This window comes from Schistocerca cancellata, chromosome 6 (assembly GCF_023864275.1).
Source record: "Schistocerca cancellata isolate TAMUIC-IGC-003103 chromosome 6, iqSchCanc2.1, whole genome shotgun sequence".
Lineage (NCBI taxonomy): Eukaryota > Metazoa > Arthropoda > Insecta > Orthoptera > Acrididae > Schistocerca > Schistocerca cancellata.
Window position 1 is genome coordinate 482036702 of NC_064631.1, and position 72089 is coordinate 482108790.

The window sequence follows — 72089 nt, forward strand, 5'->3', positions numbered from 1 at the left end:
CTGCTTGCTGTGCTTTTGTTTCTTTTATTAATTCTGTAGTTAGTCCTTCATTTACGTCACTGTTGTCATTTTTTTCTTCTGTAGTGAGAACATATTCAGATTCTGTAATGAGATCTATTTGTTATTGATTTGCTGGTGAGCCGACATTGTGTTTTATTTTTTTAGAGAGTTTTTCGTTTTCATTTAGTGTTATATCTGTGAGATTGACCACACATGAATATAAATGGTGTGTGTGAATATGCTTATTGTTACGGGGTTTTGTTAAGTGCAAGTTGAGTTTTGCAATTTCCTTATTATGCTTTAGTTACATTTTGTTTACTGCTCTGCATTTGCAGCATTCGACTTGTTCTATGATGGAATCGAAAATAGAAACAATTTCTCTGCTATCTGAAGATGAATTTCGTCCAATTCTTAGTTTAGTGTTTGTTTTTCGTATGTGGTGACTTAATTTCGTGTTTCAGTCGGACATTTTGGCCAGCTCGTCTGGCAACTATCGCTGCTTTAGAACGGTTTCTCATCATTACATTTATGTACTTTGGCGTAAGATCGTTACATTTAAAATGGTTGTTAAATCTGATAGTTTCAGAAGTTTCATATAAACTAAAATGAATCTTCTTAAACTGGTAACAGAGGCCAACTGGGAATGCTTGGCAAGACGTCATCAAATTCTTCGTTTTTGTGGCCATATTGTCCGTAGTTGCTTTACAATTCCTGAGTATTTTTGTTCCGTCATTACAATTACAAAAGAATGCGTGTTTTTCTCGCCAGCTGCGTATCGCTTTATTGAAATAAAAATTTATCAATGATCTGTAAATAATGATGTATACAATGTAATTTGTTTTTCTAGATCGAAAAACGGTTCGGTAACAAACTGTTGATTTTTCACTTACGTAATTTCAGGTTGCTTTTCGCCTACATCAGGAAACGCCGTCTGCTAAAAAGTTTTGGTTTCTTTCTTCGTTAGACACTGATACTTTTAGACTAATTTTACGCTGCTTTGTAGAACAATGTACATGTTTATGTTTAAAACAGCACACTTTTTCATACACCACCCTTAACTTTTATTTGTACCCCTCTAAGTGTGTATCGTGTTTTATAGTGTTTCTAAGATTGCCACTAGTTTTTCTTTGATCTACATTTTTTTCCGTTTCTCTATAGAATGTACTTTCGATTATCTACGGTCATTGGGGACTTGAAAACCGCGGATAGTCAAATTCCATGGATAACTCGCAACTTAAATATATGGTAATGTATTACAGTTGATCAAGAACAGAAATCAATTACAGTATCATAATTAAAATCACTTAACTAATGTTTATAATAAATTCTAATTTATTCATCGTATTGTGTGTGAGAATACAGTACTTACAAAGAATAGAGTTCAAGCCAATTTCGTATTACACAATACCATCTTGAAACAAAATGGTATTGAATTGATTTGTGTCAATGAGGTAGCTTGTCTTGTACCTATTGTACTACGAATTTACGCAACACCAATTTGTGAGAAAGGGGAGCACTGTCTTGGTGTTCCAGGTAGTACAGTAACCATTCGGCCCATTGACGCTGTGATGCATGACTGTTTCTGAAATTAGAGGAATGTTGTCATTTCCGTTATTGTCATTCACCTCCTCGGATTTCCCTTGAACTCGCTGAACAATAGCACTATCACTCAACGTCTCATGACTTGGCTCTGTGCGGTCCACGTAAAACCATTCAGGATTATTTTCTTTGTTGCTAATAAGCAGTCTTCTTCGTCATCGGAATCAATGATTCCTAGGATTAATGTTTTACCATGACTTGACTATGGTTGATTATTTTACCTCAGGCAACGCCTTCGACACTTCATAAATTGCGTCTAATGCAGTCAATTACTTTCAAAACGTTTGAAGATCGCTGCCCTAATCAATAAGTTTTTATGGCAGATTTTCTCTATAAATTTTCCTCATGGCAGCAATGACACCCTGATCCATATGCTGAATTAAGACTGTCACATTAGGGATTAAATATTTTACAAATAGTAGCCCATCGCCCGATTTCAGAACACGTTCATTCGGATGCCATTGTGCATTGTTCAGTAACACAGCCTTTGCAGGTAGACCCTTCAACGTTAGATGTTTCGCAACTGTGGAACATAGCAATTATGGAATCATGTTTGAAACACTGTGCAGTCCATCCACGCCGCTTTCTGCTGAAGATAATGGAGAGGTAAATTGTGTATTTTTTCCTTTGAAATTTTTTAATTTTTACCTATTATACCAAACTTAACTTTATCTGATGCAGTACCATTAGCACAACACAATACAGTTATCCTTTCCCTACTTGATTTATAAACAGTCGCTCTGCGTTATGTTTGGAAAGCTAAAGTCTTTGTTGCTAGACATTTCCAGAACAGCCTGGTTTCGTCCGCGTTGCATTTTTGCTCCAACTCTAAAATTTCTCGCGTAATAAACTCTAGGAAATCATTATAAAATGCAGAAGCAGCGTTATTATCTCCTCTTAACTTTTCTTCGTGGATGGATATCTCCTGGATACCATGACGCCATATAAAACTTGTTAGCGAGCCGCAAGATGCATTAAAATCTCATTCTATCGCCAAGTTTTGCAGAAAAACTAGGCCTGTTTGGCCCATATTGGGCTAGATACTTGCGTGCCCCCTGCTCTTTCCTGCTGTGACCGTTCCAACGTTGCTTTATCCACTTCTGCGTTTGTAGACATATACAAAGCCTTCCGCTTTGACAAACCTCTAGATGCGTCAGAACTGCTAGCAAATTGAATTACATTGCCTTTGTTCTTCCGAATATCTCAGATCGTACTTTCACCCACACTGTAAATCAGTGCCAGATTGCGCATATCAGTACAGCCTTCTTCGAGTTTGTGTGTCATTTCCTGTTTCTTCTGTATCATCACCACAACACGTCTTCGCTTTCCTAACATTGTCCGGCACTAGTAGAAACCAAATGACCACAGTATCCACCGCAACAGTACAGTCCACTGCTTGAGCTGTTCGAGAAGCGCATTGTTTATTACAATCGTATTGTAACGTGACAATATCGTTCACGCCGACCACTCCCAGTTAAAAGAAAAATTTTCTGCTGGCAAAGAAAGAAAAAAAACAAAAAAAGAAGACGGGGGGAAATTGGCCACGGATAGTCAGCAAAGCAAATGCACCGCTTGCCTATAATCGAGAGTAGTATGACCTGCTGAGGCGACAGTCACTCTCATCTCCTTGTGAGCTTTGCCAAATTAGCCTAGTTCTGGCTTAAATTTATTTAAATCTTCGTAATTGGTAGTCCCCTTAACTTTGTATTTTATTGATCATATTAATGTGTAATTATTGCTTTATTGTTTGTACACATGCTCGCAAGCAGTAACTGTAATAAATTGGAGTCAAATTGGGCTAAGATTTTAATTTAATAGTTAGATGAACCCCTCCTAATTATTAACCTTTAAATGCCCTTTGTAAAAGCCAGTACCTGGGATTCATCCTCGAGCATCATCTGTTGCACACATCTTGGATCTTTTTCCGACCGTTGCATACATCTTGGATCTTTTGAGAATATATGAAGCTTTGACAGCTGCAGTTGATCAGTGTTCTGTCTTATTAACGCACGATGAAGTGACGCTAGGTATCGCCTTTTTTTAGATGGTCAAGGAGCGAGATTTTGTAAGAGTCAGTAAGCACAAAGCTGCATTTAAGATCACTAACTGGCAAAGTACCGCACTCCAGTTCCACCAAAATCTATACTTTTAGTGTAAGTGAGGGTTGGCAGTTAGCATTGTGTGTTTTACAGAAGTTTCTCTTGGTAGACATTTAATGGGAGAAGAAAATAAACGCTCCTGCAAGCACTTTTTAGATACTCTGACTGGGTAAGCGAATCAGAATCGCTGTTGGATGCTAAAGGAACCAATCCTTGCGAATAAGAATAGATATTATATTCCTGTACACAAATCTTTATTTGTCATTGGATACACATTTGCATATATAGAATATCTAAAAATCAGGATACAAACGTGGAATATAGGATATCTACACTTACTGTATATACTAAGAGAAAGTGGTCACATACGGCTGCACTTACAGAATAAGGTGATTTACTACATCGGGGGATATAAGAAAAATCTGTTTCTAAACCTCCATTTCAAAGGTATTAAAAAAATAAGTCCAGTATACTGTTACTTTTCCCACAAATATTCCACAGGTCTTAAGAAAAAGGAGTAGTTCATCAGACAGAACAAAGTGGATCCCTATTAAAGAAATTAGTCCTTTAAATATAATGAATTTGTATACACCTTTTTCGAAGTTCTGCAATTATTGGAATGATTTCATTCCACTGGGCTGTATTCCCTGCTGTGGTCAATGATGTGAGCAGCTGCAAAAGTTGTTGGGGCAGTCATCACAGCAGGTATATTGTGGAGATGGATTGTTAATTTTCTTCCTCTGAATGCCTATAATGTCACAGGTAGCTCCGCCCTCTAACGTTGCTTTAATAATGTTTTGTGTATTTCACACTGTTTAAGCTTTTTTCTACTACCGCTGTTCCACTGACTTTCATATCTACATCAGACATACATAATATTTCACCACACATTTCTACATCTTTTGATGAGTAGTTGCCGAATTTTGAACTTTTTTGTGAATAATGGGCTTAGTAAGCCTGACGATCTTTCAAATTCTTTATCTCCCCCCTTTTTCATATGCTAGACACACTGTATGGTAATCCGGTAACACTGTCTGATTTGAGAGTTGCACTTTGCAGCTATGAATAATGATAATGGCGCATTTTGAGAATTCCCTAGATAAAGCTATACAATATTTATGTGCGCTGAGATGCTCTTTTTTATAATTTCACTGTAACGTTTGTTACTAAATTTTGCTGAAACATGAGATATTTTGTTGTAGGTTTGGAGATGATATGTTACATTTTGGGTTCAATTTTTTACAATTTTGGGGCAGTTTGTTACAATTTTTGCTGAAATATGGGGCATATTGTTACTATTTTTGCTGTAACGTGACAGCAGTTTGTTACAGTTTGGAGGCAATCTGTACGAGTTTAGGGGTACTCTGTTACAGTTTTTCAGAATTTTTTTGCAGCTTGGGGACTTTTTGTCACAATTTGGGATAATTTGTTACAGTTTCAGGACAATTTGTTACAGTTTAGCGACGTTTTGTTACAATTTCGCTATAACATGGGATATTTTATTCCAATTTTTTCTGTAACATATAGATGGATGAAGTGAAATGCTATGTAGCCTCCACTGATAAATTTCACGCCATATTCATATTCTCACAGCATAAAAAATTGAACGTCCACAGTCAACCAGAAATATTTCAGAGTCTAACCGCAATCTAACGTATTTCAGTGTTCCACAAACTAGCAAAGAGCTTTAGCTGTGGACTGATGTAATAACCAGTCAAAACTACCTTTCACTGTGGACTGATGTGTGACTTGAGCGTAAGGATATATGTGTACCCTGCAGACCAATGTAAGTAACTACAGTGCTCATAAGAAATGATTTAGAAATCCTGAGGAAACGTCTGACATCTGTGTCTGTTGTTTATGTTACTGAAATGTAGAACATTCACAGCTGGGAACTTGTGTTCTGTATTCCATTAGAATAGAAGTCTGTGATACAAGGGCTGAATCATGCTACTTTGGTTTGAGGGTGTATATGGTTAATAGTAATAGCAGTCTAATATATACAACCATGACACTCCTTTTACCTGTTACTACTCGTATGTGCTATAGGTCATAGGGTGCTACAGTTATGTACAAATGATGTGCAGGGAATACTCTTCTGTGAACATCCGTATCAAGCTCCTCAAAGAAATTTCCCCATTACATCTAGTACACCTGCAGGCAGTTTGAATAGAAACGTGAGTTGTTCAGTTTCTTAGCTTTGGTTGTTGTCAGTGACATGAATTGGTGAGATTCTGTCAGCACTATACACACATTTCTCTTGTCACGTGTCTGACATTTACTGTGGGAGAGAGATCAGGGTGAGCCGGTGTTCTGCTCTGTTCACGATTTTAGGACAATATCAGCAACATATTGCTAAGTTCAGACCCAAAACCACTGATGCCCCATGGTTTTTTTTAATAGCAAGTTTTTGAGAGATCTCAATGCAAAGCTATACAATACAACTGTATTCATAGAGAAAAAACAACGAAAATTCCCTGTTTGCGCTATACTTCGAGCAAGATGAGTGTCTTTGATACAAAACGTGAATCGTCTGATGGTGTATATAGCTCACTGTAATAGCAGTCTAACACAGACAGTCATGATACTCCTGCTTCTCAGTACACATACCATTTTATGTTGGATGTAGGATGCTACAGTTACATATAGATGAATTGTGGGGGATACACTAATGCAAAAGGCATACCAAACTTATACAAGAATCTTCTCTCTTCGGATCTCAAATGCTGATGCCTTTCATTTGTCTATTTTCACTAAGGAGCTCACCCTCGTCATGACAGCCAGTAATATGTGTACTGATAATAGTCAGTCTTTGTAAGTATAACCAATAAAGAAATGTGAAGCGCCAACAGTTAACTGTGGGCATGGGTTAAAATAAAACCAGGTTGGTAATATGTAAAACCTCTGTACAGTATCATTCTTGAGACTTCCAGTGATTTGAAATGTATACCGTCAGTGACATACATAAAAACAGTGTAGCTGAGTTGAAGCACTGCTAAACATATGAAATTGTTGTATTATTCCCATCTTCTCTTTTAAATATTTAGTTCTTTCACAGTTCTTCTTACCTCACTCCACCTAGCATAATCGTTGTTGATGTTCTGTGTCATTAGACTTGCATAAAACATATGACGCCATATAGCTCTGGAAACCTGGAAGAATCCATGGTAGCAATGGTTTGCTACCACGCTCAATCTACTGACCATCCTGAGCCATCCTATTGAGTACAGTGTGAGTTGTTACTGCTTCTCTACGTACCATGGCATCTGTAGCATTACATAAACAATTGGCTATCACTGATCAACACCCCAAGTTATCAGTGTAGGAGAACGTATAAATGGGTGTCAGCTTTAGTCATGGAGTGAGATTTTGTAGGAATCAGTGAGTATGAAGTTGTGTCTGAGAGAGCCAAAGTCAGAGCATTAACCTATGATGCGCTAACTAACATGTTCTGTCTGTCTATGGTTTTAATTATTTTCCTGTAAACCAAATGAAACTCCATCAGTAATTACTACTCGGTAACCAGTACATCAGCTGACACTTTACATCACCTGACAGCTACAGATGGTCACAAGAACAAGTCTGTGCCTAACAGGTAACCTGAAATAATTTCATGCTGACTTCAATGAAGCAGTATGATGGTAAAGACAGGTCGCTCGAATTCTCTGTAGGACCCTGTATCACAGTTACATAGTGAATTAATCAGCAGACCATATTAACAGAAAAGGTATGCAAGACCCATTGCATAGTGATATGCATGTAATTCGTTACAGAGATACTAAACAAATTTCAGTGGTAATCACTACAACAGAGGCGCTGCTTATCGTGAGGACTTTTACGGTAGAGCTATAGCGCTAGCTCAAAGTAGCAAGAGTATGAAGAGGTATTAACCTACGCTTAGATCTTGATGGTAAGTTAATCAGTCAAACTTTCGGAGTCATCAAGTGCTTCAAAAGTCATATGACAGCTCCAAACACGCGAAATGCATAGAATACTGTTAGTCCTGATTTTCTTTTTTAAATATAGATTATGTACTTAATGCAAGAAAAATGTGTTCTATAGCATTCTCAAATTTACTACTGAAGAAACAGCTTACATAATCTACTAATTATTGTTTACTTCTTACATGGTGGGGATGTCAAATGTAGTAGATTCAACCGCATGCATTTCGTTTACACAAGTAAGAACTGTATGTTACGTCCTATATGCCTCATTCACATAGGTTCACAAATAAGTATGTTGCAGCATTACGTATAATTATCATTTCAGACACATGTATTTGTCCAGTTGTTGACTGGTTGCTTCTTTCTGTGTGTGTGTGTGTGTGTGTGTGTGTGTGTGTGTGTGTGTGTTTTATTGAAACGTAAGATAAGTATGTTCTTGGATCTGCGCTAATGGGGTTTAAATAGAACAGTTTTTTTTTTTTACACTTGCAGTCATGATCTGCACAACGAGTTTATTAACACACGAAAAGTCACAAGGAGCTGAATGTTATGTATTGAAATATGGTGTAAACCTAACACCATTCTCCTTACGCACGTTTGTAGTATGACAAGGCAAGGCTACTCACAAAATGCTGTCAAGCGAAGATTCTGACATGCTGATGTGGACGCACCTTATATACATTGACACAGACCTGGCTACCGATGTGTTAGCTGTCGGTATCCAAGGAATGTTGCCTTCATATATCCATTGAGAGTTATTTGCTCTACCCAGGGATAAACCTAGCCCAGAAAAAGGATATCAGTGTCAACAAAGACATAATATGACCGTCAGTATTTGACTCCAGATGCACGCAGCAAAACTAAACTGCAAATACACAAATCAAAAAAAGTTTTGCATCACCTCGATTCCGAGAGTTCCGGAACCTATACTGAAAACTGGAATATAGATCAACAGAAACATCATTTCCGCCGTTTTTATTGGTCATGAAAGCCACACGTTGCGTGCTGTACAACCATACAGCGAGATCTCCAGAAATGATGGACCAGATTGCTGTACACACCGGTACCTCTAATACCCCGTAGCACTTCCTCTTGTATTGACGCATGCGTGTATTTGTCGTAGCATACTATCCACAAGTTCGTCAAGGCACTGTTGGCCCAGATTGTCCCACTCCTCAACGGCGATTCGGCGTAGATCCCTCAGAGTGGTTGGTGGGTCATGTCATCCATAAACACCCCTTTTCAATCTATCCCAGGCATGTTCGATGTGGTTCATGTCCTTATCCTGAAGGAAGTCATTCACAAGATGTGCACGATGGGGGCGCGAATTGTCGTCCACGAAGACGAATGTCTCGCCAATATGCTGCCGATATGGTTGCACTGTCGGTCGGAGGATGGCTTCACGTATCGTACAGCCGTTACGGTGCCTTCCATAACCACCAGCGGCGTTCGTCGGCCCCACATGATGCCCCCCACTAACGTGCGACATTCATCGGTGAAGAGAACCTGATGCCAACCCTGAGCGGTCCATTCGGCATTTTGTTGTGCCCATCTGTACCGCAGTGCATGGTGTCGTGGTTGCAAAGATAGACCTTGCTATGTACGTCGGCAGTGAAGTTGCGCATCATTCACCCTACTGAGCACAGTTTGAGTCGTAACACGACGTCCTGTGGCTGCACTAAAAGCATTGTTCAACAGAGTGACGTTGGCGTCAGGGTTCCTCCGAGCCATAATCCGTAAGTAGCAGTCGCCCACTGCAGCCCTTGGGCGGCCTGAGCGAGGCATGTCATTGGCAGTTACTGTCTCTCTGTATCTCCTCCATGTCCGAACAACATCATTTTAGTTTACTCCGAGACGCCTGGACACTTCTCTTGTTGAGAGCCCTTTCTGACACAAAGTAACAATGCGGACGCGATCGAACAGCGGTATTGACCGTCTAGGCATGGTTAAACTACAAACAACACGAGGCGTGTACTTCCTTTCTGGTCGGACACCCTCCGCGTAATAGGCTCTGCTCATGCATGGTTGTTTACATCTCTGGGTGGGTTTAGTGACATCTCTGGACAGTCAAAGGGACTGTGTCTGAGATACAATATCCACAGTCAACGTCTGTCTTCAGGAGTTCTGGGAACAAGGGCAGTGCAAAACTTTTTTTGTGTGTGTGTTATATGCCGACAGAGCAGGGAAAGAGCATTGCACATCATGTCACACCCTGTCTCTCAGCACTGTGCCAGCATGTAGTGGGATGAATTTGAGAGAAGCTCTCTCTGCAAACGTATGGTGGAGACAGCCTACAGAGGACAGAGCTCGACGATAAATCACGACACCCCATGCTATGAATAGGAGGCATAGAATGATGTTCCTGTAACGACCTTGCTCATGGGTGGTGGTCTAGATTCCTTGCCTCACACTGAGGCCACAGCGCTTTGCTTGAGTGGTACTTCTCCCACTCTGTCAGTCCTATCTTATAGGGAATACTTTAAATATCAGTGGCAGGTTGGAAATACAAATGTGGGGTGAGATATATATGTACCAAGCATTATTAAACAGGATGGCGTTGGTGTCAGTGGCATTTGGCGCAGCCTCACATTACTGATGTTCAGTAGTGGCTGTGGCCATTCAGTGTCCATGAGGTGGGGCGACTTGGTACAACGATACTAGTGTGTGTGTGTTAGGGTGGCTAAAAGATTAGAGACACCAGAGTGAAATTTTCACTCTGCAGTGGAGTGTGCGCTGATATGAAACTTCCTTGTAGATTAAAACTGTGTGCCGGACCGAGATTCACAAATGGAAAATGTCCCAACTTCGAGTCTCGGTCCGGCCCACAGTTTTAATCTGCCAGCTTAGAGACTGCTCGCTGACCTGAGGGATGGACAATAAATTATAGCTACAGTCATAGCAACATTTTAAGTTGAAAAATGATAAAACCCTTAATAAATTATGGTGACGATGTACAAACTGCTTCTTGAAAAATCATTAAAGTGAAAACATGAAACCGTAAGCACGGTGTAAATGCAGAAAAGAGCGAGTGACAAGAGCGCGAAGGAAGATGGACTGCTTCCATTTCTTTGTCGCACGGGGACTGTGGCGGCCACGGAACACACAGGTGAAGGCTGCATCTGCTGGACTAGGGAGACTGGCAGGTAGGTAGTAGGAGGAGACGCCACAAGGTCTTGCCATAGCATAGCCCTGTGCAGCATGTGGTCTAGCGACCGGCTATAGCCACGGGTGGTGTCCGTCTGAGTCTTGCTTGTGTATTTCAGAACATTGCTGAATGTAAGCGGCAGTTAGTTTCTTGTTTCACTTAGCTTCGGTCGTGGATCGACTGAAAGAATTACATAGGTGTTTGTATGTACTATTCGTTTAAATTCTTAACACAGACATAGGTCAGCTAAATGAGCTCAAGTGCAATTATTGTTTCATATATTAAAAATTGTTATATCAAACCTAGTTTTTCTCTTGAAGCTCCTTCAGGATCTCCTCGGTTACCAGTCGAGTTCCTATCATCTTAAAATTCTAGCTTTAGCCATGTGTATTAGCTCCTGCTACACGATCCCAACTCTGCTTGTTGACGTCTTGAAACCGCTCGCAGGACGCAAGCAGAAGTAAGTGTCATGTTGTTTGATCGAGGGTGGCTCAGCGATGCGATAGTATGAAGCTGGAAGTAATCTCATGTACACCTCCTTTCCTGAAACCGAAATCGTTTTAACAGGACCTGACGGATTCCTCAGTTTCACTGGGAGACGAAAGTCACCTTTAATGTTGTGTCTGTTGATGACTCTTCAGGTACTGACAAAATACCGCAAAAGTATGGCAAGAAATCTGTGATCGTGTCTGCTTCCTTTCATTTATTTTGTTCCCTCAAACGGGCTTGTTTTGTTTCGAATTCGAAATGAATTTGTCTTTCAGAAGAATTATTCTGCTGGAAAACCGTCGCAAGGTGTTGAAGGTTGTGTGATTTACAAAACGTGATCCGACGGCAGACCCGATAGCTATATATCGAACATATCCGCTGGAAAAAGGTTCAAATGGTTCAAATGGCTCTGAGCACTATGGGACTTAACTGCTGAGGTCATCAGTCCCCTAGAACTTAGAACTACTTAAACCTAACTAACCTAAGGACATCACACACATCCATGCCCGAGGCAGGATTCGATCCTGCGTCCGTAGCGGTCGCGCGGTTCCAGACTGTAGCGCCTAGAACCGCTCGGCCACACCGGCTGGCGCTGGAAAAAGGGTACGTAAGCGTTGACTGAAAGAAACTTTATAGTTAAAAGTAAGAAACTGATTCTCTCCGACAATAACACGGTGAAAAGTAACAAGTTGCAGTCTGATTGAAAGAAATGTAGCTCATTAATGGTGTACGGCATTTTCCATGAGGTAACAGCCATCATCTGTTGTGTCCAGTTGGAAATCACCACGACATCCCCCCACAAGGAGCGTTGCATGACTGTCTAGAGATTAATAACGACCACGGAGTCGAGTTTGGGCCAAACTGACGCGATGCGCCACTGAGTTACCTGAGATATGTCGTTCTGATGTTCTCCCGTCTCTTTAGATGACAATGTCTCCAATATCTCTCCACTTCTTCATTTCGAACAGTTCCCAGTTTTTGTATGTAAGTGTACCGTACCTACCTGCGTGGAGTTCTATGGCAATCTAGCACACAGTCAGGCGCTGTAGTGTTGACAATGCATGGTTTTTCATTCAAGCGCGCATGTCTTTTTAGGTAGAAGTTGAACATTCAGTCAGTTGCAGGCAGTCATAATTTTCAGTTGGTCGTAATTGCAGAAGTGGCATTACATGAAACAGTAACTGATATGATTCAGAATATTAATTTAGACGGTGAGCAAAGCAAGGGAAACTAATTGAGAGGAAAATATTAATTAGTAATGAGAGTGAAGAGACTGTGGTAAAGAGTTGTTAAAACAGTAGTTTCCTGATTAAGAATGGCGCAGATGAAACTTCCTGGCAGATTAAAATAATGTGCCGGACCGAGACTCGAACTCGGGACCTTTGCTTCTCGCGGGCAAGTACTCTACCATCTTTTTTTTTTCTTTTTTCTTTTTTTTCATATTTAATACCAGTTTTCTTGACTATGAACCAGTTTAAATACAATCCAATTAAACACATACAATAACACAAAAAAAAGTTCCGGAAGCAAGGTTAAAGTAAATAATAATAAGGAACCAAGTGACTTTTATTTTTCTTCTGTTCGTTCTCGTTCAAGGTGTTGTGGTGGTTTCACATATTTAACCAACACCCATTCTTTCAAAAATGATCTTCAGCATGTTGCCATAGTGCTTCTTGTGGTTGCGATACGTGCTGATTTTTGCATATTCACATTTCATGTAAACGCGGAATTCTATCTCGTTGTCCGACCCAAGTGTGTGGATGACATAACTAACATATTTTCCCAGTAACCAGCTAATGGCGTTGGTTTTTAATTTCGGAAAGTATGTCATGTCTGGTCTCAGGACGAGCGACGGCGTTATATATTGCGTAGAGGATCTGGTGAGAAAGGCGATTTGTTGCCTGATCCAATTCCAGTTATGCACATTGCCGCCACAGGTGAATCTGTGGCTGAGTGTATCCTCCAGATTGCATTTTCCACAAAGGTGTGTCTGGTTTAAACCGATCCCATATAGTCTCTCGTTGGTGCTGATGACATTATTAACTGTTTTGTACCATGCGGAAATAGCGTCTGTAGATAGCCCGGCATAGTTGATGTTCCGCCATACAGCTTTCCAGTCACAATTTGGGAATTTCGTTTCAATTTTGTTTCTACCCTCATTTAACTTCCTTTCAAGTATGATGTCGCGCGCTGTGATACGTGTGTTGCTTCTGATTTCGTCACTAAGATAACTTGCTTCGAGGAAAAAGTTCCTCACATACTGCAGACGGGCATTAATCCTTCGCACATCAATCGGTGCTTGCAGGCTATGGGGTGTCACAGCCTCAAAGAGCTTCGCGGTTATACATTGTGGAAGTTCTCTGAGTATATGGAAAGTCCGTTTGAGGAACAGAGCAGACGCTTTATTGCGAATATCCACCAAACCGAGGCCCCCGTTTCTGACATCCAGTATAACCGTAGTCGCACCAACCCTGAATATGTCTCCTCGCCATAAATAATTGGTAACAGTGGACATGATCCCTTTCGCTACAAGTTTAGGGATTGGAAATACCTGCGCAGTGAAATACGCTTTAGACAAAACGCAGGAGTTGATGAATCTGACTTTTTGTACCAGGTCCATAGTTCGATGGATGTTCTCCATTACAGCACCATGAACTTTCCTCCTAGTTTCCGTCCAGTTAAAAGCAGCCATCCGCATCGGACATGCCATTAAGGTGATTCCCAAAGTTTTATGTTTGTTGTCTTGTTTTGCCCATGCCAGTCGAAGGTGATATAGGCCCCGTAGATTCAATATTTGACTTTTGTTTTCATTTGCTGTCTCTCCCGACGCTAGACAATATCTTTGGATTTCTCTGTCCAGTGTAACAGTCTCCTCCTTATTCCTTATTACAACGCCCACGTCATCAGAATAAGCTCGTATGACAGTTTTCTCACCACTCAATGTTATGCCTGTTAATCTTGCGTGGACAGTGCGGAGGAAGGGCTCTAAAGATACTGAAAATAAAAACATTGATAAGGGACTGCCCTGTGGAACCCCTCGCCTTATCTGTATGGGTTTAGATGTTTGGCCATTGATTGCAATTTTCGCATTTACACCTGTTGCAATATTCCTTAGCATGTTAACAATCTGGGGGTGGAAAGCCATTCTTGACAGCGTCGCAAAGAGGTATCTATGACTAACGCGGTCAAAAGCTTTGTTGAAATCTATAAAGATTAAAGCACATTTTATACTTGTCTCTGAGGTAATTGCAATGACGTCTCTGTATGCAGATAGACTTTCGAATATCGTTCTGGTCGGAGAGCAAGATTGGTGATGACTCAATATTTTGTTGGAAAAGGCAGAGAGTCTTTTGTTGATAATACGCGAAATTATTTTGTAATCAGAATTTAGTAGCGAAAGAGGCCGAAAATTGTTTAAGTTGGTTTTGCCTTTACTCTTAGGAATCAGTACTATTTTACTTTCCTTAAACTCTGCAGGGACCGGTTTTCCGTTCAGGACCTCATTTGCCATGGAAGTGATCTTGTCCCCAATTATAGACCAGTAGCGGGCATAAAACTCCACAGGGAGGCCATCAAGTCCCGGAGATTTGTTGAGAGGTGAGTTACGCACTGCCTCATGCACTTCATCTTTAGTAATAGGTGACAGGATGTCATCGTTGTCTGTTCCCGACAATTGTGGACCTAAAATAGTGAGAAAGTCCTCGAGAGCTGCATCTTCCACTGTGGTAGGGGCATATAAGGTTTCATAGTACCTGTGGACTTCGTCCAGTATTTGTTTCTGGCATGTGAGCCTCGTACCAGCATGCGTCTGGACTTCATCAATTAAAGTTAGACGTCTGTTTTTAGCATGCCGCACCAAGTGATACAGAGAAGCTGTTTCATCTGCTACGACTGATGTGGCTATCGATTTAATTTTGAGTCCCTCCATCTGTTGCCGTTTAATGCTTAATAACTTGGCTTTTATTTTTTTGATTTCATTTAGACGAATTACGTCATCATGGGCCTGTTGATATAAGTCTCTTAAAACTTTATAATAAAACTCCATTGTATTCCTCAACTCCCTGTGCCTCGCTGCACTATACTGCATGACAACTTTCCGCAGCCTTGGTTTAGCCCTCCTTGTCCACCAGTCAATGACTTTTGGGTGCTTGTCTACTGTGCGGAGGCACATAGTCCACGCAAACCTTATTTCCTGTTCCAGTTCTTCGTCAGTTAAAACAGAGATATTTAAGTTCCATTGGCCTCTGAATCGATGGGTTGGCTGCACACTTAGATTAAAGCAAGTTAAAAGTGTACTGTGATCGCTAAAATACACTGGAATAGTCTCAACGTTTAATAAATAATTTTGCAAATTTGGTGACACGTAAATTCTATCTAGTCTGCTGCGGGAGTGGCTGGTTATATACGTGAACCCGACTGACGTCGGGTGCTGAAGTTCCCACATATCCTTAAGGTGTAGATCACTTACTAACTTTTTTAACTGTGGCGAGTAGTTGAAGTTGGGTTGTTGATCTTTCTGGTTTAAAACACAGTTAAAATCTCCACCTAGTATAAGAGAACACGGATTTTTCCTCAATAAATAAATCAGTTCATCTTGAAAAAACTTCGCACGATCCAATTTGTGGGAAGTTCCTGATGGGGCGTAAAGGTTAATCACTGTCACATCGAAAATTTTTATGCCTATGGCTCTTCCTGATTCTAGTCGTTCGATTTCAGTCACCGGAATGCCTTCCCTTATAAGAATGGCTGTACCGATATTGGCTTCCGTAGAAACATTAACAATTTCAAAAAAGCCTGGGATCCGAAATTCCGCTATCGCAACTTCTTGTAGCAACGCGATATCTGTTCCGGACTGGTACAAGAATTCTTTTAGTGCTGCCAATTTCAAGGGTGACTGTATTTTATTAGTTAATAGTAGTAATGCTATAAGCTTGCAGCACAGACATACCGGAAGAAGCTATTTGGGTTGAGGTTCGGTATGATTATAGCAGCAAACGTGCTTCCCTACAAGGCACGATCTTTACAAGCTGTGTGCCCATTACATGTACTAACTGCCTAGAAAAATTTGCACTCCTTTTAAACAAATAGCTTGAGAAGAAAAGTATCCTGAAATCCTGACAATGCATTGCTATAAGTCACTGTGGCCATTCTCTTTCTCCTCGTCAGTGTTGGCCCTGATGACTTCATATTTAATATTCTTTTTCTTGATGTTTTTCTTCTCTGGTGTGACTTTCGCTTGATGACGCGTGACAGCAAGACTCGGTGTCTGTCGCAGCCGCCGGCGGTGGCTGAATGGGGCAACGGCCGTGGCTTGCGAGTCGTCAATGTTTGGTTCCGGCGTGGTGTCTGTTGTGTTGTTTTGCTGGCGAGGCGGTGATGCTTGTGTATTTCCTCCTTCGGCGCGGCGTTGCGCTTCGGAGTCAGCAGGTTCTTTACCTGGTACTTCCTCGTACGGTTCGCACTGTAGGGGTTGTGCACTTGATGCGGTTATTTCAGCCGTGACCTCAGGCTCAGGGTCACATTTCCGTGAAAAATCACTACCCGCAGCGTCACTATCTGTTCGTGGCGGTTTAAGTCCTTGTGCGGAAGTGGGAGCCACATCGACCTTCATTCCATCTCCTTTTTCCACTTCCAACAGATCTTCAGGACTGGGCTTCGGCCTCCTGGCAACGGGTGTTTCACAGGAAGAGTCCTCATCAACATTTCTTTCAGTGTCCTCTAGAGGACGCTTTTTTGTGGGAATCTCGCTGTCACGGGACGGAATTTCAGCAGTTAATGCAGGTTTTAAAGACAGAAAGTCATTAACATTAAGTGCAACATTTTCAGAGGTAGTAACAGGATCCACGACCGCCGCCGGATCTGAGCTACTCAAGCACGACTCACGGCCCGTCCTCACAGCCTTACTTCTGCCAGTACTTCGTCTCCTATCTTCCAAACTTTGCAGAATCTCTCCTGTGAACCTTGTAGAACCTGGAAAGGTAGGAGACGAGGTACTGGCAGAAGTAAGGCTGCCGGCTGTAGTGGCCGAACGGTTCTAGGCGCTTCAGTCCGGAACTACGCTGCTGCTACGGTCGCAGGTTCGAATCCTGCCTCGGGCATGGATGTCTGTGATGTCTTTAGGTTAGTTAGGTTTAAGTAGTTCTAAGTCTAGGGGACTGATGACCTCAGAAGTTAAGTCCCATAGTGCTCAGAACCATTTGAAGTAAGGCTGTGAGGACGGTGCGTGAGTCGTGCTTGGGTAGCTCAGATAGTAGAGCACTTGCCCGCGAAAGACAAAGGTCCCGAGGTCGAGTCTCGGTCCGACACACAGTTTTAATCTGCCAGGAAGTATCATATCAGCGCACACTCCGCTGCAGAGTGAAAATCTCATTCTAGAAATGACGCAGATACTTACTTTTCGGACTTTGGAATCCCGGAAGATTGTGTGTGGAATTATGTCATTCTAAACCCGTTACTGATCGCATTTCCTACACTTTGAGCTTCCTGCGCTGGATATCAGTACAACAGCATGCCATTTCGAAGTCTGTACATCAGCCTGTAATGTGAACAGTTGTACTGCAAATGGATGCTTACTGTGTGAAACAAAGTTGCAAGATTACTTAAATAAAAGTAAGGTTCACGTGTAAACTGAGGTGAGTAGATCTTCGTAGTTACTTTTATACATACTAATATTAATTTTGATAAAATATAAATACAGTACACTTGTAATATTCATTTACAACTTAGCAGTCCCGTCAGGTCCAGGACAATGACTTCACAAATTGAGGCCACATTGATTTTTGGTTGCTTCGCTTTGAAGTTTACAGCTTTTTCTGCTTTCAAGACCTTTTACAATAAAAAAATATACCGTACTTGATGAGGATAGTAAAGCATTGCATTTTATAAAAAACAATAGAAATAATGCATGACTTGTAATACATTAATGAACTTAGTAACATTTTGTTTTGTTTCAAACCACGGCTGCCTAGTACAGAAGAGGTCTTAAAGACGAGGAAATTCATACTCAAATAGGAAATTCTCAAGATGATATGACACACCATCTAATATAGTGATGTAGTGAAGATGAAATTGTGATAGTACTCTGCGAGATAATAATGCAAAAACTTTTCAGGCGTATGCTAGTACTTCACAAAACAATACAGAACCTGAGCTAAGTACTAATAAGGAAGATGCAGACAATGAAGAAAATTTTCAAGCTGTATCTCATGAGGTATGTGCTAGTATTTCACTGAACGCTGATGGACCACTGTGCAGCTCACTTTCTTTAAAATAATTATGGAAATTAAATATGCAGTGTATCCAAAATCCAGAAATATAGAACAAAGATTGAAGTGGTGGGACAGTTGTGCAAGGTTATAATGTACACATGAGTGGCGTGGATAAAGCTGACATAGTTAGGTCTCCTTAGGAAACTGATAGTCAAAAAAGCATTAAAACAGACTGATTTCTGCAATGGTTGGAATGACCCCTGTGAATTCCTATATTTCATACTGTGACTTAAAAGGGATATTTCGATTGATTGACTTCAAACCTGGGACTACACTTGGTCTACCCACACTTGGAAAGCAAATGTCCAGAAAACTGGGAAGGCCTAAAAACGATCAAAATTCTCCTTTGTCCACTCCAGGGAGAACAAAGACAGCATTTTCGGTAACAAACGACGTACGTTTTCAGAAAACAGGATCTTACTGGTCAACGTCTGTCTATTCAAAAGGTAGGTGTGAACTTTCCTCAACTACAAAGCTGTAATCAAGACCAAATTCGAAGTGTTCGTAGAGTATTATTTTTTATGTTAATGAAAAAAAGAACTGTTTTTAGATGTATCACGAGAAGCAATAATCGTAGCTGTATGGTTCTTTTCGGACTTCACAGTCTCTTAATGCACTTGTATAATCATAACGGGACTTACAAATTCTCTGAACATTTTATGTTTTTAATGACTCTGTATGTCCGCAGCTCTTGGTTTCGCGGTAACGTTCTCGCTTCCCGAGCACGGGGTCCCGGGTTCGATTCCCGGAGGGGTAAGAGATTTTCACCTTCCTCGAAATGACTGGGTGTTGTTGTGTCGTCTGCATCATCATCATTCGTCCCCATTACCGTCGGAGGAAGGTAATGGCAAACCACCTCGGTTACGACTTTGCCTAGTACAGCGGTGCGGGTCTCCCGCATCGTCCCCTACGCTCTGTCTACTAGTACGGGACTTCATCATCAACAATGACTCTATATCATGTTTTCAAAAATTTGCTATTAATTCAACAAGAGGTCTTAAAGCATTAAAGCAAGCATTTTGAACCCTGATTTTTTATTTTTACAATGACAGTAAATAGGGGTTAAGTTTGTCAGTCACGTGTGAATGATGAGGAACAATAATTGTCATATACAGGGTGAGTCACCTAACATTACCGCTGGATATATTTCGTAAACTACATCAAATACTGACGAATCGATTCCACAGACCGAACGTGAGGAGAGGGGCTAGTGTAATTGGTTAATACAAACCATAAAAAAATGCACGGAAGTATGTTTTTTAACACAAACCTACGTTTTTTTAAATGGAACCCCGTTAGTTTTGTTAGTACATCTGAACATATAAACAAATACGTAATCAGTGCTGTTTGTTGCATTGTAAAGTTTTAATTACATCCGCAGATATTGTAACCTAAGGTTGACGCTTGAGTACCACTCCTCCGCTGTTCGATCGTGTGTATCGGAGAGCACCGAATTACGTAGGGATCCAAAGGGAACGGTGATGGACCTTAGGTTCAGAAGAGACTGGAACAGCACATTACGTCCACATGCTAACACCTTTTTATTGGTCTTTTTCACTGACGCACATGTACATTAACATGAGGGGTGAGGTACACGTACACACGTGGTTTCCGTTTTCAATTACGGAGTGGAATAGAGGGGGTCCCGACATGTCAGGCCAATAGATGATCAATGTGGTGGCCATCATTTGCTGCACACAACTGCAATCTCTGGCGTAATGAATGTCGTACACGCCGCAGTACATCTGGTGTAATGTCGCCGCAGGCTGCCACGATACGTTGTTTCATATCCTCTGGGGTTGTAGGCACATCACGGTACATATTCTCCTTTAACGTACCCCACAGAAAGAAGTCCAGAGGTGTAAGATCAGGAGAACGGACTGGCCAATTTATGCGTCCTCCACGTCCTATGAAACGCCCGTCGAACATCCTGTCAAGGGTCAGCCTGGTGTTAATTGCGGAATGTGCAGGTGCACCATCATGCTGATACCACATACGTCGACGCGTTTCCAGTGGGACATTTTCGAGCAACGTTGGCAGATCATTCTGTAGAAACGCGATGTATGTTGCAGCTGTTTGGGCCCCTGCAATGAAGTGAGGACCAATGAGGTGGTCGCCAATGATTCTGCACCATACATTCACAGTCCACGGTCGCTGTCGCTCTACCTGTCTGAGCCAGCGAGGATTGTCCACAGACCAGTAATGCATGTTCCGTAGATTCACTGCCCCGTGGTTTCTGAAACCCGCTTCACCGGCAAACAGGTAGAACTGCAACGCATTCTCTGTCAATGCCCATTGACAGAATTGCACTCGATGATTAAAGTCATCACCATGTAATTGCTGGTGTAGCGACACATGAAACGGGTGAAAGCGGTGACGATGCAGTATGCGCATGACACTACTTTGACTCAGTCCACCGGCTCTCTCAATGTCCCGTGTACTCATGTGTGGGTTCATGGCAACAGCAGCAAACACACCAACTGCACCCGCTTCTCCTATGACGGGCCTGTCACGGACCAGTTTGCGTGCTACGACCATACCTGTTGCATACAGTTGGCGGTAGATGTTTTGCAATGTGCGGCATGTTGGATGCTCTCTGTCCGGGTACCGTTCTGCATACACCCTGCAGGCTTCAGCTGCATTTCGTCGACACTCGCCATAGATGAGTATCATCTCCGCCTTTTCAGAGTTCGAATACACCATGGTCACAATTCCTACAACACTACACTATCACAGACGTCTGGTAACACGGTGTACTACAGTTGGTCTGCGTGCGGAGACGAATGCAGAATAACAATAGCACCAAGCGCTACAGGCGGAGCCGGCCGAAGTGGCCGTGCGGTTCTAGGCGCTGCAGTCTGGAACCGCGAGACCACTACGGTCGCAGGTTCGAATCCTGCCTCGGGCATGGATGTGTGTGATGTCCTTAGGTTAGTTAGGTTTAACTAATTCTAAGTTCTAGGGGACTAATGACCTCAGCAGTTGAGTCCCATAGTGCTCAGAGCCATTTGAACCATTTTGAACAAGCTACATGCGGACACTGCGACAGCTAGACCAAACCACAACAGTGCACTACAGTCACACTCGTAAACACGGTCGTCATCGTAAACATGTCCCTGCAGATGCTGCTCGCCGACCGTGGCCCGTGTTTGTTACAACACGCAACTGAACGTCGGAGGTTTCAAGCGTCAACTTTAGGTTACAATATCTCCGGATGTAATTAACATTTTACAATGCAACAAACGGCACTGATTACGTATTTGTTTGTATGTTCAGATCTGCTAACAAAACTAACGTAGTTCCATTTAAAAAATGGTAGGTTTGTGTTAAAAAACATACTTCCGTGCATTTTTGTATGGTTTGTATTAAACAATTACACTAGCCCCTCTCCTCACGTTCGGTCTGTGGAATCGGTTCGTTAGTATTTGATGTGGTTTACGAAATATATACAACAGTAACGTTAGGTGACTCACCCTGTACAGTGTTTCAGCCAAATTTTGATGTTCGAGGGGAACAATCAAGAATGGCGCTAACCATAGTGAAAATGGTATTGTACCAATATTGGAGAGTGTAGCAGCGAGCAGCGACTGACAAGGGGTGAAATGCTTGTGAATCGAACTGTGAAATTTTTTACGTATTTTGCTCGTTATGACTGACTGAATATAGACCATTCTCCGACTATTGAGTAATTAAATTAAAATTAATAATGATCTAATAATAATCAAACTGTGTTCAAATCGAAATAGGAACAAAGAAAGGGTACTAGTCACACGATCACCTTCATGTGCTTACTTGCATCTTAGTTCTATCCCCAACTAAATAAATTCCACTTGCATGAGTTAAACTTACGACCCATAATATTGTCGAAATATGAACCAGTGTGGCATTGGAAGCTAACACATAATAATGGAATATGAGAAGAGAATCAAAAGCTGAACAAACTAAACGCAGAATTGTAGTGAACAATTTGTTAAAAGTGAAATTTATTTTCGTGAAAACAACGTCCTTTCATCGAGTTTACACTCACGTTTGTACATTCTCTGCACATATGTAAAACAACGAATGAAGATTCTCTTATTTATAAATCTTTTGCTAGTGCTTCAGATACGAAGCAATAAGCTTTAAACGTCTCTCACAGCGAAAAAATTCCGAACAGTTTTGTACTGGCTGCTGCAGGCAGAACGCGCTACCCCCTGAAGTTCACCCGACGCCCTCCAACGGCGACAGTGGGCGCAGGCGCTCCGAAAGAGCCGAATGCTGGACCTCCCGGGATGGAGAGGTCGCCGCCGGTCGGGCCGAACGAAGGAGCCTCCAGGGCGTTCCCGAAGGCCGGGCCCGGAGCGCCTCCTCTGCCCGTGGTATCGAAGCCCCCAGCGCCGAACCCGCCGGCCGAGGCGTCGAACTGCTGGCCGCCGCCGCCGAAGGCGCCACCTGCGGTCTGTCCCGGCAGAGCTCCCACCCTGGGGGCGGCCAGGTTGCCGTCTGGACGGACCGAGCCAGACGCGAAAGCGTTACCGGGAGGCGCCAGAGCGAGTCCGGAGGCGGTGGGGGTGGGTGCGGGGGCGGGCCTCGGTGCCAGCGACCGCAGCTGCTGGCCGCCCACCACGCGCCCTCCGCCTCCGCCGCCGCCACCCCCGGGCGCGGGTGCGGGTGGGAAGACGGGCTCGCCCTCGTAGATGACCTCGGCGTGGAAGCCCGACTCTTCGGTGGCGGAGTACTTGACGATCTGGTTGCGGCCGTCGGGCAGCTGCACCGCGTACTGGCCCTCGATGCCCTTGCCGTCGCTGTTCTCCTGCTGGCGGAAAGCGGCACCGCTCTCCGCGTCGCTCACTGAGTACTGGAACTGGTACGGCTCCGGCTGCAACAGTGACGGCGTCTTCTGACGTTAAAGAAGCACACTGCATCACTGTTCCAACATCATTTGGACGGCTCTTGTTTACTGGAAATGGGTGGATAAACGGGCAGGGGAAGAATACACGAATCGCCACAGGAAGTTACTGTTTAGGATGCTAAAGGGAAAGAGGAACGATACAAATTTTACATATTCACATGCACCTTTACCTTTAACCCAAATAAATACAGATTCATTTTGATTAATTTTTCTTTTGCTACGAGTATACAAGACGAGAGGCGATGTTCAGTCATAAGCTGATTTGCCAAAATCTTTACTACCAATTTCAAACATATGATAAGTACGATAGGCAATTACATCTCTGTCATTAAAACTTTCAAGACCAGGTACACTCGAAACTCCGCTACCACCTCTTACTATGGCAACGGTGAACCATCCATTTCCATGTGAGAAAGTGTCGTTTATATCCAAACTAAAATTAAGAGAACATCCAAGAAATACACAAGGTCCATCGACGAGGGCGTGTGCTGCAACACACTTCACTGTAATGCGATTTTTCATGTCTCCTGATGTTGTTGTAAGTTCAATGTTTTCTATAGTTTTGTAGACTGTTGTGCGGGTACGACGATACCTCCTGTAGGGCATGTTGGCGGCGTTCAATGCAGTTGCCTGTAGTTAGTTGGCAATTGCATCCTTGCCTGTAGGCAAAATGAATCTGTATTTATTTGGGTTAAAAGTAAAGGTGTATGTGAATATGTAAAATTTGTATCTGATTGTACTGTATATTTTCATAAATAAAGATCTGTAGCGTCAGCCACTAACCGGACAAGGGTACATGTAGAACCGGAGGCTCAAGGATGCAACAGTTTTGTTATGTAAACACTCTTATCGCTTGGCGTTGGCGGCGCGGCAGCGGGGACGCGCACACGATGTGAGTAAATGGCAAAGAAATAAATTGCATTAAAAGGGATGGATGAGGAAGAAAAGCCCAATTAAGGGGAGGTTTACAATCTATTTTTTTAAACTGCATTTTTCGATCCATAAAAGTGTTTAGAATCCACCCCTGAAACGGTTTTTCCGAATACGGAACGGAAATGTTTGTTATTCGCGGTTGAACAAAAAAAAATGCACCTGCCTGAAACCGGCCTTTTTCAAACATCAGTTTCTTTCTTTAGGAGAACGAGTTATTGTACCGGTGCTTGAGAGGAAACACACAAATTTTAAATGGAAGTTTGAGCGCGTGTGTTTGGAAGTTATCTCCCAAGCATTCGCATTCTGGTGCGAAGACTGTGGAGATTGCGACTTTCCTGGCAGTGAGCACCTTCAACGAAGGGTATTCAGCAATTCTGAAGACCATGACAATAATGGACGTCATCCTGGGACTCTATTCGACGCAGTTCGCCAAGCATTCGGTCGACCACCGGATTCAAGCGACCGAAAACCATTTGTCACCGGCCGTACGAGCGGCTCTGGAGCGGCGCAGGATGGCCCAGATCGAGCAGAACGCCCTCTATGAGGAAGAGGAAGGAATAGTTTATGGACGCGCAATAGCAGATTGAACGAAAGTTGCATAATGTTGCATTTATATGTAGCCAAAACTTCAAACGCGTTTTTCTCGAAATGACGTTTTCTTATCGCGCGGTATGGTAACTTCAAATTTACAGAACCGATTGGCATGATTCTTTGTTTCCGACGAAGCTAACTAAATTGTCTAGGAGTTGTACCACTTTTATTCCGATCCATCAACTATAAATATTTTTACTTGGCCGACGAAGGCGAAAAATCGATGAAAAAAACCCTATTTTTCTTCAAATGACCGCCATTTTGTTTCCTATGGTTCAAATAACTTAAGCGAAGTACAACTCCTAAAGAATCTTATATACTTCGCTAACGTCAACTCAATTTTGATTTCAGACGAGCCGGCTGAGCTGTGACACACCGTGCGTGGAGGTCTACATCGAAATTTTGTTTCGTTCCGACGGCACTTCCGCCTTTGCTCTTCGACATATCCGGTCAAAAAAATTCCAGTTTGTAAAGGAAGTATCAATACAAATTTTGATCAAATTTGACATTGATATCTGTAACATATCCCGAGAAACAAATTCTCAAAGAACATGCTTTTTTCGGGCCAAAGATAGTAAAACTCAAGTTTTATGAGGTCCTTTCGGGAGCGCAGACTTGTGTAAGGTCTTGCTTTGCCGTGCAGGAGTAGTTCCTTTGCATTTTTGTGACGACGAATACATCGCAGGAGTCACAGCTGTGTGCGGCCGGCAGCACATGAAAGATCTGGCAGGTCTGCACCACGTTGTTACGATGATGACAGACGCCTCACCCAACGACTCGCCATGCTTTTGTTCACTCCAGGTCTCCGTTGACATTCTCCAAGCGCCTATGAATCTCTGCGGTGCTGTGATTTTCCGCCTAAAGAAACTCAATAACAGATCTCTGCTTGGAGCGCACCTCCGTTATAGATACCATACTGAAGGCTACGTATCACTATACCTATCGGTACGTCATGAAAATATAGGGGCTGAAGCGGGAATGTCCATAATGTCCCAAACAAATTCCACAGTTTTTTAACCGCAGTTGGCCGAGAAGAAGAATGTGTTGCATTACTTATTGAACGCCCCTCATATAAGAATGAAGGAAAAGAAACGAAAAGGAATTTGTCTGCGCAAAAGTAGAACCAGCTGTGCGCAGTACCAAGGGCGAATATGAGGTATCAGTATAAGACCAGCTGGATTTATGCGGAAGGAGCTATACAGTGTGATGAAGGTAGTTTAGCCGTAGAACACATTACCAGCAGACTGGAATTGGCTCTTTTCAAAAAAGGTTCAAAAAATGGTTCAAATGGCTCTAAGCACTATGGGACTTGCGATCTGAGGTCATGAGTCCCCTAGACTTAGAAGTACTTACATCTAACTAACCTAAGGACATCACATACATCCATGCCCGAGGCAGGATTCGAACTTGCGACCGTAGCAGCCGCGTGGTTTCGGACTGAAGCGCCTAGAACTAAAAAAAACGTAATAAGATGTGCCACTGTGCAATGGAAGACAATTAATGAGAAAAGATTAAGGGACAAAATTGAGATGAAAATGAAGAAACCGCAGTATGGCTTCAATCTGACGAGATTAGCGACAGATTTTATATTTAAAGTAAGGCAGCTCTACAAGAAAACGTTCTAAGTATGGGTGTTTGACACTATGTGCTGCAATAATGTATGGAAAGCCCTGAAGAACATAGGCGTGTAACCATGCGCAGTGGACAGGATGACGCAAGTTGCTGACGAGGCAACAGAAAGGATAAAGCAGAGAAGTGGTTTAAAATATTGAAGTGCACTTCCACTTTTTATGGCTTTCGTGTTGACATAATGGGTAAGATAATTGAAAGGATAGTTACATGTTGATACTGTAGCTTTTGATGATGAACTAATGAACCGGCAAAATAATGAAAATGTTCAACAAGAACAATATGGATGGACTGACGTGGGTGTGACCAGGAAGAGAATGGTAGGAAAGAATTTAAAGAAGTCAACAATTGCAAGTATCTTGAAAGTGCAGCGGAAAACATTCGAAGTCAATGAGGAAGTCAATGAGAGACGGAGACAAGAAGCAGTATTTCTTAGAAGTCTCAGTAGACTGGCGTGGAATAAAGATGTCCTAAGAAAGACTACCTGAATAATGTATCGACCCTACTATATGAGGTGACACCTATCGCGACATATAGTTCCGAAACCTCGACGAAATAGTACAGAGGTTTAAGCAAGATATAGGTTTCTGTAATGAAGTTTCACTCAAGCAAAGTGAGAGTACCAAAAATGTACAGAATGAAAGTGAGGAGATCAGGGAAACGTTAAAGTAGATATACTTACAGGAGCGAATATAATCGACATGGGATAAACGGTACGGAAATAAAGGATGATGCTTGACTCCGAGGTTCCAATGTAAAAGATCGAGGGATAGTTGGGTGAAAGGAGTGCAGGAGGCATTCCGAGGAAAGGCGAGTGCTGTGACGGAGGATGAGAGGACAGAGGAAAATAAATAGGCAAATGTGCAAAACAGTCCTAACTAGCGTCTGGAAGCTGTTCTTGATGAAGATGGTTATGCTGCTGATGATGATAATCATTTATTATTAAGTAAAGTCGCAAACTGCAGATTGCACTCGCAACAAAATTATAAAATATTCTGTAATACTATTCAGATTTGTGAAGTCTATCTACATTGACGGAAAAAATCTCACCACCAAAAAATAATTAACTTAAAGTAATGAAATTCGGGAATACACTTATCTAGGTAAAATATTTGACTGATAGGCATTAATGTAAGCGCAAGATAAGTCACTGCAAAACTGAAATGCTAGTACTTAATAAGTGGCGTAATCGCGCGAATGTTTTGTGCAAGCATTCACACGTGCATGCGTTGTGTTGTACAGGTACCAGATGTCTGTTTATACAGGGACACTTAAAGCTGGTTGTGAATGACACTGGAGTTATCATCCGATGATGTCCCATTATTTGCTTGATTGGAGTCATATCTGGCGATCGAGCAGGTGAGTCAACATGTCGATACTCTGTAGAGAATGTTGGGTTACAACAGAGGTATGTGGGCGAGCTAATGTCCTGTTGGAAAACACCCCCTAGAAAGCTGTTCATGAATGACAGCACAAAAGATTGAATCACTGAACTGACGTACAATTTCTTTTGCATTCAGAGTGTGCGGGATAACCACGTGAATGCTCATACTGTCATGCAAAATCGCATCCCGGACCATAACTCCTTCTGTAGGTCCAGAGTGTCTTAGCACGCATACAGGATGGTTGAAGGCCCACAACTTGCTTTCTAACCAACACACGGCCATCACTGGCGCCGAGGCAAAACCAGCTCTCCCAGAAAACACATCAGACCTCCATCATGCCCTCCAGTGAGCTCTCGCTTGACACCACTGAAGTCGCAAAAGGCGGTGGATTGGGGTCTGTGAAATGAACGCTACAGGGTATCTGGCAGGGACTGTCATTGAAGCAACCGATTTGTAACAGTTCGTTGTGTCACTGTGGTGCCAACTGCTGCTCAGATTGCTGCTGCAGATACAGTATGACGCCCAGAGCCATAGGCCGAACGTGATGGTCTTCCCCCTCGGTAGTGCCACGTTGCCGTCCGCAGCCCGATCTTCTTGTGACCGTTCATTCTCGTGACCACCACTGCCAGCAATCACGTACAGTCGCTACATTCCTGCCAAGTCTTCCTGCAGTATCGCAGAAGGAACATCCAGCTTCTCGTAGCCCTATTACACGATCTCGTTCAAACTCTGTAAGGTTTTGATAACGACTTCATTGTCGGTTTAAAGGCATTCTTGACTAATATCAACTCACCATATCCAATCTCATACGTAACTAACGCTTGTTACTATTACAAAGTGTAGTTAAGGCAAACCTGATATGCAATCTCATATTGGTGCTACTAGCGCCACTCTTTAGCGACAGGCGTGATGGAATAGACATCATCTTTCAGATGTAGTAACACTTTTGTTTATGTCGCACAACTCCTCCTTGGTGTTGCGATTTTTTTTTTCTGTCAGTGTATAGAAGATCGAAAAGTTAGGAAACATTAAACGTAATAAAAGAAGGAGCAAATAAGAGAATACCGTCATTACACTAACATTTATTCAAAAAATGGTTCAAATGGCTCTGAGCACTATGGGACTTAACTTCTGAGGTCATCAGTCCCCTAGAACTTAGAACTACTTAAACCTAACTAATCTAAGGACATTACACACATCCATGCCCGAGGCAGGTTTCGAACCTGCGACCGTAGCGGTTGCGCGGTTCCAGACTGTAGCGCCTAGAACCGCTCGGCCACTTCGGCCGGCTAACATTTATTTATTTTATTTTATTATTGCTGTACGCCTATGAATTTTCACATCACAACATCAATGCCCTAAGCAGGAGTCGAACCTGCGATCGTAGTGGTCGCGCGGTTCCAGACTGAAGCGCCTAGAACCGCTCACCGCTCGGCCACACCGGCTGGCACATCAGGGGGAAACCTGGTTGAGATGGAGGGATCTTTGTGATTTCTGGAGTGTTGGGTAGAAGGCTAGGAATGCAGGAGCATCGGCATACTGAAGGAGATAGATTGCAAGGGTGCCTTTGGCAGATCATCAATGTAGAGGATATAAGTAGGGAGGATGGAGCCTCTGGACACACCTGCAGGATAAAAAGTGCGGAAATTGGTATTACTCGTATTAACTAGAGGACGGATGGTGAGATGGAAAGGAACCAATTAAGCAGGCGTAGATAATCTGGAGTACGTGTGTCTGGAGTTTGAAGAGGAGATCGGAATGTTATTCACAATCATAAGCTATATCGAGGGCAAGAGATGCGAAAATTCTAAATACCGAGGTGGAACTAATGGGTATATATGGGGTGTAATGCTCCAGAATGTCTGTCAGTAATGCAGTTGCAATTTGCAGCAGTGTTGTGTGTTTTGCCTAACACTGTAAAGGGTGTGATCAGTTCTCTCTATGGTACGCCGTCCAAATAATAGAAATTGGGAGAAAGTGGTGTGACAATGACGTCCGTACGTTCATGGACTGTTGAGATTAGGGAGTAATCGAAATTCGAGTCATTAGTAACTCTGGAGATGTCAGAGAGACAGGATGTCAGGTGGTTTGCTTTGCCCAGGGAGTCAGTTAGAAAGCTTTCCAGTAACTGGAGAAGTTATTGTGGAGAGTATGAAGTCTTGTGCTCGTTTGCTCCTACTTCCAGTGTATTTTGTCGTTGAGTAAGTTTCTGATATGTCTCAATGACTGACGGCGGTGTCAGAATGTATACCGGTCCTGAGTCTGCAGGAACGAAAGGCAGAAGCGACGGAACTTGCGTACAAAGAGTTGAATGTGTGGAGGGAAGGGTGGGTGATTGAGATATATTGGTTTCTAGTGATGTGGGTGGATATGGCGTTTAACATGGTCTGCTGCGAGAAGAAAGTGACAAGAGGTATACCATGACGGTTTTGAAATGTCTGTCGCTTATTCCTGTTATGAGTGCAGTGGATTTCCAGTAGACATTCCAGTTGAATTAAGAAGAATCTTGGATAAATTTTGAGCGGATATTGGGATGGGGCACAAGGATGTGAGATGATGAGTAGGGAATGATGAGTAGGATGTGTAGGTGGTAATTTCCTATTGGATCCAGGGCTCATGCGGTAATACGTATAACGAGGTTATGGGATACCAGAATAAAGTTTGGGGCAGCTGTGTTGTGGGCCGGGAACTACGTCACCTTGGATGATGGGAAAAACTGATGCCACGCAGGGGTTCTACCAGAAATTCGCTATGAATGTTTAGGTCAGAAGCAGTATTATAGGTGGAAAACTTACAGTCTGTGTGGTGAGGACGTCATAGCGTATGACGGTATAAGGACGGATTTGGCACAGATAATGTGGAGGTTTTTCAGGAGAGGATTTAAATAAGGTATTCACTGTGAAAGTTGTATAAGACCTGTGGTCGAACAGGGGTGTTCAATTGGTGCTGCGGGAGTTCTTGTTTAAAATAGAAGTATGGACATTATATTCAGACAGGGTGTGCATAAATAAGAGTTTATTTGTTGGGTGGGATGGGATATTGCGGAAGAGGTTACCGTATTGCTGTTGTACCACTGTAAGGTTTTGGAAGTGGTTTATGTGAGTGAGGGCCAGAGAAGGTTTACACTAGGGTATGGGTGCGGTTGAAGGCGAAGTGGACTGGACTACGAGATTAGGTGGCCTGGGTGTTTGGATGGACACGGAGCACGCAGCGAAGGAGAATTTTTCGATGGTGTTTGGTCACTGGACTGCGTGAATGTTTTGATGAACAATCGCCATGAACTTTACAACGTTTACAGCAGTGATAGGTAGACGGAGATGATTGGATGAATAGGATTATCGATGGAATGGATTAGCACTGTCAGGTTTTTAACTATCTTAGTCTTTTAATCGCAACAATAAGGGAGGTATGAAACGAGAACTGCTAATGAAGTTCAGTTACATACTTCGTTGCACACAATCACACATTTAACTGTGCATGGAACTCACTCTCAGTTGGGCCATTACTTAAACGTTCTGTAAAATCTCGGTTGCTCTAGTCCATTGATTTAACTTAGATTGATGCAGCAGGACACAGCTGATAAGCAACAGTTGTCCGAATTAACTCACAGCTCCTAAATAACGAGCACCTTAAACACGGGAACACAGTGCAGTACACTCACTGTTACCCTGCTTATAACGGCAAACTTTGCTTCCTAACAGATTTACGGTCTGACAAACAGGCGGCGCATACCGGCGCATCCTTCCCGCCACGCTTGAACACTCGACCACTGCTACACGCGACTCCAAGAGAGGTGGCTCACTGTTTGTTGTCTCCAATTGGTTCAAATGGCTCTGAGCACTATGCGACTTAACTTCTGAGGTCATCAGCCGCCTAGAACTTAGAACTAATTAAACCTAACTAACCTAAGGACATCACGCACATCCATGCCCGAGGCAGGATTCGAACCTGCGACTGTAGCGGTCGCTCGGCTCACGACTGTAGCGCCTAGAACCGCACGGCCACTCAGGCCGGCTGTCTCCAATCATCTACGACTATATCTACATGAATACTCCGCAAATCACGCTTAACTGTTTGACAGAGAGTTAATAGGATAACTTTCTCTACCCTGCCGCTCTCGATCGACTGAGATGGCGCAGTGACTAGCAAAAAAAAGGTTCAAATGGCTCTGAGCACTATGGGACTTAACATCTGAGGTCATCAGTCCCCTAGAACTTAGAACTACTTAAACCTAACTAACCTAAGGACATCACACACATCCATGCCTGAGGCAGGATTCGAACCTGCGACCATAGCGGTCGCGCGGCTCCAGACTGAAGCGCCTAGAACCGCTCGGCCACATCGGCCGGCAGTGACTAGCACACTCGACTCGTATTTGGGAGGAAGAGATTCAATTCAGCATCCAGCCATCCAGATTTGGGTTTTACGTGATTTCCCTGCATCGGTCCAGACAAGTGCCTAGATGATACCTTTGAAAGGACACGGCCGATTTCCTTCCCCATCCTTCAAATATTCCGAGCTTATGTTCCGCCTCTAATGACCTCGATGTTCACGTGACGCTAAACCCTAATCTTCTTTTCTTCCTTCCACTCTCGAATAGTACGTAGGTAAAATGAACACCCAGGTATTTCCGTGCGACCTCTGATTTCACTTGCTAAATCACGGTGGAAATTTCTCCCTATGTACACTCATGCTCATAAATTAAGGATAATTGCAGAATGTGGTGCCACACAACATGGCCTAAACAAATGTGGCGCTAATAGCATGGGCACGTAGGGACACACACGACACAGATCTGTAAGTCAACGGTATTGGTGATAAGTTGAGAAAATCGTCCCAAAACACGTGTGCTACAAAACGCCACTGTTTCCTGCGCATGTACGCCGACATCAATAAGGGACATAATCACCATGCACACGTACACAGGCCGCACAACGGGTTAGCATATACTTTGGATCAGGTGGTCGAGCAGCTGCTGGGGTATAGCCTCCCATTCTTGCACCAGTGCCTGTCGGAGCTCCTGAAGTGTCATAGGGGTGTTAAGACGTGCAGCGACACGTCAACCGAGAGCGTCCCAGACGTGCTCGGTGGGGTTTAAGTCTGGAGAACAGGCAGGCCACTCCATTCGCCTGATATCTTCTGTTTCAAGGTACGCCTCCACGATGGCAGCTCGGTGGGGCCGTGCATTATCATCCATCAGGAGGGAGGTGGGACCCACTGCACCCCTGAAAATGCGGACGTACTGGTGCAAAATGACGTCCAGATACACCTGACCTGTTAAAGTTCCTCTGTCAAAGACATGCAGAGGTGTACGTGCACCAATCATAATCCCACCCCACGTCATCAAACCATGACCTCCATACAAGTCCCTTTCAAGGACATTAAGGGGTTGGTATCTACATCTACATGATTACTCTGCAATTTACATTTAAGTGCTTGGCAGAGGGTTCATCGAACCACAATCATACTATCTCTCTATCATTCCACTCCCGAACAGCGCGCGGGAAAAACGAATACCTAAACCTTTCTGTTCGAGCTCTGATTTCTCTTATTTTATTTTGATGATCATTCCTACCTATGTAGGTTGGGCTCAACAAAATATTTTCGCATTCGGAAGAGAAAGTTGGTGACTTAAATTTAGTAAACAGATCCCGCCGCGATGGAAAACGTCTTTGCTTTAATGACTTCCATCCCAACTCGCATATCATATCTGCCACACTCTCTCCCCTATCACGTGATAATACAAAACGAGCTGCCCTTTTTTGCACCTTTTGATGTCCTCCGTCAATCCCACCTGGTAAGGATCCCACACAGCGCAGCAATGTTCTAACAGAGGACGAACGAGTGTAGTGTAAGCTGTCTCTTTAGTGGACTTGTTGCATCTTCTAAGTGTCCTGCCAATGAAACGCAACCTTTGGCTCGCCTTCCCCACAATATTATCTATGTGGTCTTTCCAACTGAAGTTGTTCGTAATTTTAACACCCAGGTACTTAGTTGAATTGACAGCCTTGAGAATTGTACTATTTATCGAGTAATCGAATTCCAACGGATTTCTTTTGGAACTCATGTGGATCACCTCACACTTTTCGTTATTTAGCGTCAACTGCCACCTGCCACACCGTGCAGCAATCTGTTCTAAATCGCTTTGCAGCTGATACTGGTCTTCGGATGACCTCACTAGACGGTAAATTACAGCATCATCTGCGAACAACCTAAGAGAACTGCTCAGATTGTCACCCAGGTCATTTGTATAGATCAGGAACAGTAGAGATCCCAGGACGCTTCCCTGGGGAACACCTGATATAACTTCAGTTTTACTCGATGATTTGCCGTCTATTACTACGAACTGCGACCTTCCTGACAGGAAATCACGAATCCAGTCGCACAACTGAGACTATACCCCATAGGCCCGCAGCTTGATTAGAAGTCGCTTGTGAGGAACGGTGTCAAAAGCTTTCCGGAACTCTAGAAATACGGAATCAACTTGAGATCCCCTGTCGATAGCGGCCATTAATTCATCCGAATAAAGAGCTAGCTGCGTTGCACAAGAACGATGTTTTCTGAAACCATGCTGATTACGTATCAATGGATCGTTCCCTTCAAGGTGGTTCATAATGTTTGAATACAGTATATGCCCCAAAACCCTACTGCAAACCGACGTCAATGATATAGGTCTGTAGTTCGATGGATTACTCCTACTACCCTTCTTAAACACTGGTGCGACCTGCGCAATTTTCCAATCTGTAGGTACAGATCTATCGGTGAGCGAGCGGTTGTATATGATTGCTAAGTAGGGAGCTATTGTATCAGTGTAATCTAAAAGGAACCTAATCGGACCTGCCCGTATCAAGCGATTTGGTTCACGCCAGATGAAAACCCGGCGAGAATCACTGTTCAGACTATACCTTTACACCAGGCCTTGCGGGCTCTCCTGTGACCAGGGGTCAGTGGAATGCACCTCGCAAGTCTCCGGGCGAATAAACCGTGTCTGTTCAGTCGTCTGTAGACTGTGTGTCTGGAGACAACTGTTCCAGTGGCTTCGGTAAGGTTCCGAGCAAGGCTCCCTGCAGTACTCCGTCTGCGGGATCTGATGCTGAGATATCTACATCTACGTCTACATCCATACTCCGCAAGTCACCTGACGGGTTGTGGGGGAGGGTACCTTGAGTACCTCTACCGGTTCTCCCTTCTATTCCAGTCTCGTATTGTTCGTGGAAAGAAGGATTGTCAGTATGCCTCTGTGTGGGCTCTAATAGCTCTGATTTTATCCTCATGGTCTCTTCGCGAGATATACATACGAGGAAGCAATATACTGCTTGACTCCTCGGTGGAGGTATGTTCTCGAAACTCCAACAAAAGCCCGTACCGAGCTACTGAGCGTCTCTCCTGCAGAGTCTTCCACTGGAGTTTATCCATCATCTCCGTAACGCTTTCACGATTACTAAATGACCCTGTAACGAAGCGCGCTGCTCTCCGTTGGATCTTCTCTATCTCCTCTGTCAACCCTATCTTGTACGGATCCCACACTGCTGAGCAGTATTGAAGCAGTGGATGAAAAAGCGTACTATAACGTACTTCCATTGTTTTCGGATTGCATTTCCTTAGGATTCTTCCAATGAATCTCAGTCTGGCATTTGCGGTCTTCTTTTGGTGTTGTACACTGTGGACGTCCCGTACTGTAGCGCCTGCACACGTTTCCTATCTGCTGGAATCGTTGCCATAATCTTAAGATCACACTTTTGGCACACGGAGAGCCCGTGCTATGACCTGCTGTGTTTGACCAGCCTCCAGTCGCCCTAGTATTCTACCCCTCATAACGTAATCAATATGTGTTCTTTGGGCCATTTTCAACACACAGTCATCATTAGCGCGTCTGAAAACGTCTGCACACTTACTCGCTGAACCATACTCTGACATATACCAACACACCCCTTTTTATGTGGCCCGCTGCCAGCGCCACCGTGCGACGACCGCAGGTCAAATGCACCGTACGGTCATACCCCAAGGTGATTTAAGCCCGCAAACCGGCCACCAGAGCGTTGTTTCACCATGAATCAGCATTATCCTTAATTTATGAGCATAAGTGTAGAAAGTCTACAAAATATTTCAGCATTCGTAGGAGACAGTTGTTAATTGTAATTTCGTAAAAACATCTCGCTTTTGTTTTAATCGGTGCCACAGAATTGTTTTATCTTATTCATGTAGAGCAGCGATGAATTCTGTTCGACTGCATTGGTAAGTCAGTTTATATTAGTATCCGTACATACGTATCTGAAAAGCGAGTGTTGGAAAAGCGCCTTGTCAAAACAAGTGCACATAGCAGAGTCTAATTACTGTATATTTATATCTTTTTTATCTTAGGTTTCTCTCAGTGTTACATCGAGTACATAGGCTATACAATAGGGATGGGTAAACATTAATAACAATAATATTTTATAATGTCCCTATTCCAAACAGATAACAGGTTTCAGAAAACTATTAATTACTTGACACACAATACACTTAGAACTGTAAACGTATCACGGTTTCCGCGTTGGAAAAGTTGCACTTCTTCGCGGTGGAACGACTTTTGCACTCATCAGGCCACCACTTTTAAGATACCAAAGGAGAAAATACACTGACGCAAAAAAAAAATCGCAGAGGAATGAAATTTTGGGAATACATTTGTCTAGGTAACAAAAATGTCATCTGCATCGCAAAACACGTGTTACTTTAAGGAATTCGAAATGTGAAATGGTGGTACAGTAACAACCGGTGTAACTGCCAGAATGTTGAAAGCAACCATACAAACGTGCATGCAATATGTTGTGCAGGATGTCATTTTGTGGGATGAAGTTACATGCCTGTTGCACTTGGTTGGTCAATAAGGGGACGGTTAACGCTGGCTGCGTATCACGCTGGGGTTGTCGTCTGATGGTGTCCCATATGTGATCGATTGGAGACAGAAGTAGTTGATCGAGCAGGCCAAGGCACCATGTCGACACTCTGTAGAGCTCGTCGGGTTACAATAGCAGCATGTGGGCATGCATTACCCCTTACAAAACATCCCTGAAATGCTGTTAATTAATGGCAGCACAACAGGTCGAAACACCAGATTGAGGTACAGATTTGCCAGTCAGGGTACGTGGGATAACCATACTAGTGCTCCTGATGTCATACGAAATGGCACCCGGAACCCATAACTCCAGGTATAGGTCCAGAATGTCTAGCACGCAGATAGGTTGGTTGCAGGCCCTTGAGTGGCCTCTTTCTAACTAACGCGTGGCCGTTATTGGCGCCGAGGTAGAACCAGATTTCATCAGGAAACACAACAGACCTGCAATGTGGAATGATGGCGACTTTTTTTCCATCACAACAGACCTCCACCCTGCCCTCCAATGAGCTCTCGCTTGACACCAATGAAGTCGCAAATGGCGGTGGTTTGGGGTCAATTGAATGCACGCTGAGGGCGTCTGGCTCGGAGCTATCATTGAAGTTAGGGGTTTGTAACAGTTCGTTGTGTCACTCTGGTTCCGACTGCTGCTCAAATTTCTGATGCAGTACGATGCCCCAGAGCCAAACGTAGAACACAATGAGCTTCCCTCCCTGTAGTAGTCAAGGAGACCGGCCTCCGGACAATCCTTATGACCGTTCATTCTCTTGACTACCGTCAGTGGGGTGTATTTGAAGTAAACGTAATTTTCATCCTTCCAGCGACGCCACTAGTACCACTCTCACGCGGCTTGCACGAAATTTGAATAGACGTCGTCTTTCAGGTGTAGAAACATACCTACCAATTTTGTTTATGTCGCACAATCCTTCTGTGGCTGGCGACTTCTTCCCGTCAGTATATGTTATATCCGCAAGTTACATTCTGTCCGGGCAGAACTACTAATGACTCACTGCGGCAGTGTGAAACGGTTGCGACTGAACGATCGGAAGGAACGTATGCGCTACAGGGGGGCCAATAACACATCACCTTGCCGAGCTACCTCCGCCTAGTAATTTGCGAGAGTCAACTCGGGGGATGACCATTATGGTGACAAGGCACGGCCGGCCGCGGTGGCCGAGCAGTTCTAGGCGCTTCAGTCCGGAACTGCGCGACTGATACGGTCGCAGGTTCGAATCCTGCCTCGGGCATGGATGTGTTCATGTCTTTAGGTTAGTTAGATTTAAGTAGTTCTAAGTTCTAGGGGACTCATGACCTCAGATGTTAAGTCTGAAGGTCAGCAGCAAGAAGAGATTCGTAATAAAAACTGAATAGATTTCTCTTTGCTATCCGAAAACGAAGTGTATGATGGTATGGTGGAAAGAAGCTTTTCCGTTGGTAAATAGTACACTATTAAAAATGTAATAGATTCCAGCGTGGAATACTTTTTCCTCATAGATACTACTGATGATATTGTTTCAATACTTAGTTAACTATAATTCCAAAAAAATGCAAGTGAGAGTTACGAATATTACCAAAGCACCAGTTTAATCAGTCATGGTTACAAAATACTGACAGGAATTATTTACAGAAGAATGGAAAGACTGGTAGAAACGGACCTCGAAGAGTATTTTGTGTTTTGGGGAACGGTAGGATCACAAGAGGCAGTACTGATCGTACGATTTATCTTAGAAGATAGGTTGAAGAAAGGTAAATCTATATTTATAGCATTTTTAGATCGAGGGTAAGCTTTTTACAATGCTGACTGGACTAAATTTGAATTTCTGAGGTAACAGGGGTATAACATTATGAGTGTAAGGTCATGTGCAACTTGTATAGAAATCAGACCGCAGTTTGTAAGAGTGAAATGGCATCAAAAGAAAGCACTAGCTGAGAAGGGAGTGACACAGGGTTGTAGCCTATCCCAATTTTATTCACTTCGCACTCTGAGCTATGAAGGAAAAGCAAGGATACATTTGGAAAAAGTTCGGGGAGTAGATAAAAGAATTTGAAGTTGGCTGATGACATTATAATTCTGTCACAGACATAAAATAACTTAGAAGAACAGTTGAAAGGAGTGAATACTACCCTGAAAACAGATTACAAAATGATTTGCAACAAAACTAAGAGAAGGATAATCGAATGAATTTGAATTAAATAAGGCGATGCTGTGGGACTAAGATTAGAAAATGAGACACTAAATGTAGATATGTTTTGCTACAGATAATTAAAAGAACTGACGGAGGCTGGAATAGAGGGAATATAAAATGCAGATTGGCAAGACCAGGAAGAACGTTTCTGACAAAAAGAGATTTGTTAACATCTAATCCTGGGTGGTTATAATTAAAGTGCAGCTACTCACAGACGTTCATTGTGGACTGTTATCATCGTATGGCAGCGGAAATTGGTAGAGATTCTAATGCGTTAATGCGGAACCGATGTATACCGAAAAAAATTAGTTCCAACTTTGGCCTCCAGATACAAATCTTGAGCTGTGAATGCAAGAAAGATTTAATAGATATGTTTCCATGTGTGTTGGAATAGGAAAGGGATGGGGCTCAAAAGGTCAAACAGGTAAGAAAGCCATAAAGTTGATTTTATTATTAACCGCCACTTATAGAATTTCTTCGATCTGATCTACAGAGACGTCGGCGAGATGTTGTACAGCGTCAAATTGGCACCTGGTGGGAAAAATTGGAACTAACTTTTTTCAGCGTACATCGGCTTCACATTAACGGATTAGCATATCTGCCAATTTTTACTGCCATACTAATTGCAGTCCACTCTGGATCTCCGTGAGTAGCTACACTTTAATTATAACCACCTCGTATAGGGAGTCTTTTCTGAAGGCATTTGTCAGGAGTGTAGCGTTATACGGAAGTGAATGTGGAAATGTAGCGTTGTATGGAAGTGAAACGCGGACAGTAGGTCGTACAAGAACAGAACAGGAGCTTTTGAAATGTAGTGTTACAGAAGAATGCTAATGGTTAGAAGGGTAGATCAAAGAACTAATGAGGGAAAAACAAATTTATGACATAATTTTATTAGAAGAAAGGTTGACGTATCCTGAGCGGACAAGGAACCGTCAGTTTGGTAACGACGGGAAGTGTGGTAGGGGGAGGTGGGCGTTAGAAAGTGAAGAGGGAGACCACGGCTCGAATAGAGGAAACAAGTTCGAATGGATTTTATAGGACAGAGTAGCACAGAGAGCTGCATCAGATCAGTCCAGAGTGAAGAACACAACAATAGTATCACTCATCCCTACAATTTAATGGGGATGACGGTTATCGCTGAAACAACTGGTTTTCGGTTGCATCGGTTTTTTCCACGCCAGTTTAATGTGACTGTTAAAACAGCTGAAAATAACCGCTTTCTGAAATAACCGATTTTCGGTTTTTTATTCCTGCTATTTCCTGTAATATAAGTAGAAATCTAAGTTTCAAGATACATATAATCAAAAGACACTACTGGCCATTAAAATTGCTACACCACGAAGATGACGTGCTACAGACGCGACATTTAATCGACAGGAAGAAGATGCTGTGATATGCAAACGATTAGCTTTTCAGAGCATTCACACAAGGTTGGCGCCGGTGGCGATACCTACAACGTGCTGACATGAGGAACGTTTTCAACCGATTTCGCATACAAAAACAGCAGTTGATCGGCGTTGCCTTGTGTAACGTTCTTGTGATGCCTCGTGTAAGGAGGAGAAATGCGTACCATCACGTTTCCGACTTTGATAAAGGTCGGATTGCAGCCTATCGCGATTGCGGTTTATCGTATCGCGACATTGCTGCTCGCGTTGGTCGAGATCCAATGACTGTTAGCAGAATATGGAATCGGTGGGTCCAGGAGGATAATACGGAACGCCGTGCTGGATCCCAACGGCCTTGTATCACCAGCAGTCGAGATGACAGGCATCTTATCCGCATGGCTGTAACGGATCATGCAGCCACGTCTTGATCCCTGAGCCAACAGATGGGGACGTTTGCAAGACAACAGCCATCTGCACGAACAAGGCGACGACGTTTGTAGCAACATGGACTATCAGCTCGGAGACCATGGCTGCTATTACCCTTGACGCTGCATCACAGACAGGAGCGCCTGCGATGGTGTACTCAACGACGAACCTGGGTGCACGAATGGCAAAATGTCATTTTTTCGGATGAATCCAGGTTCTGTTTACAGCATGATGATGGTCGCATCCGTGTTTGGTGACATCGCGGTGAACGCACATTGGAAGCGTGTATTCGTCATCGCCATACTGTCGTATCACCCGGCGTGATGGTATGGGATGCCATTGGTTACATGTCTCGGTCACCTCTTGTTCGCATTGACGGCACTTTGAACCAGTGAACGTTACATTTCAGATGTGTTACGACCCGTGGCTCTACCCTTCATTCGATCCCTGTGAAACGCTACATTTCAGCAGGATAATGCACGACCGCATGTGCAGGTCCTGTACGGGCCTTTCTGGATACAGAAAATGTTCGCCTGCTGCCCTGGCCAGCACATTCTACAGATCTCTCACCAATTGAAAACGTCTGTTCAATGGTGGCCGAGCAGTTGGCTCGTCACAATACGCCAGTCACTGCTCTTGATGAACTGTGGCATCGTGCTGAAGCTGGATGGGCAGCTGTACCTGTACACTCCATCCAAACTCTGTTTGACTTAATGCCCAGGCGTATAAAGGCCGTTACTACGGCCAGAGGTGGATGTTCTAGGCACTGATTTCTCAGGATCTATGCATCCAAATTGCGTGAAAATGTAATCACACGTCAGTTCTAGTATAATATATTTGTCCAATGAATACCCGTTTATCATCTGCATTTCCTCTTGGTGTAGCAATTTTAATGGCCAGTAGTGTATTAAAATTAGAAGACAAATAAAAGAAAAGTTAGTCTGTTCACTGTTCACTGCTTTTCTCTGAATGTGGTAATTGGTTGAGTACTGAAAAAAATCACCAGTATTCTCCTATTGAATCCAATTTTTTGAAACGCTCCTCAAAAATTATGTTGTAATGGAGAATCACACAACTATTTGGACGTTACGAGTAGTTGGTACTAAAAGGTAAAATTAACGTTGAGTAACTTCATTTTTCATGGTAATTTGTCCGTTTTCAAAGGCTACAAGCACGTAAAGGCACATTATGTTGACACAGGGAGCAAAAAATGGATCAAATGTCTCTGAGCACTATGGGACTTAACATCTGAGGTCATCAGTCCCCTAGAACTTAGAACTGCTTAAACCTAACTAACCTAAGGACATCACACACATCCATGCCCGAGGCAGGATTCGAACCTGCGACCGTAGGTGTCGCGCTGTTCCAGACTGAAGCGCCTAGAACCGCTCGGCCACACCGGCCGGCTGACACAGGCCGCAGATCAGGTACTTTCCATTTTTATTGTTGTTAAGCTATTAATTTGTTACTTACTGTTAGCACCCTCTTTTCTTACTTCATAGAATTGGTGGACAAATTTTTAATTTTTCAAAGCAAATGAAACTTTGTACTTCATTACTACTTGACTTTGTAAAGATATTTCCAGACTGGTTAGAGCCATAATGCAGTACAACGTATGTCTGGCGACGACAGCGAGAATCTACCGTACAGACCAGGAGTGTCCAACCTTTTAGGTTGGGCCACACATAATATACTTAGCTGTAACAATAACCAGTGACGAAAAAAACAAACAAACAAAAAACGAAAGGGAACAGAATCGCGTGCCGGGAATTTAAAACTGTTCCCCCCCCCCCCCCCCCCCCCCTTACTGATCGTGTGATAGATGCTCACTTCTCAGGCCGGCCGCATATGTGTGGTATAGACAACACCTACACACACACACGTACCTTAAGCCATGACACACACGGCAAACCCGACATTATTGTCTCAGCAATGCTGTACCAGCTCTTATGCCATGTGCTCGATTCTGTCAATATTATCTAAATAGTACAGAGTGCTATTCTCATTTTCTATAATGTTGCAATATTGTAATCCTTTGCAAAGTTGACGAAAAAAGTACTTCTTTCCTAAAAAAAGGTTTATTTAAAAACGAGAAATTTTAGCTCTGTTGCTATGGCTAATTGGTTTTTCGGTTCTTTTACTCGGTTATTAGCAAAAAATAAAAAAAGAACCTTCTTTAACCGAGGCCAAATTTAATACCGGAAAATACCGATTAGTCAGAAACGAAATATCGGTATCCGATATAACTGGTCAGTTTTTCCCATCCCTGCTACGTGATGCGCAGGCTCACCGGTCCGAAGACGTCGTCAGCTAACCGGCCAGAGACGTCGGGCCGGAGGCCGACGGCCGGCGACCGTCGAGGGGGAGGCGGCGGCTGCGGGGGCGGCGGCGCCGGCGCCGCGGCGAGTGGGAGGGTGCCCGGGGGCACGCCGGCCGAGCGCCCGAACGCGTCCAGTGCTCTGCCGGTCGCCTGCGGCTGTCCGAAGCCGCCCAGCGGCCTGCCCTGGGCCTGGGAGAACGCGTCCTGCGGCCTGCCGCCCTGCAGGGGCCCCGAGAAGCCTCCAAACGCCAGCTGCTGCTGCTGCTGCTGCGCCACCGCACCCCACAGAGCGGACACGCTCACCAACACCTGTTCACAGCAGTTGTAGTTTTCACATTCGATTCGGTGGACTAATGTCACACAATAAGTCTAGAAGGGTATGGAAAGGTGCGTATTAAATGCGTAATGCTGCTCACCACTTCCCGTTCGGGCCGTGGAAGGCGCTCAGCCCTCACTACCGCAGCACCAGGATTCTACATCTACATCAACATCTATTCTCTGCAGAACACTGTGCAGCGCCTGCCAGAGGGAATTTTTCCTTATACGACGCATTGCAGCTGTTCCTCGTTCCATTCGCGTACAGAGCAGTGGTAGAATAATTTTGTAAACGTCTCTACACGCGCTTTAATTAGGCTTATTTTATCATTATGATCTCTACGAGAGCGATACATAGCGAGTAGTAGCATACGCCTAGATTCCTCGCCTGAAGATGACTATTGAAATTTTTCAAATAGATATTCGCGGAATAGTTAGCGTCATTATTCAATCGCTTCTTCAGCATAACCGTGACACTCACCTATGTGTCTTACAAACCTGTGACCATTCGTGCTGTCCTTCTTTGAAGACTACATATATCCCTATATGTCCTACTTATCGTGGATCCCAAATACAGGGTGATTCAAAAAGATATGCAAAGATTATTATACAAGTAAATTTATTTATTTTGTAGGTCTTATAATTACATTTTTCCCTGAGACATTTAAGCCTCTTCTTTATCTACGACAATGACTGAAGCAGCAGAAATGAATTAAAATTTATGCTGCAGCCGGTCCTCGGGGTCAGGCGCCATCACAAATTTTATTTCATTTCTTCTGCTTCAATCATTATCTTAAATTTGTTTACTTTCCATTATGAACGTAGAAACGTTTATGTTATTGTTGGCTACCGTTAGTGGGTTGTTTCAGTCGTTTCCTAACCTTGAAATGAGTTAGTTTTCTGTATTGTTCAGTGAAACAACATAATAATACTAGTGTATTTAAGTTCAACATGAATTCACGTGTGCAATGGTATTAATAAACCTAGATTATCTGACACATTCACACAGCTTCAGTTAACGTTATTACCATCACTTTTCCAAAATTAAATTCTCTACAATTTTTGTTGAAAACTTTGTGCAGTTGTCTGGAATTTAAAAAACAAATTGGGCCACGTAGTTAATAAACTAAAAATTTTACGAAATTACTTCTTTTCTTCTCTGGATGTTCTGGAAGACTACTGCAGTTACACACTTGGGACATGTTTTATTAGATTCACCAGATCAATAACAACAAAATAAATGGAAATCGTGCTTTAACCTCATACAGTTTTTCAATGGCTTCATATTAGCAAAGCTGCCAAATTTCAGGCAAAATCTTTTACTACCCCTAACGCCGCAACTAAACATTTGCGGACCTATATTTATATGAACTTTTTTCTTTAGTTTTACTTGTAAAATAACATATTAAAATATTTGCATACCTTCGTGAATCACCCTGTATATGAACAACCTTTTATAGACTGACTTACAGTTTTTTCGTATCCCGCTAATGAACCAGAATGTGCTTTACATATTATTAGGATTGCTCTCTACCAAAACTACATTTCGGTAGTTTTGGTTCAGCACATAAATGACATAGTTAATTGTAGGATTACCTCTAGTATTGGTAGCACTGGTAAGGAAAGAAACATAAACGAATGAATGAGAAAAAACTGGAAGCCAACGACTCCTCTTTGATTTGTTTTTATGTTTTCCGCGTAATTGTAACTGTACATCGTCCATTGTATATTTTATAACCTTACAAAATATAAATTTCATTTTAGTTGATACAAACAAATCAGCTACATCTGAAGCAAGTACAGTTTATATGCGCAAACATAAAAAATTATATACTTATTGTTGTAATTTAGTATTCTGTGGAACATTCTTCACTGTGATCAAATATAAGAGTTTCCTGTTATTGTTGATAAATGCGAATACTGTTTACCAATAACAAACATGTTTTGTATAACGTTGACAAAGTAGTTTTAGTTTTGCGGTTTTTACTCTTTTTGAAGAAAATCGTTTTCTAGCTCTACATGGTAAATCTTTATGGCTTTTTTTTAAATTTTTGGTACAGCATCCCTTTTGTTTACGTTACAAGTCACCAGTTTTTCAGAAGAATCTAAATTAAACATTCAAATCTTTTTAATTGTCGTATAATACTCTTTATTTTTAAGTAACAGATAGAGCGACGTCTACGTAGAGCAAAACTGTTTCGTAGGTTGTGTGGCCCTATGTGGTTCACCACTTCTCATTACTATGGGAATCTACACAGAGCGCCAAAAAGATTGGTACAGACATGAGTATCCACATAGAATACGTAAACAGGCAGAAAAAGGCGCTGCGGTCGGCAACGTCTGTTTGAGACAACAAGTGTGTGGCTCAGTTGTTAGATCGGTCACTGCTGCTACAATGGAAGGTTATCAAGATTTATGCAGGTTTGAACGTGGTGTTATAGTCGTCGCATTAGCGATGAGACACAGCATCTCCGTGGTAGCGATGAAGTGGCAATTTTCCCGTACGAGTGTACCGTGAATATCAGGAATTCGGTAAGACATCAAATCTCCGACATCGCTGCTGCCGGAAAAAGATGATGCAAGAACGAGACCAACGACGACTGAAGAGAATCGTGCAACCCTTCCGCAAATTCCTGCAGATTTCACGCTAGGCCATCAACAAGTGTCAGCGTGCGAACCATTGAACGAAGCATCATCGACACGGTCTTTCGGACCCGAAGGCCCACTGTTGTACCCTTGATGACTGCACGACACAAAGCTTTATGCCTCGCCCGGGCCCGTCAACACCGATATTGTACTGTTGATGACTGGAAACATGTTTCCTGGTCGGGCGAGTCTAGTTTCAGATTGTATCGTGCAGATGGACGTGTACGGGTATGGAGACAACCTCTTGAATCCATGGACCCCGTATGTCGGCAGGGGACCTTTCAAGTTGGTGGAGGCTCTGTAATGGTGTGGAGCGTGTACAGTTGGTGTGATGTGGGACCCCTGATTCGTCTAGATACGACTCTGACAGGTGACACTTACGTAAGCGTCCTGTCTGATCACCTTCATCCATTCATGTCAATTGTGCACTCCGACGGACTTGGGCAATTCCATCAGGACAGGACAATGCGACACCCCACACGTTCAGAATTGCTACAGAGTCGCTCCAGGAACATTCTTCTGAGTTTAAACACTTTCGCTGGCCACCAAACTCCCCAGACATGAACAGTATTGAGCATATGTGGGATGCCTTGCAACAAGCTCTTCAGAAGAGATCTCCACCTCCTCGTCCTCTTACGGATTTATGGTCTCAGTTTGCTCCAGAACTACTTCAGACGTTAGTCGAGTGTTGCGGCACTTCTGCACGCTCGCGGAAGCCCTACACGATATTAGGCAGGTGTACCAATATCACTGGCTCTTCTGTGTAGTAAGACACTGATCACATACGCAAACTAAGCATCTAAATAAAGTGACGCTTGATAGTTATGCAACATAGCTAATGTGCAGGTAACGCAGTCATCGTCTTAACTGACCTCTAATAGCGCAGTTGATAATAGCTGATTAATCGTTAGTTTCTGATGTGCTGCCATACATCTCTGGATCGCACCTCACACGTTCTCGGTAGGATTTAAGTCGAAGAACGTGCAGGCCAGTCCATTGGGTGAATAGCCTCTCATTCTAAGAGCTGCTCTACCTGCACTGTTCGATGCGGTGGCGCATTGACATCTATAAAAATGAAGTCGAGGCCGAATGCACTCATAAAAAGATGCATATGGGGAAGTAGTACAGTGGTTCAACAACGTTTACGTGTGAAGTAAGGTGTTCAAAGATTTGGAGATCAGTTGTCGCATGCAACATTATTCCCTTCCACACCATAACAAGTGAACCACCAAAGCGATCATATTCGACATTGTTGCTGGATATATTACTTGCCCAAATATGGGGAGAGTGCATGGATGCATTGGGGAGGCGTACTGCATCACGTCCGCATACAGTTGTTAACCGCGCTTGTGGAGGAATGAAACTCCGGACCACAAGAATGCATTATCAACTTTGTTGCCATGTGGCATGTTGCAAAGCATGCATTGCCGCCCGATGTGCCACGGACCCTATTAAGAATTATTTCCCGCCATTTGTAATGTCCAGGGATCCACCATGAATCGCGGTGACTTCAGAATAATTTTTTTCTTTGAATAAAAGTGTCATTTCTGGCCGGCCGGAGTGGCCGAGCGCTTCTAGGCGCTTCAGTCTGGACCCGCGCGACCGCTACGGTCGCAGGTTCGAATCCTGCCTGGGGTATGGATGCGTGTGATGTCCTTAGGTTGGTTAGGTTTAAGTAGTTCTAAGTTCTAGGGGACTGTTGACCTCCGCTGTTAAGTCCCATAGTGCTCAGAGCCATTTGAACCATTTGTCATTTCTGTTCGTCTCATTGTGTATCTCTCCGAGTTACGTTTTCTACTATAGTGTAGCAGTTCTTTGTATGTATAGTCCAAATTTGTTCGGGCTATTTTATCTGGTAGTGACACAGAATGAGAATGTTACTTTCATCCTTAAGTTCTGCATACCAGTCCGAGTTACATTTCGTACTATAGTGTAGCAGTTCTTTGTGCGTATGGTCCAAATTTATTCGGGCTATTTTATGTGGTAGTGACACATCATGAGAAAGTTACTTTCATTCTTAAGTTCTGCATACCAGCGTACTCTTACATTTACACTTGGCTCTCCATCCAAGATGACATGCTACGTCTTCCTTACCAAGAACCGAGCTACAAATTTCGTTTGTTACCCCATATGATCGTACTTGCATTAATAAACATTGATTTGGTACTGAGACGAACGCTTTTCGTAGAGCGAGGAATGTTGCATCTACCTGACTGCCTTGATTCAGGACTCTCAGGGTGTCATACGAGAAAACACGAGTTGTGTTTCGCATACTGATTTTTTCGGAATTAGCATGGTCGATGTCATTCTGTTCGAGATACTTAATTACTTTTAATATGAAGCAGAGTAGCTGCTCAGGGAGAAAGGAGATGTATGGCTGATGCAAGTGAAAGGCGGTAGGACTACCAGCGTGCGCAGTGAAAAATGTCCTCTGCAAACGTCGAGGCCATTTAAGCCCTGGAACATTGACAAAACAGGCGTGATATGTAGTCGTGAGGGATCGTTACTTTTGATCGATGGCAGTAGTTTATGAATACGTTTTAAACATTTAGACTAGGTAATCGGACATTTTCTGTATCAGCAAGAGAAAGTCTTTGTGCATAAAGGACGGACCGCCGTAGACTACCCAGAAATTAAGTGCTTCCATAAGTTAGAAGCCATGCATGGAAAGCGTCTTGGAACGATCAGCAGATACTTTATTATACCGCGATTCAAGAGAAGGACTATGGGACCAAATGGCTGTGGCCAGCGGTCCCTAGACTTACACACTACTTAACCTAACTTAAACTAACTTACGCGAAGGACAACACACACACCCATGCCCGAGGGAGGACTCGAACCTCCGACGAGAGGAGCCGCGCGAACCGCGACGAGGCCCCTAGACCGCACGGCTACCCCGCACGGCTGATTCAAAGGACATGGTCACAGATTCGCTGAGTGGCAACTGTATTATTTGTTCGGCACGTAATTCCGCTTTCGGATGTCGCGAAAGAGGTCGCCGCAAACTCATGACATGACTATGGTCATTGACCCACCCCACGGTTGGATCGACATTTCGTATCTCGCCATTGAAACATGCGGAAGAACTGTCATCTCGATTTCTGGACGTAGAATGTGACATGAAACTCTGTGAGTGTGTGTTGCTTAAGATGATCCTGGTTTTCTGATTTGAGCTCACGGCATTCTCAACGTTCCCTGTCTACTGGCCACTGATCTTGGTTTGCAGACGATAGGTAGTCTACGGCATTTTCCTACCTAGTCCACGTCAAGCTACGACTCCAAAACCATGTTAAACAACGTTGCATCGTTGCTGACAACCGTGACAGACTTCGAAAACGTCCATCATGCGAAGTGGAGCTCGTTTGTTTTTCATATTAAAAAATGGTTCAAATGGCTCTGAGCACTATGGGACTTAACATCTGAGGTCATCAGTCCCCTAGAACTTAGAACTACTTAAACCTAACTAACCTAAGGACATCACACACATCCATGCCCGAGGCAGGATTCGAACATGCGACCGTAGCGGTCGCGCGGTTACGGACTGCAGCGCCTAGAACCGCTCAGACACAACGACCGGCTTTTTTCATATTATGTAACATATTTTGAATGTCGTGAATCAACCTACTAACGAGATATTGTGTCATGGAAAAATTAGGACTCGGCAAGACGTAAACATCTACTGGAAAAATTTTATTTGTACTAAATGACCCGCAGAATTTTTAACTAGAGAGATACTTCCCCAACAGGCACCTCACTTCAAGTTTTCCTGGAATCAACACGTAGACACACGCATGAATTTAGGTATTCCCTCAGAAAACCGAACACGGTCCCTGCGTTCATTACACGTCTTAATGCCAGTGGAATGAAGTGTGTGTGACTTCAGACATTTGTAGATAACGCGTTAACGTGTATAAGATTAGCATAGTTAAAACTGCTTAAGCTTATTATGAGATACTGAGGAAATTTTAAGCTTCATCTATATCTACGTCTACATCGATAATTCGCAAACCTCCTGGCAGTGTGCTATGGAGGGTATTTTGTGTGCCACTACCGCTTTCCCCCTTCTCAGTTCCAGTCACGAGTTGAACGGGAAGAGCGACTGTTGCCAAGCCTCCACACGACATCGAAACCAACTGATTTTACCCTCACACTCTTTTCGCGAAATCTACACAGGAGGAAGCAATGTTTTCATTGACTCTTGCAGAAACATATGAACTCGAAATTTTAAGAGCAAGTCGCGTCATGATGTACGACTCATCTCTTGTAGCAACTGCTACTGGAAGTGGATCAGCATCTCCGCTTACTAAACGAACTCCGACGAAATGGGTTGTTCTTCTTTGGATCTTCTCAGTTTTCTCTATCAGTCCTACGTACTAAGGCTACCAGACTGAAGAGCAATATAGATCTACATCCGTACAGCCTGCTCGATTGTAAGCTAGCTCCTTTTGTAGAAATATGCAATCTCTTGTATTTTACTGGAGTTACATTTGTGCCTCTCAACTACAATAAGTTAAAAATGGAGTGTCATATATTAATATTAAAAGGAAGTAGCAATACATAATGTCTTTGTAGGACTGCAGGACGCATACGCAACTGGATAAATAAGGATATCCTGTATAGACAAAGAACGGCATGGTGAATGGTTGCCGGTTTGTTTGTCTCAAGGCAGAATTTCACATAACTGTTTAAAAATCTGAATTGGTTACCGGTCGCGCCGGCCGCGGTGGTCTAGCGGTTCTAGGCGCTCAGTCCGGAACCGCGCGACTGCTACGGTCGCAGGTTCGAATCCTGCCTCGGGCATGGATGTTTGTGATGTCCTTAGGTTAGTTAGGTTTAAGTAGTTCTAAGTTCTAGGGGACTGATGACCACAGATGTTAAGTCCCATAGTGCTCAGAGCCATTTGAACCATTTTTGGTTACCGGTCAAGAAAAGGCACTGAACAACTCACAATACTCGCCAACTAAACTTTCTTTCATTGTGTGATCAAGAAATAAATTTATTAATATTTTCACGTGTCTATGCTACTTATTAAATGCAGTAGATGAAATTCTTCTTCTGCTAAATGGTTCTTTCTCAGTTTAAAGGGCACATAATACAGTATGCCGCGTCCCCCTTACAAGAGTTGCTAGTTTTGGAAAGACGACACATCATGTCTAGAACGGGTAGTATTACAACTAAAGTACGTTTTTGCTGAAGTGGTAATTTATTACCTGCTTCCAGGAATATTGTAAAAACCGTGAGGAGAGATTTGTCGCTGTCAGCTGACACAAGATCACATAAAACAGCTGTTTCCTCATAGCTCCAGTCATGAATCTGACTTATATAAGACGCAGCAATTCTTACTATACAGCTGGATATTAAAATTACAATAACATCTGCGATATGCAACAAACGTGGAATCCATATGAGCTGCAATACACGCTTGGATATGCAAGTGATTAGCAATGCAGTCTAACCCCGTGAAGTGAGTAGTTGTGAAGCCATGTCTTCTGTATGCAAAGAAAGATTACGCAGCAGGTTTACAACTCAGAAATCTAATTTCAGTATTTTTTGTGAGGAGATCGTGTTATGCCTCGTGTACGAAGCCGATAAAGAAGTAGATGATACGGATATAGGAAGTTTTATAGAAATTTGTTGCCTGTCATCAACATGTTTCAATAATTGTGTTCAGAATCTAACAGAAAAAGTATTTCGAAAAGCAGGAGGCGTAGGAGGAGAAAGGATAAAGACAATTCAGCATGGAAATGATCAAGCGATCTTGATAGAATCATAGGAAGAGGGTTGTATAAGTGGGAAAATATTATGGAATGAGATTAAATGTAGGGACCATCTAAGTGATAAAAATCAGCAAACTAGTTAAATCCGTCACAATATCGTAGGAAGGAAAGATCCAGGAATAAGCAATGTGTTTTAGGTTCTTTGGGAGTTTCGTACAAGAAATTCGATTGGTAAAAAGACATTTGAAATGTGAAATATTTTTGCGCCAGCCGGAGTGGCCGAGCGGTTCTTGGCGCTACAGTCTGGAACCGCGCGACCGCTACGGTCGTAGGTTCGAATCCTGCCTCGGGCATTGATGTTTGTGATGTCCTTAGGTTAGTTAGGTTTAAGTAGTTCTAAGTTTAGGGGACTGATGACCTCAGAAATTAAGCCCCATAGTGCTCAGAGCCATTTTAACCATTTTTTGTGAAATATTTGTTGACATCAGAAATGATTTCAACAAAACTATGAAACAGATCTGAGAAATAGTTTGTCTAGGTTGTAGTGTTATATGCTAGTGAACACAGGCAACTAAAAAGAAAGAGGAAAAATAGGTTAATAGATCTGAAATGTGATAATGAAAGAAAGTGCTTAATGTGAAATGTGCTGACAGAATGAGGAATAAAGAAGTACTTCTAGGATTAAGAGGGACAAGAAAGCTGATAGAAACGAGATGAATGAGGAAAACATCTTGGATGAGCATGTATTGCAAAAAAGATGCCCTCAACGGGGTGTCATCGATTGTAAGTTGACAAAGAAGAAACGAAATAGAAGAAGAAGGCTTGGAAAACCAGATGACCGTAAAAACTGGCGAAGTTAGAAGTAGGTTAAGGACGGTGCACAGGAGAGAGGAAATTGGGGAGCGTCCAGTTGAGATCAGTAGCGACAGAGATGTACCAAAGAAAAGAGGAAAGTTTTAGTTTACCGCGCCCTTCTCGTGTGACCGCTGCCTGTCTCGCGACAGCAGGTACTCTACCTTCAGGCACAGCATCGCCGCTTCAGATGTGCTGCACTCAGCAAATATAGGCCGCAATTACGGAACGTTTCATTTGGAATGGCGGTCAGGCAACTGAGACGGAAGAGCGAATGTAGACCGCTTATATAGCGTCATTTCGGCCTGCTCGAGGCGTTACAAAACGGGCCTTTAAGTTAACGGCATAGTGGGCGTGAGTTGACAGGCGGCTGCGGCCAGGATGCGCCGTGAAGGGTCACCGCGAGGCCAGCCAGATGGTATCAGGGCCGCCAGGGAGCCCTGCCCTCTGGCGAAACAACTCCGTCTTCTGCTCCACTCTGCTGTCTTACCTCATGCAACTCACTCGCTTTCTGCATATTCGGTGCATCTTTCCGCTTTTGATCGTCTCCATTTCCAGTGCTAGTCGTAAGATTTTAATTGTTGTTGTTGTCGTTGCAGTCTTCAGTCTGAAGACTGGTCTGATACAGTTCTCCATGCTACTCTGTCCTGTCAAACCTCTTCATCTCCGAATATCTACTGCAGCTTACATCCTTTTGAGCCTGTTTAGCCGGCCGGAGTGGCCGTGCGGTTCTAGGCGCTACAGTCTGGAGCCGAGCGACCGCTACGGTCGCAGGTTCGAATCCTGCCTCGGGCATGGATGTGTGTGATGTCCTTAGGTTAGTTAGGTTCAATTATTTCTAAGTTCTAGGCGACTGATGACCTCAGAAGTTAAGTCGCATAGTGCTCAGAGCCATTTGAACAATTTTTTGAACCTGTTTACTTTATTCTTCGTTTCACCTTTAACCCCCCACACTGTCCTCCAGTACTAAATCTGTGAACCATTGATGTCTCAGAACATGTCCTGTCAACCGATTCCTGAGTTTAGTCCACCTCTGCCAGTTCTGTTTTGCCTCTGGAAAAGACTTCCTAACAATTAAATCTATATTCGATACTAACAAATTTATCTTCTCCAGAAACGGTTTCTTTTCCATTGTTAGTCTACATTTTATATCCTCTTTACTTCTGTCGTCATCGGTTATTTTGTTGCTGAAATAGCAAAGCTCATCTACTACTCTTAGTATCTCGTTTCCTAATCTATTTTCCCCATCATCGCCTGATTTAATTCCATGACATTCCATTACCCTTATTTTGTTTTTGTTGATGTTCATCTTATATCCTTCTTGCAAGACATTGTCAATTCCACCCAGCTGCTCTCAAATAGAATAGAAAAGAATAGCGATTTAATCACAAACTTCAAAGTTTTTATTTCTTCTCCTTGAACTTTAATTCCCTCTCTAACTTTTTTCTTTGCCTTCCTTTACTGCTTGCTCAACATCTGGACTGAATAACGTCGAGGATTGGCTAAAAATCTATCTCACTCTCTTCTCAACCACTGTCTTACATCCACGTCCCTTGACTCTTATATGAACACCTTCAAATTGAGCTGCCACCAAGAAAGTTGATCATGGTTTTAGTCCTTCCCTAGTATTTATTCTGCAGTGAAACACATTTCTTCCAGTGCCAGATTTGGATGGGACTTTTATTGTGGCGTTTTGGCTGTTCAGAAAATCGCTTTGTAATCATTCAGGAAACTCCGATCACGCAATGATTTTCATTTAAGGAAAGAGGAGGGTATCACTGAGTGTCATGCCAAGAGAATACAAGAGCTGAGGCATAATTTGATAACCTAAAAATGCGCAACTTGTGTGACTTTGTATGGATTTGTTCGTGGCCTGTCTGTAATTAACTTCCTCGCAAAATTAATAACAAATGATGACAAGTATCTTCTGCAGCATAAGACCACGCCCATTTACTCGTATAATTAAACTTCAACAGACAGAACACACCTAACTACGTTTTGTTCGTACACACTGCTTCACAAACCAAAATCTATTTATTTCGAAGCAGTTCCAGTCCGTTCACGTTAGTTACTTACAAAATGGTTCAAATGGCTCTGAGCACTATGGGACTTAACATCTATGGTCATCAGTCCCCTAGAATGTAGAACTACTTTAACTAACCTAAGGACCTCACACACATCCATGCCCGAGGCAGGGTTCGAACCTGCGACCAGAGCGGTCTCGCGGTTCCAGACTGTAGCGCCTAGAACCGCTCGGCCACCCCTGCCGGCCTTATTTCCCCTTCTGCCCTTCAAACCACTACCCTCCGTTCAACTTTCGACCCAATCTATCTCCAGGTGAGGGCATATTAATGGTTAACCGTAACCACAAGTAAAAAACAACGCAGTAACATGAGTTACTTACAAATCTGATTATAATTCTAGTAAGCTCGCTTATAAATTATTTCCTGGGCCGGTTTCCACTGTAACAACAGCTATTCACACTAGAAAGTACTTTAAGCTAAGATTGACCGGCTAGCGCACGCAGCTAGGCAGATCGCTGGTGCGGGTAGTGATAATACTACCGATATCACACGGGGAGCTACAGCGCACCATCGACAACTTCCTGCTATGTTTCGACTTGACTTACTACAAAAAATGCAAATATGTTCCTCTTTAAAAGACTCAGACAATAAAGTGGGGGACCAGTTACCTCAAACCTCATTCCGCCTACCTTACCAAAAATTTTGTCATGCGAACATGTGGCGCTGTTTTAACAGGAACATTATAAATTCATTCACGCAGTTCCTCTTCGTAGCTAAGCGTTCACACTCAGCATCTCCATCTCATCACAGTTTTAATCTGCCAGGAAGTTTCATATCAGCGCACACTCCACTATAGAGTGAAAATTTCATTCTAGGTACATCCCACAGGCTGTGGCAAAGCCATGTCTCCGCAATATCCTTTTTTCCAGGAGTGCTAGTTCTGCAAGGTTCGCAGGAAAGCTTCTGTGAAGTTTAGAAGGTAGGAGACGAGGTACTGGCGGAATTAAAGCTGTGAGGACGGGGCAGAAGTCGTGCTTGGGTAGCTCAGCTGGTAGAGCACTTGACCCTGAAAGGCAAAGGTCACGAGTTCGAGTCTCGGTCCGGTACGCAGTTTTAATCTATCAGGAAGTTACAACTAAAAGGCTGTCGAACTACACGCTCCGCTGGACAGCATCAAAACGGAGAGGGAAAACATACTGCTGGAAAACTACGCTAACGACCAGGGCAGGTAACTGGGGCGTCAAGGCAGAAAATACCACTGGTCTACTTCACTGATAAGTTACAACGATTTTAATAGTTAAAGACTATACAGGAAGATGGCAGCAAAATTTCGGCGACTCCAACACACCATACGTTGCTGCTAGCTGGAACGGCCCAGGAAGCAACAACCGGCAATTAACAAAGAGATGCCACAGCAGCTGAGGTTTCATAATGGGTTAACTGATCACTCAACTTCAGTGTCCAGGTTCGGTGGACAACGAACTTTGTAGCTCTCGCAGCTAGCACCTCACATTCCAACCACATGTGCACGCTGCTAGCGGTCGTGGCCTGACCTTGCACCGTGGAGACTTCCTCGCTGCTCTGTCCCAACCGACCGAGTCAATCCAGTTCGCAGACAGCATCAAAATAACTACTCAGACAAAACCACACAAGCGACCAAATACACGTCGTCCGATGAGACGACCGACCGAACGACCAACCAAGGTCGTCCGCATTCAAGTCGTGTGTGTCAGCAACGGTCGGGCAAGTGATGGCTGTCCGGACCTTACTGCTGCTCCGTCCCGACTCAACTCTCGACGCACGAGGACCCGGAAATACTAGCGGTCGCTCCAAAGATAGTACGGCAGTGCTCTTATAGTTATGCGCTGCTGCTGCCACTCACAGGCAGGCAAGTCAGAAACTTAGAGACGCCAGTAAATCGAATAAGAAACGGGACGGCAGTACCGCAAAGACAATATGTCAAGTAATAAACGGCACGAATACGAGCCGCACACGGCTCATTTAGGAACTTGCAGGTCATTTTATGCAAGAAATCAAACAATTTTCAATTCACTACAATACATGTCTGTAGTCATGGTGAAGACTGAAATCATCGCGCCACGGTACCATAACAACCCACCTAAGGACCCAAAACATGGTGGTGCAACTTATTTATAAAGCATGGTATTTGGTTTTCTGCATTTGAAAGGGAGTAATGTTTTGACAGTCAATGCTGAGATGGTGGAAGTGTATAAGTGTATGGCAATACACTGAGGTGAAAATGTCACGAGGCAGCGACGTTCACATATACGATGGTAGTAGTATCGTACACAAGGTATTGAAAGGGCAGTGCACTGGCGGAGCTGTCATCTCTACCCAGGTGACGTGAAAAGGTTTCCGACGTGATTATGGCCGCTCAACGGTAAGTGAGAGACTCTGAACGCGGATTGGAGATAGACGCAAGGGACATTCTATTTCCGAATTCGTCAGGAAATTCAATATTCTGACATCCACAATGTCAAGATTGTGACGAGACTACAAAGTTTGAGGCATTACCTCTCAACAAGGACAACGCAGTGGCTGACGGCCTGCACCTAACTACGGAGAGAAGCGGCGTTTGCGAAGAGTTGTCAGTGCTAACAGAAAAGCAACACTGCGTGAAATAACCGCAGAACCAATGTGTGACGTAGGACGAACGTATCCCTTAGGACAGTGTGGCGAAATTTGACGTTAATGAGCTATGGAAGAAGATGACCGACGCGAGTGCCTTTGCTGGCAGTACAACATCACCTGCAGCGCCTCTCCTGAGCTGGACCCCAGACTACTGGGATACCGTGGCCTGATCAGATGAGTTACGTTTCCAGATGGTGAGAGCTGATGATACGGTTTGAGTGTGACGCAGACCCTACGAAGCCATTTAACCAATCTGTCAACAAAGCATTGTGCAAGCTTTTGGTGACTCCAAAACGGTGCGGGCTGCTTTTACATCGAACGGATTGGATCTTTGGACCGACCATTGACTGGAAATGCTTCTGTTCGGTTACTTGACCAGCAGATGGTCCGATATGAATCCCGTAGACCATTTATGGGATATGATCGAGAGGTCAGTTCATGCACAAAATCCTGCTCCGGCAACACTTTCGCAATTATGGACGGCTATAGAGGCAGCATGCCTCATTATTTCTGCAGGGCACTTCCAACAACTTGTTGAGTCCATACCACTTCCAGCGGCTGCACTACGCCGGACAAAAGGTGGTCCGACACGATATTAGGAGGTATCCCATGACTCGTATCCCATGACTCTTGTCAACTCCGTGCACTGCACCATCACATGACACAGTGTTTAGGAGGCGCAGATGCTTCCAGAAATGTCACACAAGTCTAAAGGACGAAGGAAGAAGTAACAGACTATGGCTTTGTGAAGAACCAGGAACCACAAGAGTAGAGGAGGCCCTGGTACTCGACGACCAGCATATAACAGTCGAGGCGAAAATGGAAAATGTGAAAATCTGCTGTGGATCAGTTTTCAACATCTCGCACGTCAAAGGTCGCCACCCGCGGGAATGCGTGACGGCTCCATTCATCCAAAAATCCCGTCGAACCGAGGCAGAAGCGGTGAGGTTGCAGCTGTGTCAGTCCAATCCAGATGACTTCTTTAGCCGCCTAAACGTGATGGACCTGTGCTAGGTACACTCCTGGAAATTGAAATAAGAACACCGTGAATTCATTGACCCAGGAAGGGGAAACTTTATTGACACATTCCTGGGGTCAGATACATCACATGATCACACTGACAGAACCACAGGCACATAGACACAGGCAACAGAGCATGCACAATGTCGGCACTAGTACAGTGTATATCCACCTTTCGCAGCAATGCAGGCTGCTATTCTCCCATGGAGACGATCGTAGAGATGCTGGATGTAGTCCTGTGGAACGGCTTGCCATGCCATTTCCACCTGGCGCCTCAGTTGGACCAGCGTTCGTGCTGGACGTGCAGACCGCGTGAGACGACGCTTCATCCAGTCCCAAACATGCTCAATTGGGGACAGATCCGGAGATCTTGCTGGCCAGGGTAGTTGACTTACACCTTCTAGAGCACGTTGGGTGGCACGGGATACATGCTGACGTGCATTGTCCTGTTGGAACATCAAGTTCCCTTGCCGGTCTAGGAATGGTAGAACGATGGGTTCGATGACGGTTTGGATGTACCGTGCACTATTCAATGTCCCCTCGACGATCACCAGTGGTGTACGGCCAGTGTAGGAGATCGCTCCCCACACCATGATGCCGGGTGTTGGCCCTGTGTGCCTCGGTCGTATGCAGTCCTGATTGTGGCGCTCACCTGCACGGCGCCAAACACGCATACGACCATCATTGGCACCAAGGCAGAAGCGACTCTCATCGCTGAAGACGACACGTCTCCATTCGTCCCTCCATTCACGCCTGTCGCGACGCCACTGGAGGCGGGCTGCACGATGTTGGGGCGTGAGCGGAAGACGGCCTAACGGTGTGCGGGACCGTAGCCCAGCTTCATGGAGACGGTTGCGAATGGTCCTCGCCGATACCCCAGGAGCAACAGTGTCCCTAATTTGCTGGGAAGTGGCGGTGCGGTCCCCTACGGCACTGCGTAGGATCCTACGGTCTTGGCGTGCATCCGTGCGTCGCTGCTGTCCGGTCCCAGGTCGACGGGCACGTGCACCTTCCGCCGACCACTGGCGACAACATCGATGTACTGTGGAGACCTCACGCCCCACGTGTTGAGCAATTCGGCGGTACGTCCACCCGGCCTCCCGCATGCCCACTATACGCCCTCGCTCAAAGTCCGTCAACTGCACATACGGTTCACGTCCACGCTGTCGCGGCATGCTACCAGTGTTAAAGACTGCGATGGAGCTCCGTATGCCACGGCAAACCGGCTGACACTGACGGCGGCGGTGCACAAATGCTGCGCAGCTAGCGCCATTCGACGGCCAACACCGCGGTTCCTGGTATGTCCGCTGTGCCGTGCTTGTGATCATTGCTTGTACAGCCCTCTCGCAGTGTCCGGGGCAAGTATGGTGGGTCTGACAAACCGGTGTCAATGTGTTCTTTCTTCCATTTCCAGGAGTGTATATCACTATTAACCTAGAAGCGGAGAAGCACAGCAAGTAAAGCAGACATGTGGATTCACCACCGTATGAAAAGATGAATAGCCTGCAATCGTCTAAGAAGGCGATACTGAGTGGTTTTGTGATTGTAATGGTGTAGTGATAATCCTTCCGTACACGGCAGTGCGACAGGCCAGTATGTTCTAATAAGCCAAGCGCGAAAATGCGATTTTTCATGGGGCCATATTTCGCGTTCTCTTGACCACAGAGATAATCGTGTTAAGGGTTTTTCATACGCCTTGGCCTATCAACGATCTATGTACCTATCGGAAGAACGGGAATACTGTAGCTATCCTTCAGTACATGGTAAAAATTTAAGCACTACACACTTCATCCTGCTCAGGCAAACTGAGCAAATTGGTTGGTTCTTTTGCAATACATGTAGCCTCGAATGGACCTTAGGCGGTTTATAGAAACACCCTTTGTCCATGGACGGTTCTTGAGAAAACACCGAAATGTCATGAATTTTAGATACGAAGAGTATAAGAAAGCGCTACTGGAGCTTAAAGAAAGGAAGGCTCGGGGAGATGATGGCATACAAGGAGAACTATTTAAAAACATGGGTAAAAAAGCGAAGATGGAGCTTTACAACTAGATATATGGTATTTAGAGGTCTGGAGGATTACCAGGAGACTTTGTTAAATACATAATAGTACTATTACCTAAATAAACCAGATGTAAGGACGTGTAAATAACATCAAACATAGAGCCTGATGCGCCACGCATCGAAAATTATTCTCACAAGAAAAGGAAAAACAAATAGACGGACCACTGCCTGAAGGCCAATACTGTCTTAGAAAAGGTGTGGGAGCAAGAGAAGCAATATTGGCACTGAGGCAGGTGGTTAGAGAAACAGCTGAAGAAGGACAAGAGTATATTCATAGCTTTTGTAGATGTTGAAAAACCATTTGACAATGTCAACTGAAATGCATTATTCAGGACCCTTCGCCAATCAGGAATAAGTTTTAGAGACAGGAGACTGTGACACCTACGTACGTGAAATCGGAGTAGTCCGCTGTTGTAATAATCAGCTACCACTCAAAAGGGCGTACGGCACAGTTGCTCCCTATACCCATACCTATTTAATCTGTGCATACAGAAGGCATGGGAGTAACAATTTATGGAGGTAAGGTAGACATGCTGAGTGTTGCTGATGACAGAGCACTAATTGTAGGAAGTGAAGTAGATGTACAAAAATCCTGAACACAATGGTTAGAATAATAGAGGAGGAATTCCATATGACAAATAAACACACATAACACAAAAGTTGTAGTTTGTAGTAGAAACAAAGAAAGCAAGATATCGGTAAAGTTGAAAAATGAAACAACTGAGGCACTCCCGCCATAGGTTCGAGTCCTCCCTCGGACATGGGAGTTTGTGTTGTTCTTAGCATAAGTTAGTTTAAGTAGTGTGTAAGTCTAGGGACCGATGACCCCAGCAGTTTGGTCCCTCAGGAACTCACACACATTTGAACAACATGAAACAATTGAGGAAGTAAACAAGTTCAGTTACCTGCGAAGTAAAACCACTAATGATGGAAGAAGGTACAAGGAGACAGTACGCAGAGTTGCGCAGGCCAAGAACGTTTTAACGAGACAGAAAACACATTCCCTGCGAAGAATATAAGCCTTGACGTGAGGAAACAAATGTTGAAGACCTATGTGTGGAGCGCTACAACGTACGGCAGTGAAGCTTGGATGACAGAAGTGAGAGAGGAGACTCGCTGCATTCGTGGCATGGTGCTACAGAGGAATGGTGAAAATCAGTTGGAGAGAAATTATCACGAACGAGAAAGTTTTCATAGAGCAAGAGATAAAAGATGCTTCATGAAACACCTATAAAGAAGAAGAGCTTAGCTGATAGGCCTCATACTACAACATTATGGTCTACTGAAGAGAATCATTGAAGGAAGCAGTAGAAGACACAAATTATAAAGGAAGTCCCAGTCTACAGTACGTGAAACACATAACGGAGGATATGGTTTGTCCTTCACATAGTATTACGAGCCGAAAAGGGAGACGGAAAGCGAAAGGGAGCTACTGCCAACCAGCCGCATGGCTGCTGACTGGAGAGAGATGCGTCAAGGTATACAAATGTGTCGAAGTATATAAATAAACTGACAAACCTTTACTGACCTATACAATTCGTTTTATTTAAGCAGCGCACGCTGCTGTAACAGGAACAAGAAGGGAAACAACGAAAAAGTTACGAAGGACCATCTGTGCGCAATTGCTTGCGCTTTACGAGCCTGATCGTGACAATTTGTTTTCGAATATTATCACAAACGATAAGACATGGTAAACGACAATCCACGGCGTGGCGCCACATCACTTCTACTCTGAAGAAAAAGCTCAAAGCCACACTCTCAGCCAACAAAGTCATGGCGACGGTCTTCTCTGAACTGTATTGTGCTACCCTCAGGAACTTCAAAAAACGGCTTCAGCGGCTTCATCGCCACAAAAATGAAAACGATCTTCTCCTTCTCCATGACAACGCGAGGACCAACACAGGTCTGCGCACCCCAGAGGTGCTCATGAAACTTGGACTCTTCTTCCTCATCTAGCCAACAGCCCGGATCTCGCATCTTCTAACTTCCATCGTTTTGACTCAATGAAGGATGCACTCCATGGAAAGCAGTACGTGGATTATACGGAGGTAACTGCTGCAGCACGATGTTGGCTCCGACGTAGTCTGTCTGAGCATACTGGCTCTCCCGGTAAGGTGTCGTAAGGCCGTCGCATTTAACGGAGATTATGTTGAAAACCAGCGTTTTGTAGCTAAAAAAGAGGGGAATAATATGGTGTATTGGAATCTTGAATAAAAACCTGTTTTCAGAAAAAATGTGTTTCATTACGTACTGAACTGCCGTCGCACATAAAATTATAAATCTCTCGGTGATTAGACTGTGTGGACACGACTCAGGTATTAATGGGACGAAGGGACGCAAGAATCACCTCTCCGTCTCTGATAGTCATTTCTTGTGTGGAGATGCCGGCTGTAGACGCTGGCCCGGAACGGCGCGTCACCTCAGGGCTGTGCGGCAGTGAGTCGGTCGCCCTCTTCGGTGTCCCGTTGCTTTAAGGCGAGACGCAGGTGCTGTCCCCCGTTGTCGCTGTGTGTTGCCATAGCAGAGCAGCGTTATCGCGGTGTCTGAAAGCGTGTTTCAGGAAAGGAAATTGCAGCGCTCAGTCGAGTGTTCGATTCCCAAGCAATGTATTTCTCGAGGCCAGTTAACATGGAACGGGAAAGCAATAAGCCACAAAGTAACGATGAACATTCGAATGGGAGAAAGTATCAGATTCAAAGTCAGCAAATCAATTCGGCGATGGATGAAAGAGCTCCCATGTCCTCCTACTTCCGCGCTGTCACACTCACTCTCTTCACTTCTCATCACTCTGCTAAGTTCACCGACTCTTCGAATTTTTGTTCTTCTCATCGTTGTCGTGACTGATAGACGTCTCTCGACTGCGTCATTCAGTGCAGAATGGAACTTTTCTGTCTTCCATGAGCTGGTGTGTGACTCGAGAGTTCGCGTCCTTCTGATGTTTTCACTGTCAAGGCTTTTCCCAGCATTGGCTGCACATTGTTCCGATGTTTTTCTGCGTTCCTTGCACACTGTGAAAGCAGCCACACAACTCTTCTTCGTGACGGCTACCTCTGTGCGATGGCTGGATAGTCTCATGTTTGTGTTTATTCTAAGAATCTGCTGGAGTTCGTCACTTGTAGGCAACCTCTCTACTGTCCAGAAAATCTTTCTTTTTTTTTTAACAGGCTGACTTTTTAAGCAGTTATTTAGTTTCACACGCCTCCCCGTCCCAATTCTACGCGCTTCGTGTCTATGCTCCATCCCACTGCCTGCAGGGCCAATCAAATATCGGAACGTCTCACATTTTAAGGCACTCGAAAATGGCTGCTGCCGGACAGAAGTTTGGCATTCCTCCAGGTGTGCATTCCTTCACTTTTCTGTCTATATTTTAGTTCCTACAAGAATCCACAATTATCTGCGCGTTTAGCAGCAGTAACTTTTATTGAGAGATAAGCCCTCCATTTCCTTATCCAATGAGAAGTATGGCATGGCGATCACACGCTACGATGGAACATTTTAAACGGGCGTCTGAGTGGCAGTCGCCCACAGGGTGGTTAAGACGAGACACGTCTGGTCACGACAAGTCATCGGCGCCAAACACATGTGCCAATTCGTCCTCAGTGCTGCATCGGTACAATGGCTACCGCCAGATCCAGCTGCTGTGGTCAGAAAGATGTGGATGATAAAGATCTTGGCCGGTAATAACAACAATTCCATCTGGTCCGACGGCCTAGATTCAAATGTACGCCACTTCGGCGATTTGCGTGTCCCTAACCTGCCCCAGTAATTCTTCAGTTTGTCTTGGAATCTGAACCTTTTGTTATCCCTGGAGACTTTTCACATCATTGGGAGATGAAGACTAGGTCAAAGGCAGATTGAAATATTGTCTGGTCCCGTCGGGATTCGATTCCGCAACTATTCGGTTTTCTCAGGCATGCTCTTTACCCACTAGACCCCTAAACCAGACACGGACCTGTTAGATCGGATTGTAACAACGGTTACACTCCAGTTCAGTGCTAGCCGACATCAGTATGTGAGCGGCGATACTGCTCGTAATTACCTCTCCTCTTCATTACACAGAAACCACAGTCTTCCACAATAGGAACGGCACATGACACATACATTTGCTATTGGCGACGTAACGGCGTCATTGAACCTATCGGACACTTTGATGTTGTCACTTAGGTTACGCAGACGTAGGGCCATCCTCCGACTGATCTCTAATCTCCAACAGCCACATCTGTATTCTGTAACTGCTTTGACTTGAGATGCATGTAAATAATTTTTCTCGCTCTCTAACTGCATGTAATCATAAAAAAATTTATAAATGTGTTTTGTGCAGATATGTTATTTTATATTATGTACAAGCAGACATCATTATACGCGAATTCGTTATCCTGGTTTTCGCATACACATGATTTTAGTTCTCAGTCCAGTGCTGCAGTCTGTTGACAGTACGCGGAAGCTGCAGTCCGTGTCGTCTTTGTCGAGATGTGAATAGTGGTGTAGGTCTGTAGAGCTGCAAGCTACCCTTGCCAGGTTCCATATTTAAAGTGTCAGATAAAAGGAAAGAAAGTGCCTGTCGAGGAAAAGAAGCGTGTATGAAGGTACTATTCGTTAGAAACAAAGTTAGAAATTATGCATCGCTAAGAGAAAGGTGAGCGTGTTGTTGACATTCAGCATGCTTTGGGCCTTAGTGAATACACTTTGAGAACTATTCGTTACGATGCAGAATCAGTTTGAAAAACTGCTCGATCTTCAGCTGACTGAAGAATGACTAGAGAGACCAAATCTCGCTTGAAGGCGATTGAAAGAATGGAAAAAAATGCTAAGACACTTGATTGAGCACCACAACTAACAGCACATGGCTCTCTGGAGCTACTATTCAAGCTAACGCCGAGAGCTTGTGTAAGACTCAGTTACAGAAGAGGATGATCCAGTACATCTCTCGGCCATCTCAGGATGGTTTGATCGCTTTAAGCCTTGTTTCCTATTCTACAATAGTAAAATGACAATAGAGGTAGCTGTGGCAGATGAAATTGGTACGGAGGAATTTAAAAAGTGGTTTGCAGAAATTGTAACAGACAAGGGCTGTACTTTTATAAAGGCTATACTGCGAAGTTGGTTTTCAACTGGGATGAAACGTTTTGGAAGTGAATGCCTAACCGCACATTCATTTCTATTGAAAAGATAACAACACCTGAATTTAAGGCTTCCAAGACCCGTGGTCCCTTCTTTTCGGAGAAAGTGCTGCACGGGTCTGCGAATTAAAACCCCTTATAATCTATCACTTTCAAGTATCTAGGGCACTTGATGCTTTCAACAAGGGCTGGGCTGTTCTCTAGAGATGGAATAAAAGATGGTTGTATGATTTCTGCTATTTTCAGTGACTATTATGTTTACGAACTGAATAGAGAATTAAAGGCGTACCGTGAGAAAGAAAAAATTCCTTTCAAAATTCTTCTTCGCCTTGATAATGTTCCCGACCATCCACTTTCCATTATTGAGATTGAACTCCTGTTTCTGCCACTGAACACTACATCTGCTCTGTAATCCATGGACCAGAGATTTATTTCTACATTCATACTTTCTGCAGTTTCAGTGATGGATGTGATTCGAGTGACGAACTCACCATCAATATTTTTGAAGTAATCAGTGATATCGCCGTTGCAACGAAAGAAACTGCGCACATGGCACATCACATTCGATTCACTGGTGTCAATTAAAAGGATGTGTGCGATCTCCTAAACTCTCAATCCGAGGGTCTGAGCAACGGAGATTTGATAGTTTTCAGTGAGAACAGTAATAAAGAAGAAACAGCAGTTGACGAAGTTAAGTCTTTTAGAAACATGACAACGAATAAAATCGCCGATGCCTTCAGAATAATCGACGCTGCAATGTCAGTTTTTTGAATAACATGGTCCTCAAGACGTAGGGAGCGCAATAGTGAAAAGGGAAGCTTAAATACTACAAAGAGCTGCACAATCAACCGGCAAAGAAGACTACACAGTAGAAAATTAAACATTTCTTTGCAAAACAGAGTGGCACTTCAGATGAGTGTCAAGCACCTAGCGAGAACACTTCAGCAACAAAGGATTTTCACGTAAGGAAAGTCGTCATGGAAACTGAATTGACTCTAGCACCAACAGAGTTTTCCGATGCAGTTGATCCAGAGCCTATTTATGGTGTATATCAACTTCATAAAAATGATTTGTGCTCTGTTGTGCTTTTCAGTGTTTATTTTTTTTTACAAATGTTCATTAAAATGCATTTCAGTAAGATAACAATGGTTATTTTTGGTAAAAATTAAAAAAAAAGCCGTTATTTTAAACGTAACATGTTATTAAACAGGAACCTAATCCCATATGTTACGTATAAAGTGACTTTCTATTTACGCGAATTCGGTATACGATCCCGCGAAACGTTTAACGAGATTTACGTATATGTACTAAATTGTAATGTATGTAACTGGTTCACGCATAGAGAATGTAGTATTGTACGAAACAGAAAAGCTAGAGGCAAGTCTCTCCGCAACGGAAAGATTTAGGTGGGAACATAAAAGGTGGATTGGCGCGAAGTAACACGGGCTAGACTTCAAACACTCTACATCCAGAGCGCTCAGTGAGGGAAGGATTTCTCGAAAAGTGGTGTAAATATGCCTCGAATATGAAATGTTATTAGTCGTGGTATCATATCATTTATTGGAGGGCTCTGACGATATGAAGAAATATTCAGAACACAGTACATCAAGAGCCATGATTGCATCATACGACATTGTTCTGTGGCCACAGATTATCGCCACTAAATCCACCATTTAGTTTTTGATACGATGCATGGACCAGGGTTTGCTGAAGAGTTCGCATTATAGTGATTTATGTTAACTTTGTGTCACAAAACTTAATTTGTACTGAGTCACTCACACTGATGGGTTCCTGTTCCTTTTCCAAGATGATTTCTAGTTTTAAAACAAAGTTAAAATGACGAACTAAATAATTGCAATAACTGAAAGAAGCGTTAACTTTCGTGGAGCAATAGTTTTTAGTTTGGCAAGTAGTCTTTTGCGTGTAGCGTTCCTCGCGGTAATCACAGCTGATAATCTCAATACATAATAATATTCAATTGAAATTTCTGTCTGAGTCAACCTTTCAAGAATTATTAAATATCATTTCATGGTATCTAAAATATCCTAATAAAAAGTGGTTACATAACTAGGTCTAGGCCATGACAGTATAAATGCCTACAGCATTTCTACTTATGTGTATAACAGGTTTGTAAATAATACACTTGTATTTTTGTACTTTCGTGTAAGTGTTACAGGTAATTAATGTTGGAAGCGTTAATCAGAAAGCAAGTTAGGAATGATAACAGGTTTAGAGTGTCAGTCTATGTTAACAAGTGTGTCAGTAATACTGTAGTGAAACTTTGTATAAAGTTCTGTTGACTATTCTTGAAATTTCGTGCTCTTCGAATTATGAAGTGCAGTAACTTATCTAAGCTATAACAGGTTCAGGGTTCCCATATATAACTCATGTTCTGTACAAGGCTAAGGCTTGCAACAAAGCAATGAATATAACTGGCGTTTGTGTTACTCAAAATAATAGCTTGGCAACTATATTAAAATTACCGTTCTTCAGTAATGAAGTTTTGAGCCACATCATACCCAGACTGTGAGTACTTTTCTCTGGATAAGTGGGATAGTGTACTCAGTATTATTCTTTACACACTAAACCAAGCAGTAACCGTTATTGTGAAGTACTTTTGTTTCCAGAATATTTAAACAGAAACTGGTTAGTTCGTGGTTGGTTAGCTGCTAGTGCATGCAAGTGCTTTTGGATGTATGCACTTACCGAACAAAATCCTTGTTGAAGTGGAGTTTAATACAGCAGTTAGTTTATATTTTTTCCTTTGTGTTCACTTGAAATCACCTTTGCTTAATTAGGCTGGCGACCGTATTTGTTTGACATATAAATTTTGCTTATTAAGAAACTTTCTAATGACTTAGCATTTTTCCAGGTGACGAATTATAGTTCGATTACTTGTCATTAGCATACAATAAATCCTGGCAAAGGGGTAGCATTTTAGGGTTTGCGTATTTAGCGACCGTGCTAGAGTGCTGTAAACTGTCTAACGGTAGATGGATATGCTGATGGTGAACAGGAGAAATCATGCTGAGTCAACGGGGGGCGGGGGGGGGGGGAGGGGGAGGGGTGTACCAAAAATGCATTTCATCGTTCACCGTAATAGTGAAGACGAAATCAGTGAGACTGTCTACCCACGTGGTTCACCATAATCTTCCCAGCACGCTGCAGTTGGTAATATTTGAACCAGCAGCGTCTGCTCTTGCTCATCATAACTTGCGTTTGATGTTTTCCATGTTACTTACGTCACACATGGCCTTGCTAGGTAAATCAGTGTTGATGTCTAATTCCTGCTCAATCTCAGCCACCAGGTACGTCCACGAAACTAAATTCTATTTTTAGATATATTATTGACGCTGGTTTTTAAACAGAACCCACTTGATTTCGTAATGCAGTGATTGGGAAACCCCCTCTCTATTATAGGGACTAAGAAATGGTGTTAGTTATCTATCTAGATTTCTTTCCCAGTGAACTAGTCTAATTAAACCATGCGTAACTGCATTAATAAACACTAATTTTTAGCCCAGCAGTAGATTAGTGGGTGCGGTTGATCACATAGACTCCTTGATAATGCACTCAGATATCTAGCTATGAAGTGAAATTAAAAGATACTATATAATCGTGAGTTTATTAGCACAAATTGATTTCGTTAGTAACATTGTCAAGTAATTCAGTAAAAGTTGCTCCAGATGTAACAACAACAAGAATAAATACAAAAAAATTGAATCTATTTATGCTTGGCAAAGCTCAAGAAGGGATTCGCGTGACGGTGAGTTCAGATTTCTGAGATATTAAACATTAACTGACTCAAATCCGCGACTAGACAACAGTGATTACATTCGTGCTTCTATTATAATTAAAGCACGTGTGCAGCCATGCCAGCCCCAGAGGCCGGTATAAGCTAACCATCAATTTATTCTGGGTCATTAAATTCATGGAGACCTATGCCAGCGGCGCTACCAGTAAGTCTCACCATCGTTGGATTATGAATGTGCTGGCCGCGGATGGCGCCTGTGTGCGTGTAGCTGCGCCTTCGGACGAGGTCTGACTCAGAAGTCTCCTGCGCGAAGTCACGTTTGTAGGTCCTGACCGAAGATTCTCCCAACTACGTGCAAAACACGAAGTGTTTCTGCCAAGCGTAAAGCTTGAAGTGACTCTGGTGCAGACGGAGGCCGAAGTGTCCGCTATGCCAGCAGAGCCTGAAGTCATTCTACTCACAGCAGAATCCGAAGTGAAGTTAAAATCGCAGAGCGCGTCAGTTATGCAGAAGTTTCCCCCGTCGCAATCTACAATTTCCAATCAGAAAGTAACTATTTTGTTCCGCCAAAGAAAAAATTAAGCAGACACTGCTGTACTCTCAGTCAAATGTACTGAAACCCCTCTTTCAGAAACTTGCATATAAAAATGCGTCACGATTCTCCAGTCCATCCAGATATCATATTTCGCACCTTCTTCATGCCGTTTTTCTTAATGTAGGAACACAAAAAAATAAAATAGGTAAAAAAGTTGAGCTAGATGCTGAACAGTCGGCTGAAGTGTGTGACCCTCATTTCCAGGAACTGTTTGTGTGTTCTAGAAAGCTATCGAGATCGGTATCTCCTCTAGAAAGTTTTCTCTTAAGAATGGCTCAAAAAACTGGCCAAGTTATTCGCAAAACCCCGTTTCTGCTGGGGAAACGCATCGCAGATTATCTTTAGGGGGAAAATGTTACAGAGTTTGCCTGGTCGATAATGTCTCTCCACGAAGCGGCAGAGCAAAATGACCGGCTATCTCCAGCAACCCAGCTCCTGTACCTAAGTCCGGCAGTAGAGGCCGACGCTTTTCCTCCCTGCTAAACCAGCGGGGGTTGGGATGGTTCTGTTGAACTGCCGTTGTTACTATTTGGCTAGCACAGCATGCAGAAATCGCCTTACCCCGTACCCAGTACACTCAATGGAATGTCTACAAGCCTCCATATGGAAGAAAATGAGAAAATCAACTACGCAATCATTGTTGTTGTATTGCAAGTGAAAATAAACGAGTGTTACCACTCTCTCACTCATTTCGACTGGATTTATAGTGAAATGTAATTAATTTTCATATCAAACGGCTATTTTTATATCAGTGTCGCTAGTATGCATAATGACGTATCGTGAAATGAAAGGGAATGAGGTCTACCGCTCCGACGCTTCCCAGTGCAGTCTCTGAATAATAGTCATCTAGTGTTTTCCCCGACCTCTTCCCCGATAAAATTATAGATGAATCTGGACCACCCTGTAAATTTTACTTATCATGTGTGTACAGTGTACTTGGAAGAATTCAGTATTAAACTGGTAGATCATTGCGATACGTAGTAGGCAGACCTGCCACATCTGGCATAAATAACAGCTCAAACCTGGCTGGGCATCGATTGGAATCGACTTTGGTTGACGATATGGGTATGTCATTCCACACCAACTTAACTTTATGCCAAAGATCATCAGTCATAGTGACTGATGAGTGGTGGTGTCCCAGTCTCTCAGAAATCTATGAGCGAATGTTTTCAGTTGGTGAGAGGTGAGGCGAAAGTGCAGGCCAGGCCAACAGTCGAACACTTTTTATATTGAGATAGGCCAGGAAAGCACCGGCAACGTGCCAGTCTTGCGTTTTCCTGTTGAAAGAGGCAGATGCTTAGAAGATACGGCATACCAAAAAGCCTTAACAGTTCAGAAATGTAACTCTCGCTGTCCAAATTACCTATTATGCTAACCGTAGGTAACCGTGTTTTGTACAAAATGGCACAACATATCTCACACCAGGCGCTCAGCTGCTGTGCCCGTATCTGGCAACGTTTGTTCTCGCCAGAGCCTCCACAAATTGATATGCCAATCGTGACGCTGTGCAGACAACCAAGACTCGCCTGAAAAGACGACTTGGCGCCATTCTTGTGCCCATTGTGGTAGTTGGGCACACCATCGTGGATACATCCCTCTCTCTAGTCGTCCGGACGTCGATTTGTTCCATTGTGATCCGGTCTTCCGAACTTAAGTTTCATGTCTATGCAGAACGTCACCTCTCTCGGTCAGTCATTAATAATGAACTGCTCTCAAGAAGTCAGATAATGTAATCAGCTGTAGGGATACTGATATCGATTGTACAGGAGTTTGACAAAAATATGTAAACGAGAAATGCATGTTTGGACATACGTACAGATGCTACCCACGCCTGCAGGTTGCGCTGTTGCATTTGACCACGGGCGGCACCTGTGCAATGCCATCAACACGTTGCAAGTGTCGATCGTGGTCAGAGCAGTGTTCTGTGTGGTTGTGCGACCATAATGTCGAAGCTAAGTGAATTATAACGTGGGTAAATTGTTTGTGCACGTACGGGGGCGCTTCCGTTACCAAAATAGCCAACGTGTTTGGTGTTTCGAGAGGCACCGTGTGGCAGATTTATACCGCTTACAACAAAAGTGAAGAAATATCATAAGCTAAGTCACAACGCGGACCAAAATGTGTTTTGAGTGATCGTGACAGATGGTCATCGAAAAGGATTGCGC

At 43.5% G+C, this 72089-nt stretch overlaps 1 protein-coding gene across 1 annotated transcript; it reads right to left on the bottom strand.

Annotated features, from left to right (window-relative positions):
• Positions 1-22497: 22497 nt before the first annotated feature.
• Positions 22498-52951, bottom strand: LOC126190932 (cuticle protein 19.8-like). The gene is made up of 3 exons (XM_049931571.1): positions 52860-52951; positions 43136-43474; positions 22498-23402 (listed from the first exon to the last, which is right to left on the bottom strand). The coding sequence occupies exons 1-3, from the start codon at positions 52872-52874 to the stop codon at positions 22731-22733; spliced, it is 1026 nt and encodes a 341-aa protein (XP_049787528.1). The 5' UTR covers positions 52875-52951; the 3' UTR covers positions 22498-22730.
• Positions 52952-72089: the final 19138 nt, after the last annotated feature.

Bases quoted from the DNA above. Each gene is read 5' to 3' on its own strand.
- LOC126190932 (XM_049931571.1), bottom strand. The intron at 23,403-43,135 runs GTGAGCCTGCGC...TCACTGTTGCAG, and splicing joins CTGACGACGTCTTCGGACCG to CCGGAGCCGTACCAGTTCCA.